General features: G+C 36.3%; 1 long non-coding RNA gene across 4 annotated transcripts; it reads left to right on the forward strand.

The window, feature by feature from the left end:
- The first annotated feature begins 13,768 nt into the window (after positions 1-13,768).
- Positions 13,769-45,404, forward strand: LOC141561711 (uncharacterized). 4 transcript variants are annotated; one of them, XR_012488133.1, is made up of 3 exons: positions 13,769-13,867; positions 42,588-42,675; positions 44,918-45,404. It is a non-coding gene; the product is annotated as an uncharacterized LOC141561711 (long non-coding RNA). The 4 variants fall into 4 exon arrangements; XR_012488131.1 differs by lacking the exon at positions 13,769-13,867 and adding an exon at positions 16,396-16,487; XR_012488132.1 differs by lacking the exon at positions 13,769-13,867 and adding an exon at positions 17,501-17,519.
- Positions 45,405-72,089: the final 26,685 nt, after the last annotated feature.

A 72,089-nucleotide genomic window follows, 5' to 3' on the forward strand; every position in this document is an offset into this window, starting at 1 on the left:
GATTTCTGGGAAGACAGAGTTCCAGCAGATCATGATATATAAGCCTTTTGTGGTGGTGGTGATTTAGCCTTTGTACATGAATATTCACTGGGGATGGTAGTTTATAGTTTTCTTTCTCTTTGTTTCTATCTTATTTAGGAATTAAGATCTACTTGTATCATAGCATGAATTTGGCAGTTTCCTGGCCATTGAAGAGCCTAAAAATGTCCCAGCCACATGGAGTTTGGATTTCTCAATCTTGGTACGTGTTTAAGACCTGGCAAGTTACCATTCTTTGATGACTCGTTAAACAGACATATTTCCAGATAGAGATAAGAAAGCTGTGTTCAGAGAAACTAAGTACCACTGTATCCTTGTTTCATATTCTTGCTGTGCTAGGGTAAAGTAAACCTCTTTTGTTAAATGTTCAATGATTTATGTGTGCCTTGTTTTATTCCAATATCGAGGCTGAACTAAGATGAAGCTAACAAAAGAGCTGCATCTCCAACAAAGGGATTAGTATCCTGAATCCCATGAATCCCAGAAGCAGTTGCCTAGTTAGTCATTCCATTAAACATAAATTACTATTAATAAAATATTCATTTTTTTCTTTTTCTTATGGGTTCTTAGTGATTATGATCTATTTTTTTTAAAAACAGAGATATGAGATATAAGATAGTTCCAACCCACCCTTTTGTGGAGGCAAGTGGTCTATAGGTGTTATACATTAAAATAAAAATTGACATTTTAAGTTTCAAATTCTCTTCCTACTGCTATTCCCTACTTATTAAGAAGGCAAGAAATAATATGCTCATTTACATATGAAATTATACAAAACATATTTTTGCATTAGCCATGTTGTAGAAAAAAATCAAGCAAAGTAAAGATAGAGGAAAAATATACTTTAATCTGTTCTCTGTATTGATCAGTTTACTATCTGGTAGTGGATAGCTTTTTTCAATATGAGTCCTTTGGAGTTATGGGGGATTATTGTATTGATCAGAGTTACCACATCCTTCATAGTTGATTATCTTCACAATATTGCTGTTGCATTGTACAGTGTTCTCCTGGTTCGGGTTATTTCACTTTACATCAAGTCATATGTGTTCTCAGGTTTTTCTGAAACCATCCCTTTCATTATTTCCTATAACACAATAACATTCCACTACATTTATAAACCATAACTTGTTCAGTCATTTCCTAATTCATGGGCATTCTCTTAGTTTCCAATTTTTTGTCAATGAGTGTTACATATTGCACCTTTTTGTATTTTTTTTTCAATGTATCAATAAGTTGTGCTGCTTTTTTTTCTCTTTAAAAATACTATTTGTTGTTATATTGAAATGTCTATGGGAGTAGAAGGGGGGAAATACAGGAGAGAATTGTGATGATATAAGAAAGAGATTTTAAAAAATGATCCAAATCACTAGCCAAAGAGGACCTGAGTTCCAATCTTATCACAGATACTTACTAGATGTGTGACTCTGGACAATTCACTTAGCTTGTCTGTCTCAGTTTCCTCATCTGTAAAATGAACTGAAGAAGGAAATGGCAAACTACTCCAGTATTTTTGCCAAGAAAGCTCCATAAATATTTGAACATGATTGAAAAATGGCAGAACATCAATGCTAATCTGTACATGAGAATTCCTATGGACTGCATATTGACAATTTTAAAAATGTAATATTTATTTTAATTTATTTTGTTATATATTTCTTAATTACATTTTAATCTGATACAGGATACGCTGGGGAGTGCTGTAAACCATGTGTCTGACACCTTTGAAACCAATTGGCCTGATCCCCAAAGCTGATGAAACAGAGCAGTGGGAATTAAGAGGATGCTTGATTCCAAGAAGTTCCAGCTGAGTCCCAAATCAAGCACTTGGCAGGTGATCTCTGCTCTTTGTTCAAGACCAGGATTAAAAGGCCATGGAACTTTTCCAAGTTAGAAGCTTGAGAGCAATTTTTTGTGGAAGCCAAACTTTGAAAGAAGGTCAAGTGTTTAAGATGCTCCCTGACTCAAGAGCATGGCCAAGGAGTACTGACCTTTGGCTCAGCTCGCTGCAATTTCTGCTTTGGAATGATTCAGTTCAATTGAACAGACATAATAGATGCCTGCCTGCTTTGGGAAGAACTCTAAGATAAATAAATGGGGCAAATGAACCCCTCTCTCCTCTCCTTATCAGCTTTGTTAGCTGATTCAATAAGATCAGGAGCCCCAGAGAAACAAATACACGTTATCTTGTTAATTTTCTATCTTCAGTGATTCTACAAAGTAGGATTGAGTCCAGGGAACTAAATAGTGCCTTCCCTAAGAACATTGTATACTTTGGAAAAGGGATTTGACATTTTAAACTTTTGACAACTTGGTAAAAATAGATGTGTTATATCTTCTACTTGTTTTAGCAGGTAGAATTTATCTTTAAAAATTAAAAAAAAAATTTTTTTACTACTGCTTATTTGTTGGCTTCCTAATTTTTAAAAATGTTTATTCAGTTTATTATTATTATTTTTGCTGAGGCAATTGGGTTAAGTGACTTGCCCAGGGTCACACAGCTAGAAGTGTTAAGTATATGAGACCGGGTTTGAACTCAAATCTTTTTGACTTCAAGACTGGTGCTCTATCCACTCTATCACCTAGCTGCCCCTGTTTATTCAGTTTTTTAATCTTTTCCTTTTCTGTTTTGTTAATATATATTTGTAGAGATATGATTTTTTTCCTATGAAGCTTTAGCTGCATCCCAGAAATTTTAGTATGTTTCTTCATCATTATAATTTTTTTAATAGCACTATTATTTACATAAAACAATTTGGCTCACTCATAATTGAGCATTTCCATTTTGTGACATCTCTCTAGTACAAGGGAATCCCTTTTAACCCTTTTAACCCTTGCTTTTTTCTTGCTGGGCTGAAGAATACTTCTCAGTATAGTAAGTACAACTATCAGAAGATTAGGTAATTTTTGGGGTATCCTTCTTAAGGTGGGATAGTCAGAGACCTGGGGGAAAATAAGCCTTTAATTAGTTAAAATGCTAAGAATAATATGTAAAACAATGGGAATCAGCTCATGGCAAAGCTTTATTGCAAGCAATGGAGAAGAGGGATAAGGGGAAAGAGAAAAAAGGGATCGAATATAAAATTCAAGTATACACAGGAACATACAATAGCTCACATAAGAATAGCAGTGCAGTAGAGAAGATTTTGGTCCATCAACAGAAAGGAGGTACTCCAAGTTGGTCTTCTGAGAAGGGTTTTTATACTTGATGTTGAGTGCCCTTCCCCAATTGGCTGTCTTGCATATGAAGTGTCAATGCAAAATATTATTTGGTGGTTTTATCAGGGAGATAAATTGGTAATAGATAAATTGTTATTTGGGCGTTTCAGCTGTTAACTTTTGAAAAATATTAATATCTATAAGCCTCCCCTTCAGGGGAGACCACAATGGCCTTAAGACCAATAGGCCCAATTTTGTGACAATTTCATTGTCTCCATTTAGATTTGTGATTTTTGTTAATGTGTCTTCAATACATTACTATTTTTAAAAATTGTGTTTTTGGGGCAGCTAGGTGGGGCAGTGGATAGAGTACCAGCCCTGAATTCAGGAGGACCAGAGTTCAAATCTGGTCTCAGACACTTAACACTTCCTAGCTGTGTGACTCTGGGCAAGTCACTTAACCCCAGCCTAAGGGGAAAAAAAATTGTGTTTTGTAAAGGATGTGTTTATTATCTCTGCCTTTTTTTTTCCCCCAATACCTGGGTGTCCTAATACATGGTTAGTTTTTGTGAAGAATCCTTGTGGTTCTTAGAGATACATATATTCTTTAGCTATCACATGTAGGAGGCCCCCGTAAATCTTCTAGCTTTAGATTCTCCAGTGATTTGTTTAATCCTATATTTTTCCTTTTGTTTATTTTTGTTAGATTTGTCCCAAACAGAGAAAGACATTGAAAGATGCTGACACTATTGTCTAACTCTTTATGTTTCCCATGTTCAGTTAAATTTTTCCTTTGTGAATTTAGATATTTAGGCATTTGGAACATTTGAGATTAATCTTGATATTGGCTTGTTATCCATCAACAAAATGTAATTTGTTTATCTTTTTTATGTTGTGAATTTTTGTTTCTGTTTTGTTTGGTAATATGGTTGAAATCCTTGCTTTTTTTTTTTTTTTGTATTCATATGAAGTGAATCATTTTTGTCCAGTCTCATTCTTATTGCTAACAGCAATAGTTCACATTGATCACTTTAAGGTTTACAGAGTTCTTTCACAAAATTTTCTCACAAGAGTTCTGTGAGGAATTTATAAAATATAGTTTATATAAAATCTGGGGAAATTCTGTCTTGTACTGGACATTATCTAGGATATCTATGAATTAAGGACTAAATTGTCAAAATTTGCTGTTCTCCGTACCTAATCAGGACTGCCAGTTACTTTAGTATTGGGATATTAAGAACAAAACAAACTTACAATGGTCTTAATTTGAGAAGAAAAATGAAAGAAAAGGAAATGGTATAGGTACCACTTTGCTCAGAGAAATGAGAAAGGTTTTTGTAGTTTTGGGTAGGAAAATGAGAAAGAGGGAAGTTAGTACTTAGGTCAGGTTAGCTGGCTAAAACACAGTTGGCTGGCTTGAGGGCCTTCTGAAAGGAAATAAGATGGGTCTCCAAGCTTTTCCATTAAAGATCCTACAAAGCCTTTAAGCACTATGAAGCAACTACTTTCATTTTATCAGCATTTATTAAGCTTCTATTACCTATTATAACACTACTGCACAAAGTAACTTATAACCCATGGGAATCTTTCATTTCATTTGTAGGGCAAGCATTATATCTTTTTTTTTTTTTTTTTTCAAATTGGGAAACAAAATAAATGTTATCATGTAAGTTATTATTGTTTTTTTTTTTTCATAAGTAGTCACTTTATCTTTCTGGATCTAAGGACTTTACCTTGATTTAGTTATAGTATTCCGTTTGTTTTTTTTTTTTTTTTCGTTAATCACTAAATACGTGTTTCAGGGGGAGATTTTTGTTTTAAATGAATTTGCTTTATCTTTATTATTATCACTAAGAAAAATGCCAACTTCTTTCTTTTTTTCTTTTTTTTCCTTCCCTCCCTCCCTCCCTTCTTTCCTTCCTTCCTTCCTTCCTTCCTTCCTTCCTTCCTTCCTTCCTTCCTTCCTTCCTTCCTTCCTTCCTTCCTTCCTTCCTTCCTTCCTTCCTTCCTTCCTTCTTTCCTTCCCTTCCTCTTTCCTTCCTTTCCTTCTGGAACCCTTTAAAGTTCTTTGTCATATTCCAAATGACTCATGATGGAAAATGCTTTCCACATTCCAGGGAAAGAATTGATGTAGTTTGACTGCAGAATGAAGCATACTATTTTCATTTAAAAAGCTTTTTAAATGTTTTTGGTTTTGTTTTTTCCCTTTTGATCTGTGCTCTTCTCTCATAATATGACTAATATGGAAATAGGTTTATATGACTGCATACATAAAACCTACATAGAATTGTTTACCATCTTAGGGAGGGGGAAGAAAAGGGAGGGAGAAAATTTGGAACTTTAAATGAATGTTAAAAAAATTGTCCTTCAGGGAAAGGTAATGCAGAATGTTGGAGGGGATGTGGGAAAACAGGGACACTGATACACTATTGGTGGAATTGTGATTACATCCAGCCATTCTGGAGAGCAATTTTGAACTATGCTCAAAAAGTTATCAAAATGTGCATACTCTTTAATCCAGCAGTGTTACTACTGGGCTTATATCCCAAAGAAATACTAAAGAAGGGAAAGGGACCTGTATGTGCCAAAATGTTTGTGTCAGCCCTCTTTGTGGTGGCTAGAAACTGGAAAATGAGTGGATGTCCATCAATTGGAGAATGGCTGAATAAATTGTGGTATATGAATATTATGGAATATTATTGTTCTGTAAGAAATGACCAGCAGGATGGTTTCAGAAAGGCCTGGAGAGACTTACATGAACTGATGCTGAGCGAAAGGAGCAGAACCAGGAGATCATTATATACTTCAACAACAATATTGTATGAGGATCAGTTATGATGGATGTGGCCCTCTCCAATGAGAAGAACCAAATCAGTTCCAATAGAGCAGTAATGAACTGAACCAGCTATACCCAGCGAAAGAACTCTGGGAGATGATTATGAACCACTACATAGAATTCCCAATCCCTCTAATTTTGTCCGCCTGCATTTCAGATTTCCTTCACAGGCTAATTGTACACTATTTCAAAGTCTGATTCTTTTTGTTCAGCAAAACAACTATTTGGACATGTATACATATATTGTCTTTAATTTATACTCTAACATATTTAACATGTATTGGTCGACCTGCCATTGGGGGGGGGAGGGGAAAAATTGGAACAAATGGTTTGGCAATTGTCAATGTTGTAAAATTACCCATGCAAATATCTGGTAAATAAAAACTAAAAAAAAATTGTCCTTATCTGTAATTGGAAAAAAATACTATAAAAATAAGAAAGAAAAAAACCTCAAGGTGCTTTGTCTTGAGAAAATCAGTGTGTTTTATAATAATATTGAAGTGGCTTTTGCTTTCTCTCACCCATGTCTTTATACCATTTTGAAAAAAGCTTTCCTTTTTTAATGTATTTTAAAAAATAAAGTTGATTATTAATAACAAGTTGGAAAACTATATCTCTTCATTCATATTTCTTGGTACAAGTGATCTTCTGTGAAGTGTACAATGTATTCCAAATACATGTGGGGCCACATATTAAGTCCTATACAATTCTCTCATACTTTATAATTTTGAATTAAACATTCAACAATTGTGTAAAAAAATAATCTTGTCATGATCTTGCTATCCTTAGATTTGAAAAGTACTAGATCATCCCTGGCATCAGTTTCCGTATCAGAGCATAAATGATGAAGCAAATTAACTATCTATTGCTTCATTTATTTGAAATGCACAGTGGAAAGATTTTGGTTTTTAAGGTCACTGATGGAAAAGTTCTTCAGTCTATGGGCAGTCTCCTTCACTGTATTACCTGCAGTAGAGCCATTGCAGATTGCTTTCCCATTTGAAACTGATTTGTGGAACATTGTTTTCATTTTAGTGATAGCTGATAGACTGTACTAATATTTCTCTAAATATAAACTTATCAATCTAGAACTGGAAGGAACTTTACAGATTATCCAATCCAATCTCCTTATTTCACAGCTAGAAAGAAAAGGAACCAAAAGTGATTAGGCTAGATCACATATACAAGTAGTATGTGACCAGATCTGGATCTGAACTCAGGGTTTGTGATTCAAAGTTCAGTGGTTTTTTTTGTTTGTTTGTTTGTTTTGTTTTTTTTACTTTATCATGCTTTCTGTAGTTAATATAGTTGTATAATCAGCCATTTTTTCCCCATCAGTAATAATACTTGTGAATCCCAATGATAAATATTGTGAATATATTTTTCGATTTGGACTCCACTTTGTGTTTGCCACTTATTTTTTGGTTTATACTATTTTTAGCTTTTCCAGTAGATTTTTCTATTCAAATAAGCCTCCATGCTATTCTTTTACTCAAATAAGGTATTTATCCTTTATGCAACTGGCCTTGGAGATTCGTCCTCAAAGCATACACAGCATGTTTTGCCTGTTGTCAGCCCATTCGAAGAGGATAGGGAGCTTGCTTCCAGAAGAGGTATGATTGGTGTGTAATGGGAGGACTCTGCATGTGTAATCTGCATCTGGTTCCAATCTACTTGTGGTTGTTTCTCATTCATTCTTGAAGAGGACCATGACATCAGGTTGATGATGCCATGACATGCCAGTGAATTAGATTTAAATGAGTCAGGGCTGTGCAAAGTCACCAGCCTCATTTTCTCCTTCAGAACCATCAGAGTCCAGTGGGCCCATTTAGTGGCAATTTATTAACTGTGAGGCAAAGAGACAGATTGCTGATTAATTGCTGAGACAGAATTGGGCACCAGCAAGAGTAAATCTCCATATCTTCTACTTTCCTGCCTGGCTGTGTTCTAGTGAAGAGACAAAAACTGCAGTGATCCTTTGTTAGAGGGAGAAACCTCAGATCTTTTATTATTTCCTTACTGAAACCTCAATCATGTGGCCTATGAGTACATGAATCTGCTGCCTCTTGTATTTATTCTACCTGGTTTTAGATGAAGGAGTATTGGTGAGGTTATAACCTTATAAGTCTAAAAAAGTCAGAATGGTGAGCTACCAGAGCTACCATGACACGGTGGCTATGTCAAATATTGTGACCTGCCATGAAGAAATAAATTATCAGCAGCTTGTTTGACCTAACCCAAATCAAAGGTAGCCATGAGGGAGCAAAAGTGATTATCTATTATCTATGCCATTTTCAGAAGTGATCTTGATGGGATATGCATTCAGGGAAGTTGTGGTGAGTTCCTTTCTTGGGAACTAAGATGGTATAAGACAGGGACTTTTAAACTTTTTCCATTTGCCTGAAAAATTTTTATGCGATCTGTGGTAAATCAAACATTTAATGATAATAAATCATAATTTCACAACTCCCACATTCAGTTATAAAATCCCATATGGGGTTGTTAACCATAGTATAAAAGCTAAGCTACAAGGCAAAGAGCAGGGGGGGGGCAATGTTTTGAAACTTCTGTTCTTATTACATTTTCATAGTAAATACCCCTTTGTAAGGGCCACTACATATTGTGGTGGATAGGGCCTAGAGCCAGGAAGACTTAGGTCCCTGAGCTCAAATCTGGGTTCCGATAAGGGTCTTGACTTATGTGACCCTGAGCACCCCAATCTTGGTCAAAGAGAGTTACCAGTTTCCATATCACTCTCTGATTGTGGGCAAGTCACTTAATCCTGTTTGCTTTAGTTTTCTCATTTGTAAAATGAACTGAAGAAGGAAATGGCAAACTACGCCAACATCTTTGCCAACAAAACCCCAAATTGGGTCATGAAGAGTCAGACATGCCTGAAAAGTGACTGAAAAATAGCAAAAGAGCTAATTGATATTATTTGACTAAATGCTACTGGGGCACTAATAGCTACTAATCACCATGAGGGATAGCTAAGTATTTTAGTGGATAGGAAGCTGGACTTGTAATCATAAAAATCTGAGTTCAAGAATATTTACTAACATTCTCAGATATTTACTCATTGTAGTAAGTCATTTTACCTCTTGCTTGCCTCAGTTTCCTCAATTGTAAAATGAAGATAATAGTAGCACCTACCTTGCAGAGTTGTTGTGAGGGTAAAAGGAGATAAAACTTGTAAAGTGCTTAACATATTGTCTAGCCTAGAGTTAACACATTTAATATTATTATCAATCCCCTGGTGATTAATTAACATTTGGAAGAATACTGGATTGGAAACTTGAGCTCCTCAGAGATAAACCTAAACCCTGAAAGGGAGATGTGTTATCTTGGGGTTCTGACTCAGAGTGAAAGCTGGCATGGAGATCCTTGAAACTTATAAAGGCTGCATTAGATATGAGAAAATACAATTAAATTTAATTGTTGCAAATTTCAAATAATTGTCTATTATTCATTCTCAAATTAATTTAATTTTTTAAAGTGAGGAATTTTTTGCTTATTTGTTTTTGGTTACCTACTTACCTTTGACTAAAGTTCTTTTCCAGGAACCTTTTTTATGTCTTGGGACTTGATGCAATCAACATAAAATTATCCACAAACAGTGGCATCTAAAGGACCTTACCCTCTATAGGAATCCTGCTTTGCTCTAGATTCTATGCTGGATGTCCTTCATCACAGTGATAAATACTTCTGTTGAGCATATTTTTCTCTCTGTGCCTCATCTCACTGAACAGAATTATTTCTGCTAATAGGTATTCTAAGGATTCTTGAATGATTTTGATTTATGGCAGAGAGTGTTCTTGTTTAAAAGAGTTTTTAAGGCAACATTCTTTCCATCAACCTGAATGCTTTTTCATTATTAACAAATAATAAACTCAATGGTATCTTATTTTATCTATGTTTTTCAATTAGTCATGAAATGATAAAGATGTAGTTGATGATTGAAATTTCTGAGAGACAGAGCTTCTAGGTAAATTAAAATCAATTTTATTGAGTATGGTCCACAAAGCAGTCAACAAAACAGGTTAGAAGTCCTTTTGGTTCTGTTGAACCTTTGATATTTATAGTCTTTTGAAAAAGAGGTAAACCTAAGGCTGGAGATCAACACTGACTGGTTAACAAGCAGTGAGAGAATGAACATTATAATGAGAAGTAAGATTATTCCAATAAAGGTATGCAAAAACGAGCACTGCAATCTTGGTCAAAGAGATTTATCAGTTTCCATATCACTCCCTGACAAAAGGGAGAATCCACATTTTCTCAGACTTGTCTGAGTAAACACAATGAGCAGGAATCCAACCATTTGTCTAAACTTAGAATTTCTTTACTGTCTTTGCCCAAGATTTCCCATACTGGTTGATTTCAGGGGAAGTAAAAAAGGGGAAACACCTTGGCCTTAATTCAATAATTAGCTTCTAATCTGTGAAAGAAATAATCATTTCTCTCATATGGTTTATTGCTAAATATCACTTATGAAAGACTTTTTGTTCCCATGAATACGCTCATTGAGAATGCCCTCAATTTTTGCATACATGACTCTCATAAATCAGTTTTCTCATGAGATTTGCACACCTTGAGCTGATTTTCAAGTAATACATAATAATAATAATAATAATAATAATAATAATAATACCACATCTTTAACCAGACCTCAGCCTCCCACAATACTTATTATCACTATTACTACATACTCTGTGGGCTTCCTGAACCAGATGCAAATAAGTGATTTGATAGCTTTCAGTGGCATTCCCATGGTGTACACTAATCCATTTAAGATAGCTTTTAACATAGTACAAATGGGAAAGGAGATATATCAATCAGTAGTTGGTGTTGTTGTTGTTGTTGTTTTTGTTTTTTTTTTTTTAATATGAATGAGATGTGAAAAATGCACGGTATCTTTCCCTCCATAAAGTAACTTAAAAATGGTCCCCTAATGTTCAAACAACTGTATTATCTCTAGCTTGAATTTATATATATATATATATATATATATATATATATATATATATATATATATATATATATATATATATCTATCTATCTATATATCTGCTGAGGCAATTGGGACTAAATGACTTGCCCAGGGTCACACAGCTAGGAAGTGTTAAGTGTCTGAGGTCAAATTTGAACTCAGGTCTTCCTGACTTCAGGGCTGGTGCTCCATCCATTACATCAATTAGCTGCCCCAAAATCCCATTTAAAAAAAATACAAATAATTGGGGTAGGGGGTAGATGGAGAAAAAGTAGGGACTCACCTGATCTCTCTTCCCCTTCAAACAACTTAACATCTTTTTTTTTTTTTTTTAATAGGTTGATAGAGTTTATTTTTTTATTTTATTTTATTTTTTTATTCATTTTTCCAAATTATCCCCTCCCTCCTCCACTCCCTCCCCCCCATGGCAGGTAATCCCATACATTTTACATGTGTTACAATATAACCTAGATACAATATATGTGTGTAAATGCCATTTTCTTGCTGCACATTAATTATTAGCTTCCGAAGGTATAAGTAACCTGGGTAGATAGACAGTAGTGCTAACAATTTACATTCACTTCCCAGTGTTCCTTCTCTGGGTGTAGTTATTTCTGTCCATCATTGATCAACTGGAAGTGAGTTGGATCTTCTTTATGTTGAAGATTTCCACTTCCATCAGAATACATCCTCATACAGTATCAAACAACTTAACATCTTAAAATGAATTGTGGAGGAGAGGAAATAAAAAGCAGAATGAAATGAATGAAATAGTTTTCCAGTCAATGACAATATAGAATATTGGCCTGAAAGGTCTGTCGTACAGAGGTGAACACTGAGCCAGTTCAATGCAGGTTACATACCTCAGCAAACTAGCCATAACACTTTGCACGTTGGGGAGGGGGAGGAGGGGAGAGGGCAGGAAAGAGCAGAGAGGTAGGGGAGGTGCGACTTTTTTGACATTTTTTACAACTGATCAGAAGGAGATTACAGGCTCACTTTGCTAGAACTGAATATAAGACTCTGTTGCATTGCCCATACTAAAATCCAGGTCATAGACCTGGCTTGCAGCCCCTGGGTGAGGAGGAGTATGAGCACACAAAAGCTTCAGGCTGCAGGGAGTAAGTCATAATTCCAGGTTAAAAAGAGAGCTTGTGGTAGCTTACAGACTAGAATATAAGCCAGAAGAGTAGTAGACACATCTCTTTTTAGATCATACTACCTTGAAAAACTGAAAAATTAAAAGACCCCCAGAACTAGCTCTGAAAATAGCTGCCCCCCAAAAAACTAAAACCTGAAACAGTTCTCTCTTCACTCCAGGAGCAGGGATCAATTTTAACATAAAGTTAAAGTCAAGAAATAGGCAGGAAAAATGAACAAACAAGCAACAAAAGAACTTGATTATAGAAAATTTCTATGGTGATAGAGATTAAAATATAAAACTCAGAAGAAGACAACAAAGTCCAAACTGCTCCATCCAAAGCCTGAAAGAAAAATGTAAATTGGTCTCAGGTCCAAAAAAGAATTGCTGGAAGAGCTTTAAAAAGATTTAAAACATCAGAGAAGAGAGCTAAAGGCAAAATTGATAAAAGAAAAGTGATTGATAGGAGAAAATCATGAGTCAACAACTTGGTAAAGGCGACACAAAAATATTGAAGAAAATAAAATACAAATAACAACTCCCTTAATGTATGCTTCAAAAGTCCAAATATAACATATTTCTAAAGCTATTTACTGTGTCCCTAGATTCAGACTAAGAATAAGAAATCACAAAATGTCACAAAATGTCTCTCGGTATAGAATCAAGTTTAATTTCCTCTATTTTTCCCCCTCAAAATTGTCTTCATTCCTCTTTGTCATATGGGACATAGCTATAGATTTCTTGAACTGATATTTATGGGCTCCATTAATATATTTTGAGCCCCACAGTGTTCTTTGGTCAAATTAGTTTGGTCAAATTGTTAAAATTTGCCTCTTTTGTCAGCCAGGGAAGCTGGAACAAAAAATATAATTGTAGACATTTGCATCATATATTATGTCTGATGGCATAATATATAGAATCTTGTCCTTGGAGTCAGAGAACACTTAGATTTAAATCCCACCCCAGTCTCTTATTAGTTGTGTGATCCTAGGCAAACATATTCTATGAACATTCATTTTTTCATCTATAAATCAAGAAAAACTATTACCTATAATTTTTTGTGAAGATCAAATATGAGAATATAAGTATTTTGCAAACTTTAAAGTGTCACAACCATGTTGATCTATTATTTTCCTCACAAAACCACAAATAGAAGTTAACAAAAGTTCTTTATACATGAATAAATTAATACTTAGAAGGATTAAATGACACACTCATAGTAACGGGATTCATTAGAGCCAGCACTTGAATCCAGGTCTCTTTACTATAAATACAAGATATGTTTCACTATATCAGTGTTCTCTAATGTGGAAACCATAGTCTTTGGTGAAGTTATAGCCTTAACCGAGTCTATAATTTATCTTAAAAGAATGTGTAAAAATCTATTTTAAGATGTCATATTTCTCATCTGGGATATTGCAATAGCTTCCAAATTTTTCCATTTGCCTTAAGTCTCTCCCTTCTCTAATTCATTTTCCACAGAGCTGATCAACTGATTTTCTTCCATTTCAGGTTTTACCATGTTTCTCTCTGGCTCAATAACTTCAGTGACTCCTATTGACATGTCATCTTTTGTTTCATTCTTTTAAAATTTCTTTTTCTTCAAGGTGAAACAATAGCTGACATTAAAAGAATGTCTCTCCGCACCAAAGCCTAGAGAGTCTTCTTCTGGAAAGGTTTTGATGATGTTTAATGAAAGTGCTTGTAGGTAATACTTAAGAAATTTTGCATGTGGTTCTGATTGGCTACAATTGGCTGTATTTTCTGGGTTTCTCCATTATATTCTACTAACTTCTACAGTATTCTAACACTTCAGTTCTGGAAATTATATCTTATTAATACTCTCTGTCCCTGGAGCTTCTCTCTCCCTTTGAATGGAGGGTAGCGATTAGAGAGCTATTCCCAGGATCTCCATTTAAGGAAGGTTGGTCAGCTAGACCAACCATTTTTAATTTCCACCCAGATGCATTCCTCTGGACTTCTCCTTTATCCTCTACCTCCCCTAGGCAGGGGCAGATTCTAGAACTTTAGGGACAAATGTGGCCTGCCTGGTTATATGACAATGATCTGGAGAATGCTCCTAGAAACTCATCCCCTCAGGGGCAAAGTTGAGGACATGAAACTACAGAGAAAGCTGTTGTTGAAGGGAGTTGCTGGGAAAGAATATTCCTGCTTTCATGAAAGTGGAAACCAGCCCAAACTAGCTTTTTTTCCCAGCCAAATACTTTCTGCTCCCAATTACTGTTAGACATTTATGTAATTCATAAATATGTCAGTATATACATCTCGAGGACATGTATATAAAATGAAAAACCATTACCTCACTTGAATGGGAGTGAATGTTACCTGTACAAAATTTTTAGTTGTTGTTGAGAAGGATGAATAATCATAAAAGTTTGGAGACCACTGCATTGTAATCCTTTCCTAAAGGGTTAACGCACTTTAACTTAGGTGTTAGGTAGTCTAGATTCTTTTATTTGGCTCCCTTTTCTCTCTATTTGGCTGAAAAATTAAATTCCTCAAGTTAATGTATTTTTTACCTCTTCAGAGAAGCAAAGAGAGAAAAGAAAAAAAAGCAATAAAAATTAATAATTCCTCTTCTCTGCCTTCTTTTTCTTCTTAATTTCCCAAAGGGAAAAGTATGCCAACATCTAAAATTTAAGGCATGGGTAGAAAGAGCCTTAAATGTGGAGTCAAAAGACTTGTGTTTGAATTCTATTTTTTTTTTACCTACAATCTGTATGACTGGATAATTCATCTCCCTTCTCTGGGATTCAACTTCTTAATCTGGAAATTAAAGTAGTGGGAATCCTATGATTTAGTGACTTTTTGCTCCAAATTGCTTTCTGCTGTGGCTGTACCAATTTACAAACCACACCAATAATCTGTTAGTGAGCCCATTTTTCAACTCCTCCAGCAATTGCATTGACTGATTAAAAAAAAAAAAAAAAAAAAAAAAAAAAAATATATATATATATTGTATCTGCCTGCTGGGTGTTCATTGATTCTGCCCATGTTTAAATTCATTCACTCAACAGATATTTATTGAACTACTAATATCTATAAGGTATCATGTTAAGCACCTAGATGAAAAAAAAATGTCCAAACCATGCCTTCAAAGAGCTTACTTTTCATATTAATTTGAGAGACAGAATAAATATGAAAAGTTTAATAATATCTGGAAAAAAGAGGAAAAATGAGTTGTGATAATATAAGACCATGGGACGTTACCATCACATGTGTAGAGGTCCGTAGCATGCCCAGATTATCTGACATGGTGTCTCTCTCCCCGTGAAGGATGCTCAGGAGCTGTTTCCAGGAGAATTGAGGCCATGTGAAAGGGCAGTGCCTTGGAGATGTTGAATATACCTGCATGGGCAGATCTTCTGTATCTGATTCTGGAAGGTTATCCACATGATGAATGGAAGGCTCCCTGCCTAGCTTTGAGGACTTTAAAAGGGAGCAGTTGACTTTATATATTTACCTCCCGTTGCTGTTTGTGTTTGGGGGAACCAGGTAGTCTTTCACTCAGGGCTTCTGGTGAGACTGTTTTAAGAAAAAAGGCTTTGGGGCTTTCTTCCCCCTGGGAGGTCACTGTGGCCCCTCAGAAGTTGAGAGCAGTTGGCTTGTTTGCTTGTCCCTTTCTATTTTATTTACTGAGAATGTTGTTTTCAGTCTGGGTAGGGAGCATGAGTCAGAGTAAGCTAGGAGTTGGAATCCTGGTTAGGTATTTCACACAGCCCAATGTCAAATCCCCAAAATTAAGGAGAGATCTTTGTTGTTTGGTTGTTTGACCCCATTTAGGGTTTTCTTGGCAAAGATACTAGAGTGGTTTTCCATTTCCATCTCCAGTTCATTTTACAGATGAGGAAACTGAGTCAAACAAGGTTAGAGGTGTTGCCCAGGGTCCCACAGCTAAGAATTATCTATGGCTGGATTTGAATTCAGGAAGATGAATCTCTCTGACTCCAGGCCCTGTGCTCTCCATTGTGCTATCTGCCTGCCTCAGAAAAGGGAAGGGATGTATCACAAACTTTTCAGTCTCTCCTGGAAGCTTGAGGAGCCTGGTCCTGAGAGAGTGGGGCCAGAATGTCCATGTTGCACATGCATGACTACTTGTCAAATGAATAACACAGACAAGATGGGTGGAGTTTCTATCAGTGATTAGGAAAGAAAAGGAAGGTTTTTCTAGTCAGTAATATGTGATTGTTACACTTGATTTCATAATGAGAGATGGTTTGTTCAAGATCTAATGTCGGTGGTGTAGTTAAGAAATGCAATTTGGTGTGAGAGCTGAACCAATGTGTAGACTGCCTGGGCTGTCTCAGGTAAGACTGCCTGGGCTGCCTCAGGTAAGACTGCCTGGGCTGTCTCAGGTAAGACTGCCTGGGCTGTCTCAGGTAAGACTGCCTGGGCTGCCTCAGGTAAGACTGCCTGGGCTGTCTCAGGTAAGACTGCCTGGGCTCTCTCAGGTAAGACTGCCTGGGCTGCCTCAGGTAAGACTGCCTGGGCTGTCTCAGGTAAGACTGCCTGGGCTGCCTCAGGTAAGACTGCCTGGGCTCTCTCAGGTAAGACTGCCTGGGCTGCCTCAGGTAAGACTGCCTGGGCTGCCTCAGGTAAGACTGCCTGGGCTGCCTCAGGTAAGACTGCCTGGGCTGCCTCAGGTAAGACTGCCTGGGCTCTCTCAGGTAAGACTGCCTGGGCTGCCTCAGGTAAGACTGCCTGGGCTGCCTCAGGTAAGACTGCCTGGGCTCTCTCAGGTAAGACTGCCTGGGCTGCCTCAGGTAAGACTGCCTGGGCTGCCTCAGGTAAGACTGCCTGGGCTGTCTCAGGTAAGACTGCCTGGGCTCTCTCAGGTAAGACTGCCTGGGCTGCCTCAGGTAAGACTGCCTGGGCTCTCTCAGGTAAGACTGCCTGGGCTGCCTCAGGTAAGACTGCCTGGGCTGCCTCAGGTAAGACTGCCTGGGCTGCCTCAGGTAAGACTGCCTGGGCTCTCTCAGGTAAGACTGCCTGGGCTGCCTCAGGTAAGACTGCCTGGGCTCTCTCAGGTAAGACTGCCTGGGCTGCCTCAGGTAAGACTGCCTGGGCTCTCTCAGGTAAGACTGCCTGGGCTGCCTCAGGTAAGACTGCCTGGGCTGCCTCAGGTAAGACTGCCTGGGCTGCCTCAGGTAAGACTGCCTGGGCTGCCTCAGGTAAGACTGCCTGGGCTCTCTCAGGTAAGACTGCCTGGGCTGCCTCAGGTAAGACTGCCTGGGCTGCCTCAGGTAAGACTGCCTGGGCTCTCTCAGGTAAGACTGCCTGGGCTGCCTCAGGTAAGACTGCCTGGGCTGCCTCAGGTAAGACTGCCTGGGCTGTCTCAGGTAAGACTGCCTGGGCTCTCTCAGGTAAGACTGCCTGGGCTGCCTCAGGTAAGACTGCCTGGGCTCTCTCAGGTAAGACTGCCTGGGCTGCCTCAGGTAAGACTGCCTGGGCTGCCTCAGGTAAGACTGCCTGGGCTGCCTCAGGTAAGACTGCCTGGGCTCTCTCAGGTAAGACTGCCTGGGCTGCCTCAGGTAAGACTGCCTGGGCTCTCTCAGGTAAGACTGCCTGGGCTGCCTCAGGTAAGACTGCCTGGGCTCTCTCAGGTAAGACTGCCTGGGCTGCCTCAGGTAAGACTGCCTGGGCTGCCTCAGGTAAGACTGCCTGGGCTGCCTCAGGTAAGACTGCCTGGGCTGCCTCAGGTAAGACTGCCTGGGCTCTCTCAGGTAAGACTGCCTGGGCTGCCTCAGGTAAGACTGCCTGGGCTGCCTCAGGTAAGACTGCCTGGGCTGCTTCAGGTAAGACTGCCTGGGCTGCCTCAGGTAAGACTGCCTGGGCTGCCTCAGGTAAGACTGCCTGGGCTCTCTCAGGTAAGACTGCCTGGGCTCTCTCAGGTAAGACTGCCTGGGCTCTCTCAGGTAAGAAAGCATTTCAGTCCATCTTGAGTGGCTGGCTTGTTTCTCTGGATTGTGTATTTCTTGGGTGCCAGGAGAAAGGTCTCTACCTGGTCAGGCATGGCTAGTCCCAGCCCAGGATTTTGAGCTGGAAAATTCTATACCATTGTTCCTCATCAAAAGCACACTTTGTTTAAGTGTCCCTTCCAAACGGTGTACTTTAGAAACATGAATGAAAGTGTTGCCAGATTTTTGCTGAAGAAATAAGGAGTGGAATGAATTTAGGCCCAGTACCAAGGGCACTTTACAGGTAAATTATCTCTGAAAACTGGAAATTCATTGTTTGTGGACTCCCACTTGTAGGCTAGCCTTTAAAAGAGGCCTTTAGTTATTAATTCAATTTAAAACACATTAACATCTCCATCTCAGGGTATAAGGACAGCAGGAAGGAAACTGAAATACTGTTAGGAGCAGCCCCATCCCCCGCAGAGGTTCCGTTTCCCCAAGGAGGCTTTTTCAGAGGTGGAACTTGCTGGTTTCCCTTGGGTCCTTGTTGGAAGAGGGGACGCAGGCAACTCAGAGACAAGGAGCTTCCTGCTGAAGCGACCTGCCTGATTTTACCATTGGCATCTTCCCAACCATTGAGCCCTCAGCCTGTTTGTCAGTTAGACCCAGCTGAATCTGTAAACCTCAGGGGAAAGCCTGAGAACATTTAATTAAACAAATACTTGTTCCGCAAAGGACAATGACATATTCTTTGTGTGGCCAACTGCAGAGAAGCAGATGTCATCACTTAAGAAATAATTAACAAACAAAGGTATTGTGAAAGTCGAGACATTGAAGAAAGCACAAAAGAAAATCCCACAAAAGGAATATTTTTGGGCTTCCCAGTGAGGCAGTCCCTTAACAATACCCCCGGTGATTTCTGTCTGCTAATTTAAGCCTTGGGATGGAGTCATAATTAGACCATAGCTTGTTGGGAGGTGGAAAGGATGTTTCTGAAAAAGTCCCTTTAAAAAACAACAACAAACCTCTACCTCTGTATTCTATTTATACTTCTCAAAGCATTTTCATAACCACTATTTCATGAGGTCTCTGCAATAATTCTGCAAGGTAACAGGGGCTTATTATCCCCATTTGACAAATGAAGCAATTAAGGCATAGAAAAATCAGTGATTTAATGCAAAGTCAACACAAAAAGTAATAGAACCAGAACATATGTTCCGGTCTGCTGATTCCACTCTAGGGCCCTGATCTTCCTAGTGGACTTCACTGCCTTTTCCCACAAGCTGAATTATTTCTGTAGTTCAAATTTTCCTGCTGGATAAGGTATCAAATAACTAAGAATGAAGGTGGAGACACTATCATTGCAGGGGAAGTGATTCAGGGCAAGCCTTTTGCCCTGGTCACCTTCAAACCCCAATTCCCAGGATTCTTCTGAGGAGGAAGCTGACGTTAATTACTCAGGGCTGGGCAGAATCCCCTTATTACTTAACTCAAAGTAGAATTTCAAAGATCAGGAGATAAATTCCACAAGTGTTTTGTTAAATACCTGACATGTGCAAGTTATTTGGTATGTAGAGAAGGGAGGGTATGTGCAGGTCTATAAACAATTTTAAAGGACAATACTTTTCCCTTAAGGGATTACAATGTATGACCCTGCTCTCTGGATCAACTTTTCTGAACTATTGAGGAAAAGTCCTCACGAAGCACTAGATTCACATTGATGAATATCCCGGCCTTCCTAGTATCTGAGGTTGGATAATGTCAGAGGAAATTTTCCACATTCAAGAATGAGGAAATTCAGAATGGAAGCTTCTGTTTCCTCATTGTTTTAGGAACCTTTATTTCATTCTGTATCAAACCAGCCATGTGTAATTCTGGTTAGGAACATGGCCCTAGAGGAAACAAAACTGCTATTGATTGACCTCATTCCTATTTTCATTCTCTCTCTCCCCCAAGGTGGGTATGGGGAGGGAATTGAAGGGAACTGAGTAGTTAGGTATCTAGATTGTATTCTAGATATGTATGTTTAGATTGTATTCTCTGATTTCAAAAACAAAACAAAGCAAAATCCCCTGGAATTGTATAAAAAGCTTAGGATCTGTTTTCAGAGTATTCAGGTAGATTCAGCTGATTAGAAATCATATCTGTTTATATATCAAATCATATCTGTTTCAGCCCCTTCTAAATTCATTCAACCAGTATTTATCAGGTAGCTTCTATGTACGGGGCACTGTACTGGAGCCTGAAGATAGAAATACCAGTAAGAAATAGTCCATTCCATCTATATACAAGTAACTATATTAAAAAAAAAAGTTGATGCTAAATTCAGGAAATAGAAAGAAAATTCTATAAAACTTCATAGGAGGAATAGGGAAGGTTGGGAAGAATATGGAAAGCTAAATGAAGAAAATGAAATCTAAGTTAGGTTTTGAAGGAGAGGTAGAATTTCAACAGATGGAACTGGGAATAAGAGAAGAGGCAATCCAGGTGTGGGTGATGAATTGCAAATGGTGAGGCTAGTGGTCAAGAATTGGGGTGGGCAATTCCTTCTGGTCAGCACAGGTCCAATGTGAAAAAATTTGCAAACCCAAAATTTGTTTGTGGAAAAAGAGATTTATTGATGGCACTGAGAAGCCAGCTTTGCTAGGAACACAGACTTCTTAGTGGGCAAGGTCCTGTCAGGGAAATAACAAGGGTTAACACTGAGAAGAGAATATCTTCACAGTGGGCAAGAGTCCTGGCAGAACAGCTTCCATTCAAAATTGACTGAGATTCCTTCAATGGTGTCAATGCCTCCAGGCCTAGATTTCCAGTTGAAATTATCTTGGAGTTTCGAGCCACTCAGGCCGAGATCTCCTACTGAATAAAATCACTTAGGTGAGAGTTGAAGACTTTTCCCAGAGTCTGGGAACTCCCTGAAGGGGATCCTGGCCATCCCCAAAAGATCGCAGTTTCAATGGAGAGTGATTTGACCAAGATCTCCAACTGAATGAAGCCACTTAACTTGTCTGGGAACATACGCTTTCCCAGGGGAGAACCTGAGACCTGAATCTCCCTTCTTTTACAGATTAAAGGGGACACAGTTTCTGGGTTCACCTCCATCATAGGGAATAGCATAAAGGAAAGAAAGAACTGGAGGTTAAAAAAAAAGCCCCAAACAGCTGATTTCTTTTAGACAGTGGTAAAAAGTATAGCTTGACTGAACCATACAGTACATGATGGAGAATAAATTGAGATGAGGTTGGAAAGGCTGATTGGACCCAGATTGGAGGACATAAATAGTCCCAGGTGATGACACCATAGGGGCCTCATAGTATTTTACATACATATATATGTCCAAGTATTTTATATATTGGACAATTAAATGGCAGAATGGATATAATGTCAGACCTTGAGTCAGAAAGACTTATTTTCCTGAGTTCCCAATCTGGCATCAGACATTTCCTATTGGACTAACCCTTGGCAAGTCACTTAATTCTGTTAGCCTCAGTTTCCTTATCTGTAAAATGAGTCAGAGATGGAAAGATAAAGTATTCCAGTACTTTTACCATGAAAATCCCAAATGAGGTCACAAAAAGTCAGGCAAAACTGAAAAATGACTAAACAATGAAATTTTACATATCACAGCATTATGATTGAAGAAGAGATAGATAACGGATTGAGAGCTCACCTCCTAAAGAAGAAGACTTGGGTTCAGTTCATATTTCTGCTCGTGTGATTCTGGGCAGGTCATTTATCAGCTACATGCATCCAAGATCTTCTCAGCGAGCATGGTTATGACTTGCTAGCAGGTAGTAGTAGACTCTGTACAAATGGAAGATGTCCAGGCTGAACTCTACAACTTCTGTGTTACCTATTATCCTTATGTGTTGTTATTTACTCATTTCAGTCATATCCAATTTTTCATGACCCCCTTTGGGATTTTCTTGGCAAAAATACTAGAGTGGTTTGTCATTTCTTCCTCCAACTCATTTTATAGATGGGGAAACTGAGGCAAGCAGGGTTAAGTGACTTGCCTAGCATCACTCAGCCAGTAAGTGTGAATGAGACCAGATTTGCACTCAGGAAGGTGAGTCTTCCTGACTCCAGGCACTGTAATTTCCTTTATATACAATGTGGCAGAATAACCCTACCTGAAAGATGACAAAACTGAGACAAAGAAGGATAAGATAAAAATTTAGATTGCTTCTACTATGTGACAGACACTCTGCTAAATACCAAGAAATAGATGCTAGTATTAGTTCAAGAAACTGAGATAAACAGAAATTTCATGACATCTCCGGAATCACACACCTAGGATGTATCTGAAGTTGGATTTGAACTCAGAGCTTCCTAATTCCAAGCCCAATATTCTATCCACTGTACTACTTACCTGCTTCAGAAAGATACAGTGCCTTGCTAATGTGAAGAAGCTGGGATTAAAATCTGGGTGTTCATACTTTCATAAATTTAGAACTGGAAGGAGTTTAACTCAATCCCTTATTTTAGAGATGAGGAAATTAAATCCAAAAGAGTTTAAGTGAGTTGTCCAAGTTACACACACACACACACACACACACACACACACACACACACACACACAGGCAGTATTCCAAATCCTTGATGTTCTTGCTGTCATATCTTTTGGAGGAAATATAGAATTTCTTTCTGTCCTCAAGGCATTCACATCTAACAGGGAAGCTAAGACAAATACACATAAGACAATTAGAGAGTAATTAATTGCTAGCTTATTTTTTAAGAAAATAAAAAATTAAAAGTTATACTTTAAAAATAGTTAATTGACTCCATCTTCCTCTTGCTAACCCATCCCACATTTGTTGACTAGAGTCAATGAATTCTCTGTTCCCAGGAATTATTTGCATTCTTTCCATCCAACCTTTTTCTCTTTTCAAAACGCTAATAAAAATAATATCCTCACACCAAATTTTACTAGAATCAATCATTTGCCATTGTTATTTATTATTATTCATCCATTCTTGAAAAAAAACTAATGGAATCAGGAGGGAAATGTCTTGACTTACAAGTGAATTGGACTTAAGTGAGACAGAACTGTACAAAGTTATCAGGCCCATTCTCTTCAGATTCAATGGAATTCAGTGGCAATATACTGTATATGGCCCAGGATTCACTGGAGATCTCGGCCTTTTTAAGTTAAGGTCTTTCCCAGAACTCTGTCTGCAAGCCACACTTATTTGATATTTAAAGGCATCAGATGCTTGAAAGAGAGAGAGATTGACCATAATTCACCCCTAATAATCTTTAATTCTACATATATGAGAAGAATGAGAATCAGTGAGTAAAAACCCATGAGGTAATGGAATGCCATAGATACATGGCAGATATCAACTGAGCTTCTAAGAAGTCAGAAATGTAATGAAGTTAGAAAGATAGCATCTGAAAGTCAACACAGATTAGTTGTAAATCCACCTTTGTAAAGTTGGCTTCCCTAGAAAGATGAATTTCCTCTGGGTAGTGGAGCTCGAATGACTTCTGTGTGTCTCAAAATGACTGGTGGGTGAACAAACACATAAAAAAGTCAGTTCATTCAATTGTTGGCACCCCAATGTTTTGCTGGTTGCTGGATCCCAAAAATCTATTATAGCTAAAGGGATTTTTATTGTTGTTGTTGTTTATTTATTTATTTTTAAAATCCCCTCCCCCTCAGTACATGAAGTAAGAGGAACCTAAAATTTGGCAGATTGAATGAATTGGCTATAACATTACAGACTTATACCATTACTTTGGACTAACTCTTTATAAAGTTGTGAATTTGGCAGAGTACGTCTTTCCTGATCTCTTTTCTGCATCCTTTTTTTTTTAATTTCTAAAAACATTTGTACATTTATCACGATGCGCAAGAAAAATCACAGAAAAAAAGAGAAAAAAATGAGAGGAGGAAAAAAAAAAGCAAGCCAGCAACTACAACAACAACAAAAAAAAGGTGAAAATACTATGTTGTGCTCCACATTCAGTTCCCATAGTCCTCTCTCTGGATGAATATGGCTCTTTCCATTACAAGTTTATAGGAATTGGCCTGAATCACCTCACTGTTGAAAAGAGCCAAGTCATCACAGTTGATCATCACACAATCTTTTTGTTGCTATATACAATGTTCTTTTGGTTCTACTCATTTCTCTTAGTTTCAGTTCATGTAAGTCCCTCTAGGCCTTTCTGAAATAATTTTGCTGATAATTTCTTTTCTTTTCTTTTTTTTTTTCAAGCTTTTTATTTTCAAAACATATACACCTTTAAACTCTGGGCTGTAATAATTGTTCACTTTTATTTGTCTCCTTTTGAGGCACACAATGACACCTCCATGCTACGTGTTGGGGGACAACCCTTGTTGCACATGGCAGAGAAAAAAAATCTCCACCAATGAGAATCTCACATCAATGGACTTCGGTGTTTTGATTATATTCATGTTATACTTTATAATTTATGAAATATTGTATACCCATATATGGTGATCCTCTTGCTTGTTATCACAGTAAGGACAGACCTGTAGGCTCACAGAAGGGGTCCATAAGGGTCCTATGCTCTTTTTGGAGATAAGATAGCATGGGAAGTACATCCAAACCTAAAATAAGGATGTTGGGTGGGGTACCAAAAAGGCAGGCTGACCAACTGTGCAAGTTCAAGAGAAGATCCAAGATTCAGTGTAGGAAAAACTCAGGAAAATAAGGATTTGGCTGGAGTGGAGACAAGAACCACAGCAGAGAAGACCTCCTATTGGTTGTTTAGTGAAACTTTGTGGGCAGAATCCATCACCTTTGATCATATTCCATGGGCCCCTGCTTCTGCTGGGTCATCATCTTGGATGCTGGCTTAATGACAAACTTTACACAGTGCTTTAAAGTTTACAAAACACTTTCCTTGCCAGAGCCCAGGGATGTAGGTAATAAAAATATTTTCCTCGTTTTACAAAGGATGCCAAGGCTGAGAGATCAAGCAACTCACTTAATTTAAATTGCTTAACATCTGATGAGTGAGGGGGGCAGGATTTCAATCTAGTTCTTCTACCTCTAAGACCAGGGTTCTCCCTCTTCATGAACAGAAGGTGACTTTAGGGAGGTTATTCAATGTTTCTCCTTAAAACTGGGAGAGAAGAATAGATGGCCCCCTAAACACTTTTATAACTTTAAACTTATGATCTTAAGGTTGTGGTAATGAATCTCTAATGTTAGAGAATCAGCCACCTGGAAAGTAGGGGTTTTATTTTTTTTGTAGTGGAGGAGTTGAGGTAGGGATGGCATTTCCAACATTCTTTAAATCAAAGTTAATAAAAAGCTATTTACTCTGGTCATGCATAGATATGATAATAATAAAATTGAAAAATGACTTTATTATTTGTTTCTAAGCCTTTGTTCCTAAATCCTTGCAACTCTTAAACCTGTGTGGGTGTCATAATATTCCTTGCTGTTACAAATATAATTTGGAGAAGGTCAGAAAGAACAGTTTACTAAATTGTTTTATGGTCAAGCCCCCACTTCTTATCTTTATTTTTTATTTATTTTTGAGGAGCATTTAATATATACTTATTGATTGATTAAAAAGCCCAATACACAATGACATATTGAATATATCAGCTATTTACTAGATTTAGGGAATACAAAGAAGTGAGACATAGTCTCTGACTACAACTTAAAAATCCATTGTTTATAAGATATTATGGAGGCTTAGTTTTTTAAACATATGTATTAAAGACAAGTCAAGATAATCAGATCATTTTTAGAAAGAAAAGAAATCATCATCCCTGATTATTAGGAAGTCTTTCTATCTTCTCTAGTCATCCTCTCCAATATTGATGCTAACAAATACAATTATAAGGTTTTCTTCTCATGAGAATCAGAAATTATGAAATCCTGGGATGCTGAAGAACCTTACATAAACTCTGAATAGAAGAATACAAAAGGAAATATAATGGAAAATTCATACAGAATTCATTGTAAGATGTAAATTTCTTTTTTTTAAAAAAGATTTTAATAGCTTTTTCTTTTTTCTTTTTTTTAAGTTTATTTTTAATACACGTTGTTTTATGAATTATGTTGGGAGAGAAAAATCAGAGCAAAAGGGAAAAACCATGGGAAAGATAAAAAAAAAAAAAAAAAAAACAGGGAAAAAAAGTGATCATAGCATGTGTTGATTTACATTCAGTCTCCTTAGATCTTTTTCTGGATGCAGAAGGCATTTCTGTCCAAAGTCTATTGGGATTGCTTTGGATCACTGAACCCCTGAGTAGAACCAAGCCTTTCATAGTTAATCATAAGATGTAAATTTCTTAAGACAACTGTCTTAGATTAAATTTTAACTTTTTTCTCCTAGTACTTAGTACCATACTTGCCACATATTAGGCCCTTAATAAATGCCAACTCAAAATGAAATCCCTTTAGTATGACTAGCAGTGAAATATCTGGAGAGCTCAGATTCAGCATTCACTAAAGCTGGAACAGATTAGCCAAAATACAGTTTTAATTAAGGTGTATGGAGGTGGACTGTTGGAGTAAGATTTGAATTCTGCCTTAGGCACTTACTAGAAGAGTCAGGATTCTCTCTCAAGCCTCATTTTGTTATTGTTGTTCAATCCATTCAGTCAAAACTCTCGAGACCCCCTATTTAGGGTTTTCTTGGCTAAGATGCTGGAGTGCTTAGTCATTTCTTTTTTCAGCTTATTTTTCAAATGAGGAAATTGAGGCAAACAGGATTAAGGGAATTGCCCAGGGTCTCACAGCTAGCAAGAATTTTGGGCCAGATTTGAGCACAAGAAAATAAGTCTTCTTGACTTTCCTGCATTCTATCTACTGCATTATCTGCTGCCTCTCAGCCTATTTCCTTACATATAAAATGAGGATAAAAACAATAATCTATTTCACAAAATTGTTGCAAGAATCAGATGAAATAAAATAGTTGAAATGCTGTGTAAACCTTAAAATACTACATAAACACTAAATGTTATTATTAGATTAGCAGAATCTAATAATAGAAAGGAGTAACGTGATCCACATTTGATGGAATTGTAATCATTCTGGAATAGAGGAATGACATTTATTGTTAAAAGCATTTTATTTTATATTGATTTTTTAAAAAATCCTTAAATTGAATTCTGTAATGATTTGTATTCAAAGGCTGCTCAACTTAGGACATTGTCTAATTTATCAGAATCTTCTGTTTCTGGCTTCTTAAGAGAGAGGTTCAAGTTCAGTAGGTATCTGTCTTTACCTTTTTTCCTTCCTGACCCTTCCCAGTTACCACCCATTCCTTCCATGTCCCTCACTCATCTTACTAGCCCCTTGCAAAGTGGCAGTTACAGAATGACAGAGATAAATGGGATCCTAGAAAGCTGGTCAAACTTCCCATTTAAAAGATGAAGATACTGAGGCTGAGAAAGAGGAAGTGACTTTCTCATGCTGTGTAACTGCTTTTTTTTTTTTTTTTTAGCAGGAGGATTGAGACTAGAACTGGCTTTTTCCACTATTTCTTAGCAAAGCTGACAAAATAATTCAAGGTGAAGTTTTGGCAGCTGATAATAGTTTAGTGAATTAGCTCTTAGGGAGGCATTTTGCATTTTAATGGAGGGCAATACAGTACTCTCAGGGGAATAAATTTCAAATGTCAGATTTCATTGGGGATGTTTGTTCTATTTTAAATATTAGTAATAATACAAGTGACATTTATTGTAAATGCTAAGGTTGCAAAAGACTTTATGCCATTTCACTTGAGTCTCTTAATTTTTCGAATAAGTATGTCTGGTGCTGTTATTCCTGTTTTGCAGACGAATAGATCATAGAAGGAAAAAACAGGAACTAACATCCATTTGGAAGAGGTGAGAAAGGGTATGAATTGGGCTGGATAGATAATAAGGCTAACAAATAGTCTAGTGACCTAGAATGGGGTAGAATGAAAGTGGTGAAATAGGGAGAAAGTTGAAAGTGAGTCTAAAAAGTTTATATAAGTTAATAGTAATATAATTAAATTAATGATATTGATAATAGTTGACATGTTGTAATATGGAGAAACTGAGCAAGATAGAGATTAGAGAACAATTTAATAATTTATTTCAAAGGGAGGGATTTACCGGGACCAAATGGATCCATGGTTTGGTCCCAGGGCTGAATGAGACTATCCTCTCCAAGAATCCAGCCCTGAATGTTGGATATAAGATTCTTTTATAAGGTAACAAGAACGATGACATAATGGGGGAGGTACCTGGATGGGGATGACCTAAGGGGGGGAAGGTACTGGAGAGGCTCCAGATATTCTAAGGATGTCTAAAATGGATAAAGACCTTTATCCCATCAAACATTAGGAGGGAATGATTATATATATATATGTATATAAAAGACCTTTATCCTAACATTAAGAGGGAATGGTTATAACCTGAGGCAGAGCAACTGAAAAGGACAACTAGGGAAACTGGGTCAGGACATTAAAAGAGAACTGTGGCACAACAATGTATAAAACATTTTTATGCATATCATCTATAATAGAATGAAATGAATTGTGAAAGCTGTCTCACAAATGGAGACAGTGTTCTAAAAATTGAGTGAAGTTCAGCTGTGCTCCAGGCCAGGTTTCTTTCTCCAGAGATCGTGTGTTTACAAGGAGTGGGATTATACAGTCTTCTCTTTGTGAGACTAAATTGGGGCCACCTTGGCATTGAAACTCTCATATAAGGTAATTTAGTAATCCTAAAGATGTGTTTGGATTGAAAGTTTTTCCTCATTTAAGACTCAGAATGTGAGGTCATTTGTCCTGACTAATCAGGCAAAGATCCAGCCTATAGAGAGTGTTAGCCCAGGCCCCTGTTGTCTGTTAACTGGACCTCTCCTCTCCTTGTCTGACTGCTTGTTGGGAGGGAGATGATCTTTCTCAAGAGATGGTAATAAAATTCCTTTCTGTTTTTACCTTGAGAAATCTCTTTGATTTCATTTGAGCTGGTGATCTTGTCCCACACATTATCAATATTAATTTAATTATTAATATATATCATATATTATTATACAAATTACACATATTATCTTCAGAACAATCTCCTCATATAGGAAATATAATATAAATATATTCAAGATGGAATCTCTCTTGAGTGTGTTGTGGGGCCCACAGAGAGACATGAATACATATCTCTCAACATTTCCTTCTCTACCCTTTTCCAAGATAGACTTTAATTACTTCCTGGAGGAAAGAAGGAAGTTGAGGTCACAAGCCAACCACTCTGTTCTTTTTAGAGAAAGGGAGTGCCAGGCTAGAATTATATCTATCTGCTCTTTTAAATACTATTAATCTAGGCATGACTCCCCATCAAATACCATTTTCACAATGAACATACCTACAAATCACAAAGAAATTAGAGAAAGTATACATAAAAGAATATATTTCAGACAATACAGATTAAAAAACTCTCCGATTACTGTTTTTATTTGTTAATTTTTTTGTAATACTAGATTTTTCTTTTCAAAATATATGCAAAGATAGTTTTCAACATTCACCTTTTTAAAACCTTGTGTTCCACATTTTTCTCTCTCTTCCTACCTTTTTCTTCCCCTAGACAGCAAATAATCCAATATAGGTTAAACATGTACAATTCTTCTAAATATATTTCCATATTTGTTATGCTACATAAGAAAAATCAGATCAAAAGGAAAAAAAAATGAGGAAGAAAAAAAATCAAGCAAGCAAACAACAACAAAACAGTGACAATGCTATTTTATGATCTACACTTAGTCCCCACAATCCTCCTTCTGGATGCAGATGGCTCTCTCCATCACAAGACCATTGGAACACCTGAATCACCCCACTGTGAAAAGAGTCACTTCCATCAGAACTGATCATTGTTGCTGTGTATAATGATTTCCTGGTCCTCCTCATTTCACTCAGCATCAGTTCATGTAAGTCTTGCCAGGCCTCTCTGAAATCATCTTGCTGGTCATTTCTTACAGAACAATAATCCATAACATTCATATATTGCAATTTATCCAGCCATTCCCTGATGGGCATCCACTCAGTTTCCAGTTTCTTGCCATTACAAAGAGGGCTGCCACAAACATTTTTGCACATGTGGGTCTCTTTCCCTTTTTAATAATCTTTGGGATACACACCCAGTAGAGAGCTCTCCCATTCGAAGTGAGATAGCTTACTTAGCTTAACCAAGAGAAAGAGTCTCACCCAAGAGGGCGGAAAAAAACCCTGGAATCTCTAATGTAACAAGCTAGTAATGGGGACATGATTAAGTTCTACCCATTGACTTCTTTCTAGAATTTTTCTCCCTTCTTGACTCTGGAGAGATGCTGATACTCCCCATCTTCTTTCTCAAAGCTATAAGTCAGAAGAAATGATGGGATTATAGAGACTGGATCTTTTTTTTGCTCTCTCTCTCCCTCTGGATACTTCTGTCTCACCCTTCACGAAGCTTCAGTGAATTGATCTCTCCCACTGAGAAGTCTCTCACCACTGGGCTTCATGAAGGCTTAGGTTACACATGTGAAATTATGTCTTCTTTATAGCTGAGAGAGAGAAGCAGTATGTATAGTGGAACAAGATCTGGAGTCAGAAGCACTTGAGTTCAAGCCTTGCCTCTGACATATCCAAGCTACAGGTCTCTGCACAAGTCATTTAATCTTTCAATGCTCAACTCAACTCTCTAAGAGTATATATTGTAGAGAAGGTGTGGACTTGCATTGGTATAAAAATTTTATTCACCCCAAAACTCTTTGTTCTAATCAGCCAGGCAATCAATTAGCATTTACTGAGTATCTACTATGTTCTGGGTCCTGTGCTAAGCACAAGGGGATACAAAGAAAAACAAAAGATGGTTCTTGCCCTCAAGGAGCTCCTATTGGAGAATTCAACCAATAAACAAATATGGACAAACAAGTAACATACAGGATAAATAGGAAATAATTTGTAGAGGGAAGGCACTAGAACTGAAAACTTGAAAAAGACTTTCTATAGATAGTAGATTTTAATTGATATTTAAAGGAAGAAGCCAAGGAGTCTAAGAGGTAGATATGAGGAAGGAGAGAATTCAGGCATGGGGAGGCAGTCAGAGAGCATGTGTAGAGCAGAAAGATGTAGTGTCTTGTTCATGGAATGACACTGAGCCCATTGTCACTGGACCAAAGAATATATGGGATGAAGGTATGTAACAAGGCTGGAAAAATGAGGAAGATAATGATTATGAAGGTCTTTGAACACCAAATGGAGGATTTTCTATTTGATTCTGGAGATGATGGAGAGCCACTGGAGTTGCTTGCATTGGAAGTCGGAAAAAGGGGACATAATTGGACTTGTCCTTTAGAAAACTGACTTTGTTAGCTGAGTGGAGAATGAATAAGTATGGGGGAAAAGACTTTAGGTGGTAAAATTTACCAATCAAATCACAAGACTAGTCCTATACTTTAAAAATGAGGAAACTAAGGCTTGAAATAATCACATAGATAGCTGATGGCAGAATATCAATCCAGATCTCTTCCCTATTAGTTTAAATCCTTTTTTAAACCTTTTTTTATTTAGAATTTTTTTCCCACAGTATATATGCATGAGTAATTTAAAAAAAAATAATATTATCCCTTGTATTCATTTTTCCAAATTATCCCTCCCCTCCCTCCACTCCCTCCCCCCGATGACAGGCAATCCCATACATTTTACATGTGTTAGTTTAAATCCTTTTTAATTACACCATGTTGCCTCTCAAGTTTTGGAGCTATGGGAGCAGGCAGAAAACTACCAAGATTCATTGGAATTTAGTCTTCACTTCAGCTCTTTAGAAAATGAAAACTTTTCCCTAACCTCAGTCCCTGCAGCTAAGTGATACAGAGGATAGTTTTGGAAATCAGGAATACCTAAATTTAAATCTGGCTTCAGATACATAATAGCTGTGAAATCCTGGGCAAGACACTTAACCTTGTTTACCTCAGTTTCCTCATATTTAAAATGAACTGAAAAAGTTAATGGCAAAGCACTCCAATATCTTTGCTAAATACGGGATCATCAAGAGTTGGATGTAACTGAAATGACTAAAGAAATCTCTTTATGACTTGTCTATATCTGAACTGGCTTTCAGATGAGACTTAATAAAGAAAGAAACCTTAAGGTCCCCCTCCCTGAATCCTCTGAATTCTCCCAGAAAGAGGGAAAACTAAAGGAGGAGGGGGAGCAGAGGAAACAGTGTACAGCATCCAGATGTAGCATTCAGGACTGTTTCTTTCCAACTTGATTAAGCAGAAGGGAAAAGGGTAAGTAATGCACCAAGACATGATATGCACTCAATTGCTTCTACTTCTCCTTTCCAGCTGGCATCCGCCCCATGTCGACACTGCCTAGATTACTCTGCCCTAGTTTCACCCACTTACTTAACAAACCTTTCCATTGACTCTGACTAAATTTTTCTGAAATATCAGAAATTTCCCCCTCCATTTTTCCTGCCTCATTTCTGATGACATTACAGTGTGTATCAAAGGGCTGACTTCAGTTCCTTACTTCATTGGTTTTTATCCAGATTGGCCAACTGAGTAGGATTTTTAGAAAGGTACTTGGCAGTGACCCTTTACTTGTCAAGTACAATTTTCTAATTTTGACTGCTTTAGCCCTCAGCTGCTGTCTAAATTGCTTTTGCTATAGCAATTTAAGAAAAAGACATATCTATTGGAAGTTCTTTCCTCTATATACAGACAAATGCAAACTTTCAGAGCAGAACCAGAACATTGTGAACAGTAACAACAATGTTGTAATATGATCAACTGTGAAAAACTTAACTACTCTGATCAATACAATGAACTAAGACAATTTCAAAAGATTTATAATGGAAAATGTGTCCATTTGTAGAAAAAGAACTATGGAGTCTGAAAACAAAAACAAAGAATGCTATTTTCACTTTTTTTTTCTCATTGTTTTCCTCTATTGTTCTGTTTGTTCTTTCAGAACATGATTAATATGGAAATATGTTTGACATGATTGCACCTGTGTAACCTATATTAGATTGCTTGCTCTCTTGGGGAGGAGAGAGAGTAGAAAAGGAGGGGATTTGGAACCCGAAACCCTATTAGAAATGAATGCTGAAAACTATCTTAACATGTAATGGGGGGAGGGGGGATAAATGCTATTTACAAAACAAACAAACAAACAAAAAAAACAAGTACAAATTTCAGAGTGTTCCAAAGACAACTAGAACATCTAAGGTTTCTTTCAGCTTTTAATTAAAAAAATCCTGTACTGTCAGAGATACAGCTAGTTAAGGATCAAGTTTCAAATGGATTTTGCTTGGGGGTGGAGTAGGGAAAAGATTGTGTTGGGTAGTTGTGATTATAGAATCTAAATCTGATAATGAATCAGAAATCTGGTCTCATTCTAAATCTGAATTCTTTGAATGTTGATTTATTTTTATCCTATACTAGGCAACTTGTTAAGGGAAAGACCAGAGGTTTAGGATCTGCAGCCCTAGGTCCTAGCTAGTTTTCTAGCTGATTGATGAGTGGCTTTGGACAAGTTCTAAGTCCTTCCATCTTCCACCTTTCTATGTCTCAGTTTCTTCATTTTTCCAACATAAATAAACCTTCCTGCCTCATAGAGCCATGGTAAGGATAAAATGAAATAATTTTTAGTACTAAACTTAAAAAAAATTGTAAGAAGTGATAATGATATTCTGAAAATAATGTCTTGAACCAGACTTTATTTTGCCTGGTTGCAGGATTATCTTTTTAATGGGAACAAAAATGGTTCTTTTCTTGTTCACTTTCTGGTTTTCTGTTTATCTCTTCTTAGACTTTGTCACTGTTTTTTCTTTATTCTGCTGACAGCTAAGTGTGGGCAACTTCCACGGCTCTGTTTTTGTCTCAGTTTTCTTCTCTAATTTTTTTTTTCTTTTTGTAATATTATTCATTTCTATGGCTTCAAGGTGACCCACAAATCCATACCTTTATATCTACTGTCCCATTTATGCTTTAGTACAATATCTCCAAGTACACATTAGATATCTTCACATGGATCTTCACTGGCACCTCAAAACTCAGTCTGTGTAAAACCAAATTCATCTTCCCCCCAAATCCTGTTCCTCCTCTTGACTTCCTTGTTTCTATTGGTGGCAGCACTGTCCTTTCAATCACCCAGGCTTGAAATTGCCAAGTCATTTTTTGCTTTTTTTTTCATTTTCTATATATAATTACTTGACAAGTCATGTCCAGTTTCCCTCAGCAATATCTTTGACATCTCTTCCTTCCTTCCTATTTCTACTGCTACCACCCTAAAGTTAGACCCTCATTACTGTTGTAATAAATTCCTAACTTGCCTATCTTCCTCTATTTTTTTTTCTTCTCTAATATATAGTGATTTTCCAATACATTATATGATTCTCTCCTCCCTCTTGCTCAAAGGCTGTGTCAATAACTCCCCAATTGTTTTTTTTAATTTGATTTAATTTTCATTTATTTAAGCATTCTTATCTTTTAAAATTTTAAATTTCAAATTCTCTCCCTCCCACTTCATCCCGCTATACTCAAGGAGAAGGTAAGCAATATAGTATCTATTATACATGTGAAAGTAAGCACAACATTTCCATTGTAACAATTTAAAAAAAAAGGAAATTTAAAAATTATACTTTAATTTGTACTCAAAGGCCCTCAGTTCTCTATATGAATGAGGATAGTATTTTTTCAAAATGATTCAGTTCAAGTCTTTCACAATTGATCATCATTACAACATTGCTGTTACTGTGCACAATGATCTGCCAGTTATTTTCACTTCATTGTATATCAGTTCATATAGATCTTGCCATTCTTTTTCTGAAACCACTTCTCTTGTCATTTCTCATAGCATAGTAATAACTTCATCACAATCATTTGGCACAATGTGTTTAGTCATTTCCTAATTGATGAGCATCCTTTTAATGTCTAATACTTTGCTATCACAAAAAAGCTTCTATAAATATTTTTGTACAAATAGGTCCCTTTCACCCCCTTTTATCTCTTTGGACACAGAATGACTAATGGTATTGCAAGGAAGTGCTGTGCTACCCACAACGTCTTTTGCCCTGTTAAGCATTATTTATAGTGAGAACAAGCTAGAAACAGCTTTTGTGTTCACCCATTGAGGTATGTCTGAATAAACTATTAACAAAATATTAATGCAACAGAATAACATTGTATCATGAATTTACAAATATAAAGAATACAATCATTTGGCACAACCTGTTAAGTCATTCCCTAATTGATGAGCATTCTTTCAATGTCTAATACTTTGCTATCATAAAAAGGAAAACTGCAAGATGTTAGAGTGAAGTATAATCAGAATAAAAAACCTACCAAGGTCCTTCAGTATTTCAATAGATTTCATCTGTAAAACTTTTTCTTTTACTGGTACAATATCCAAATCTTCTTATCTTCTGTGATTTTGTCCATGTCCTCTTACAAATTTCTCATAGGATGCTACTATACTGGAAAAACTTTTCTCTGTGATTCTTGCCACTGCATATTAGATGGCACAACAATCGAATTGTCCTGTTATCCCTTAATCTTACTACAGGACCCATCTACCTCTTTTTCCGATATTTCTATATTTCTTTAATAATTTTTGTGGTTCTTCTTATTGGTAATATATCAAGAGAGATAGATATAGTATTATACAAAGTAAGGAGCACTGGACTGGCAGTCATATTTTGATCTCTAACTATGCTATTTATTGTCTGTGACCCTTAAGCATGTTCTTTAACTTTTCTGGGTCACTTTCTCCTCTTCATAATTGAGGAATTGGATTAGATGACCTTTAAAGTTTTTTCTAAATCTGTGGTCTAATCCATCCATGTCTCCATTGTCTTTGGGTGAACTATAATTCTGATTCCCCAAAGATGTGATATTCCATGATCCCCACATAATGTGTAAAAGTTATAGTTTTTTAAAGAAGAAATTTAGGATCACTAAAATGACTATTTTAAAAAATAAATAGGAATAACAAAAATATAAAATGTTGATTTTATCTCAAACATTCAAGTTCCTCATTCTACTCACTTCCTTTGAGTACACCTCCACTCCACCTCAGTCATACCCAAAAAGGATCACTTTCTTGATTTTGCTGTTACCTGCAGATATACTCCCTCTGTGTTCAAGAGTTCCCAAATCCCCTTATCTAACCACGATTTATTGGCTTTCCATTTCTTTCTCTGCTTTCTTTTACTAAGCTCTGCTTTTCAATCACTCTATGATATCTGATTCTTCAATTCCTCAGTTCTCTCCCAGGTCATCTCTCCTGCACTGGACACTCTCTTCTCTTTCCCTTATTGATGAACCAATTTAATTCTTTAGTATTTCCTCACTTGAATCCCTAGTACCCTTCTCATTTTGTCCATTGCTTCCTGTCTGCCTTAGATCACTCCCACCATTTCCTTCCTTTGAGTCTATAAAAGTGTTGCTAAATGAAGGTAGGGGGAAAAAATCACACAATCACTCTGACTGAGCCTGCTATAGATGTATGCTGCACAGCTCCCACTGAGTCTCATATCACTCTTACACTTTTTGTTCCTCTCATCCTTTATGTCTACTTCACATAAAAGGTGGTCTTACTTCTTAACAAAGCTTTATTTTTCTACTTATTCAAGCAAACAAATTCCATCCCATCTCATGCAACAGATCACCCTTTCTGTCATTTCCACTCTATCAGGCTCTCTTTTTCTACTTCCCAACTGCAAACAGAGATGCCTATTTGCTCCCACACCTTTGGAAAAAACCCTCACTTGATCATTTTTTTTCTCCTGCTCACTATTGTTCTATATCTCTTTTTCTCTTTGTTGATAAACTCCCTGAAAAGAATATCTATAATTGTTGTATCCACTTCCTTTCCTTTTCCTCTCTTTTAATTCTCTGCAGTCTGGCTTCTTATTGAATCATTCAAACAAAACTGCCATCTTCAAAGTTGTTAATGATCTTTTAAATTGCCCAAACGAATGACTTTATCTCAATCCTCATCTTACTTGATCTCTCTGTAGTCTTTGACACTGTCAATCACCCTTTTCCTCTTGATATTCTCTTCTCCTTTCCATCTAATCATTCCTTTTTTACTCTCTTTTGTTGGCTATTCTCCTAGATCATGCTCCAATGTATTTGATTATTATTTTTATGCTGATTATTCTCAAATCTATTTATCATCCATCCCCAATGTCTCTCCTGACCTCTAGTCATATTATTGAACATATTAAATTGGATATCAGTAGATATTTTAAACTTAACATGTCAAAAAACTGAACACATTGTCTTTTCCCCAAAACTTTCCCTTCTTCCTAATTTTCCTATTACTTTTGAGGGTACCACCATTCTTCCAGTAACCTCCACTTCATAACCAAGATGTCATCTTCAACTCTTCACTCTCTTTCAGTCCCCATGTCCAATCTGCTACCAATGCCTGTGAATTTTACCTTTGTAACAGCTTTTTATATACTTCTGTATATTCCCTTTTCTCTTTCTTGACACTGCCACCACTTTAATATATTCTTTTATCATCTCCTAAATGGACAATCACAATAGCTTTCTGATTGGCCTCTTTTCCCCCAGTTTCTCTCCACTTAAATGAAGATTCCATTCAGTGCTCAAAGTGATTTTCATAAAGTGTAGATAGTTATGATTCTCTTTCATCTCTGGGATCAAATATAAAATATTCCCTTTGGAATCCAAGCTCTTCATTATTTTTTTATTTACTTGTTAGTTTTTTTTTTTTATTAAAGGTTTTTATTTTCAGAACACATGCATAGATGATTTTCAACACCCATTCCTGTAAAACCTCGTGTTTTGATTTTTTTTCTTTCCCTTCCCTTTACCTCCTTCCCTACATGGCAAGTAATTCTATATATGTTAAACTTGTGCAATTCTTCTATGCATATTTCCACAATTATCATGCTGAATAAGAAAAATCAAATCAAAAAGAAAAAAATGAGAGAAAACAAAATGCAAGCAAACAGCAATTTTAAAAGTGAAAATACTTATGTTGTGATCCACACTCAGTCCCTACAGTCCTCTCTCTGGGTGCAGTGGATCTCTTCATTAAAGACCTTAGGAATTAACTTGCATTACCTCATTGTTGAAAAGAGCCATGACAGTCCGAATTTATCATTGTATAATCTTGCTGTTGCTGTATTCAATGATCTCTTGGTTCTGCTTATTTCACTTAGCATCAGTTCATGTATGTCTCTATGAAATCATCTTGTTGATCATTTCTTAGAGAACAATAATATTCCATAACATTCATATACCATAATTAATTCAGCCATTCTCCAGCTGATGGGCATCCCACTCAGTTTCCAGTTCCTTGCCACTACAAAAAGGGCTGACACAATGATTTCCGTGCACATAGATCCTTTTCCATTTTTATGATCTCTTTGGGATAAAGACTCAGTAGAGACACTGCTGGATCAAAGGGTATGCACAGTTTGATAACTTTTTGGGCATAGTTCCAAATTGCTCTCCAAAATGGTTGGATCAGTTCACAACTCCACCAACAATGCATCAATGTCCCAGTTTTCTCACAACCCCTCCCAACATTTGTCATTATCTTTTCCTGTCATCTTGGTCAATGTGAGAGGTGTGTAGTGGTACCTCAGAGTTGTCTTAATTTGCATTTCTCTGATCAATAATGATTTAGAGCATTTTTTTCATGACTACAAATGGTTTTAATTTCTTCATCTGAAAATTATTTGTTCATATCCTTTGACCATTTATTAATTGGAGAATGGAATTCAATCCCTTCATAACTTGCCTCCCTTCACCTTTCCAAGTCTTCTTAAAACTGATACCTCTCCCTTAGTCTATGTTCCAATGACCTCCAATTACACTGACCTCTTTGCTGTTCCTCCCATAAGTCACTCCACCTCCTTATTTCATTTTCACTGACTGTCCCCCAAGCCTGAAATGTTGTCTTTTTAAAAAAAATCTCTTCCTTCTGGTTTCTCTGCTTTTCTTCATTAGTTAAAATCTCTAGGAAGCCTTTCCTGATCCCCTTTAATTCTCATGCCTTCTTCCTGTTGCTTATGTCCTATTTATATTCTGTATAATTTGATTGTATGTAATTGCATATTTCCTTCCCAAGTAGACTGAGTGCTTTAAGAACTGGGACTATCTTACAGCTTTCTTTAAATCCCTAGTGCTTCACACATTTGACAAACTGCTTGACAGACTGTCTTTGTATCTATCTATCCATCTCTTTGTCTGGCTCTCTATCTCTCTGCCTCTGTCACTCTCTGTCTCTCCATCTCTACTCCTTCCCCTCCCTCTGCTCTCTCTCTGGTTCTCCATTCAATTATGTATGATTTCCTTTAAGAAACAGCAAATACAGTTTGGAATTTGTGTTTTTATGTATGATTTTATTTCTTATTTATTTTAGTTGGTATTTTTAAGTTCAAGATATCTTTGTCTCTGTCTCTCTATAATATGTGTATGTATATATATATATATATATATATATATATATATATATATATATATATATATATATATATATATATATATATATATATATATATATATATATGATTTTAAAAGAGGAACAGAGATTTTGCTGCTCTCCTGAACATCACGTGTCAATGAACTAAAGAAATCCCTGCCAGATGAGCAGATGACACATGTGGGAAGGGAGGAAGGGATGAGGAAATGGGAGCAAGATGGATGAAGACATGGAAAAGAGGTCATGCAACTATTTATATTGGAAAAAAGAAATTCACCCACTCTCATCTCTCAGCCCTGAAATGGGAACTAGGACAGAATAGCTTACATTTTACATAAAAGAAGAAACTGGTGGCTGAGTTTATATTTAACTGCTGAGAACAATTATGGTTGTCTTACAGATAAGCTTTGGGCACTAGGTATATTTCCCAGTGAGGACAATTAAGTACGTAAGTGATTAAAGAACTTCATCTTCCTGAGTTCAAATCTGGCATCAGATAATTATTAGTTGGGCAAGTTGCCTCAATTTCCTCATCTGTAAATGTGCTACAAAAACAAATCAGAAGCCACTCTAGTATCTTTGCCAAGACAATTCCAAATGAGGTCATGAAAATTTGGAAACAACTGAACAACAACAATAAAATGTTACCTGGGTAACTTTCTGTGAAACTAGAATAAATAATGAATTATTCACCCCATTTTCACTATTCAATTTCTGAAGATTAAGTACTTGATCCAGAGTCAGAAAATCATCCAGGGTCTTGGAGTGCTTGTCTGGTTAAAATTGCCTGTGATATTGGTACTTTCTTTTGTAGGTGATTACAGAAATCATTGAGAAAGGTTTAGAAGGAATCCAGCCATGTTGTCACTAAGTTTCCATAGCCTTAGCTATGGAAATAGGTTCATAGTTTTCTTCTGTCTGTTTCATGCCATGTTTATCAAAAGCAATTTCAGGAAAATCCTTTAGCATCATTGTACAGTCAGAAAATTGATCTTCTTACCTCTCCCTTTTAAATGTATTTTTCTTCATTTTGACTATCCCTTTTCCTCAAGGCATTCTAGGACCCTAGTCTTTCTCTAGAAATGAGGAGGGAAATTTAGTCAGGAAGTTCATTTTCACTGATCAAGTCCCAGTTTGAGTTAATGTCCATGAAATGACCAAGAGCTAGAAAACAAGTGAGACAAAAGATAGGCCTAGTTTACCAGCACAAAAATGTCAGTCTGGGAGAGAACAGAAAACAATTGCTATTTACATTAATTTTAAGCCATCAAAACCTAAAGTAGAAACAGAAATAAAAATAGATGTCCAGGATGAAGAAGATGTCTGGCCCAATGCAGATGCTTAATTAAGTCTTGATCGGTGGGTTATCTGCAGCTGATAAGATAGTAGAAAACATCTTGGGTATGTTACAACCCTGTTGGTCCTGAATTTCCTACATGGTCTCTGAGGTCCTTTTGATTCTAGATCCATGATTCTATGTAAACTAAGTGGTGGTATAGTGTGATAGAGTTCCAGGTCATGAGTCAGGAAGACTCATCCTCCTGAGTTCAAATCTGCCCTTAGATACTTTCTAGATAAGTGACTCTGGGCAAGTCACTTAAGCCTTTTTGCCTCAATTTCCTCATCTATAAAACAAGAAGGAAATAAATATCACTCTAGCAACTTTGCCAAGAAAATCCCAAATGGAATCTCAAAAAGTCAGACATGACTGAAATGACTAAATATATAGGATATAGGAATGGATATAAGTTCATGAGGTGGGGGGTGTTGATGAGTGCTTTGTGTTCTACCAGCCTCATTCTTCTCTTCAGCCATGCTCTGGGACCCATGGTAAAGAAAGTCCAGTTAGATTCTCCATCTGAATGGCACATTTCTGAACTCTCTTTCATTTCTACATGGGAATATTATTCTGAACTTTATGCCTCTTTAATGCAGCCTAATACAATATTAGCTTTTTTGGCTCTCACAGCACACTGTTGGGTTTTACAAAACAAAGAATTATAATGATCATAATAAAAACCATAGTTTTTTGTCTGTACATGTATATTGGTTTAACCATTATTTACTTTGTTGCTTCCACAAGCATTCAAGGAACTTAGAGTCTGTTTGGGTAGATAGGTCTAACATATGGAACAATTAGGTAACAATATAAGACAATAGAAGCAATGATGAGATTATGTGGTACCAACTGTAAGTTCTATTGTTTTAAAAAAAGGCCTTTTAATTTAAACAGATGCAATTAATTGTGAGAGTATTGAAGGCTTGCTTTTCAAGATAACTGAAAAAGAAGATTTCAAATGATTAGGGAGAAAATAATGGATCAACATGAATGGTGCTTGAAAGGACTGTTCAGTTCAAAGGCTATATAGAAAATCTTTTTTTTTTTTAATTAAAGCTTTTTATTTCAAAACATATTCATGGATAATTTTTCAACATTGACTCTCACAAAACCTTGTGTTCCAAATTTTCCCCTCCTTCTCTCCATCCCCTCACCTAGATGGCAAGTAATCCAATATATGTTATACATGTTAAAATATATATTAAATCCAATATATGTAAATATATTTATACTATTATCTTGCTGCACAAGAAAAAAATAAAAAATGAGAAAGAAAACAAAATGCAAGTGAACAACAACAAAAAGAGTGAAAATGCAATGTTGTGATCCACACTCATTTTCCATAGTCCTCTTCCTGGGTATAGATGGCTCTCTTCATCACAAGATCATTGGAACTGGCCTGAATCATCTCATTGTTGGAAAGAGTCACTTCCCTCAGAATTGATTGTCATAAGCTACTCAGCCATTCTCCAACTGATGGACATCCATTCAGTTTCCAATTTCTTGGCACTACAAAAAGGGCTGCCCTATATAGAAAGTCTTAGCAGTGCTGAGGATACTTTTTTTTTTTTTCCTCCTGGACTCAGACAACTTGTTGGTCCCTGATTATAACTAAATCCTTCAATGAATAGGAACTTCAATTGATAGATTCATGTTACATGATTTTGTTTGTTTCTGGCTCTTGCTCTTTAACCTCCCCCTTCCTCTCAAAAAACAACTGCCTTTCCCTTCTCTCTCCAGCTTAATCTTATCTGTATTTCTAGATCTGACTGACCTTTCACCAGAAAGTCCATCTTCTCCAAGAAGATTTTCCTTACAAGGCTGTCTTGAGTCCAACATACAGAGGAGCAGGTCAGTGACACATGTAGAAATCATCAGCAAAAGATGACAGAAAAAGGTAATAATAAATGTTGGAGGGGACATGGGAAAATTGTTGGTGGAGTTGTGAAATTATCCAGCCATTCTGGAGAGCAATTTGGAACTATACTCAAAGAGTTATCAAACTGTGCATACCCTTTGTCCCAGCAGTTTTACTACTGGGCTTAAATCCCGATGAAATCTTAAAGGAGGGAAAGGGACCTGCATGTGTAGGAATGTTTGTGGCAGCCCTCTTTGTAGTGACAAGAAACTGGAAACTGAGTGAATTCCCATCAATTGGGGAATGGCGAAATAAATTATGGCATATGAATGTGATGGGATATTATTGTTCTATAAGAAACTATGAGCAAAATGATTTCAGAGAGACTTACATAAACTGATGTGAAGTGAAGTGAGTAGAGCCACAAGAGAATGTATACAACAAGATTATGTGAAGATCAGCTGTGATAGATTTGGCTCTTTTCAACAATGAGGTAATTCAAGACAGTGATGGAAAGTGGCATCCACATTCTGAGAGAGAACTCTGGAGACTGAATGTAGATCAAAATATAATATATTTTTTTAATTTTTTGTTGTTATTGTTGTTTGTTTGCTTGCTTTTTCTTTCTGGGTATTTCCCCCCCTTTTGATCTGATTTTTCTTATGCAGCATGATGAATATGGAAATATATTTAGAATAATGGCACATGTTTAACCTATATTGGATTGCTTGCTGTTTGGGGGAGAGAGAAGAGCTTCTAAACATTTTCCACTTAAGACCTTTTTTTGACTGAGAAATTTTTACATGACCCTTGCTACATAGATATAGAAAGTATGTATTCAAATCAAATGTTTACTGATAATTAATCATAATTTCATATTATGTTATATTAATCATAATTTCATATTCAGTTATGTGACCCCATGGGGGTCACAAATCACAGCTTAAGAAGCCTTGGACTATATGACAATCCAATGAAAACACATAGAAATTGTTATCATTTCTTAATTTTCAAAGGGGACCAATGGCAACATGATTTTGGGGTAGAATAATGGATGAATGGTAATGTTTTGACTGATACCCGAATAGGATTTAATTGTGGAAGAATGCAGAAAGTTATCAGCTTCACTCTTCCTGAATCATCAAAGTGCAGAGTCAAGACAAAAGTCAAGATGACTAGTAATGGCCTGGAAGACACTGACCTTGCCATCTTGTGTGTCTGACTATGCTCTAAATACTCAATGTCAGCTTCATTACTGTGAGAACAAATAGTTTTCATCCACCCATTCCATTGGAGGAAATCTTTACATTCTTGAGCTAAATGTCCCCCTAAACTGCTAATGGTTTTGAAGCCATTGGATTAGCTTCTGCCTGATTCAATTGGCTTAGTAAGACAGTTTTACCTGAGCGTGGCTGGTGTGCATGCTACAACTTTTTGGAGCCACAGGTGAGAGATGAGTGACAGGTAGATACTAAATGTGGATGAGAATCATAAGAAAGATTTGGCAAGTCCTTACACTGGAGGTGCTAGTTTTCCCTGAACATCCCATAGTAATTATGTTCTCTGGGACAGCTAGGTGGTGCAGTGGATGGAGTGCTGGGCCTGGAGTCAGGAAGACTCATATTCCTGAGTTCAAATCTGGCTTTGAACATTTAACTCTTCCGTTTTCTCATCTGTAAAATGAACTGGAGAAAAAAATGGCAAACCATCCCAGTATTTAAAAAAAAAATCCTAAATAAGATCATGAAGAGTCAGACACAACTCAAACAACTAAAAGACAATTATGTTTAAGAAGGCAAAATTTATATATATCTCCATTATTAAGAAAATAGCAGAAATGGGATGAGGCAATCCCTACTATTCAAGAGAGGGGAATTAGGAACTAAGCAACTAAAAGGCCAACAAAGTATTAAAATCAAACTGGTTTGTACAAGTGAGAAAATTAATTATAGAAGTCAAGATTCAGGTCAGGATCAGGAGGCAAAATGTAAAGAGCATTGGAAGAGTTGACTATTTGACTCAAATCATCTCCTATATTTTTAGTTTTTGATAAAGGCCACTTGTGTTCCTTGTGCTTACTTTGTAATGATAAGCCTTTGGAATTCTGGGATAGAGCTACTATATTCCATTTTGTCTCAATCACACTGAATCATGGGCTCTGACTTGCAGTGTTATATTCCTCTGATGATCCAGTTCCTAGCTTTCTGCTTAATGTTTACTCTTTCTTTTCCTTAGCACAGGTGACCAAATCTGATACTGAGATGGATATTTCCAGCACTGATGGTTACTTCATGAGCTACAGTAATTAAGAGGTCTAGGTGACAGATGGCTGCAGATATTCACTGAGAGTGTACTATAAATCTTTGTGGAGAGGATCACTGCCATCAGGAGGATGATACCAAGGTATGCCCTTGGCATTCTAGAAGAGATGGAGCTTCCAATCCCAAACTTTGAAACTTCCAGGACTCAAGATTCCATTCCTTGTATTTAAAAGAGAAGAATGATAAGGACACCTCATTTCTTAGAAGGGGGAAGAATCCTTGAAGCCTTTCCCTCTAATAGAATGTTTATGCGTGCTTTCCTCATGATTCTTCAGGAAGTAATTTCTTAGCATCCTCCATGTGGAGACTTCATTTTAGCAAGCTGCATGTACACCAGACCTCTGTATAGACATGTAAGCAATTCTTTTGTGTAGAGGAAATAAATAACTGTCTTAAACTTCCATCTACTTTGTATATTAAGTTCTTTTTCAGAAGGAAGTCTGGTAACTCCTTTCAGGAGGCTCTAGGTATGAAACATAACTAAGCTTTAAATGATTTTCCCTTAGTTCCAGAGGATTGGGACACATTGGAAATAAGTGATAAGTGAAATACTTCTTCAAAATTACCAAAGCCAGGATTAAAAAACCAATTGTCAATTCCAATCAGGCATAGTTTAATAAGTATCTATCATGTGCTAGACACTGCATTCTTTCCACTACATCATACTCCCATTATAATCTCTGTCTGTCACTAATTTACTTGTAGTATGATCTATAACCTCTCTATACTGAAGATGCCTTTCCTATAAAGAGAGATTAAAACTCCATTCAGTCACCAAAGTGATTTTCGTAAAGTGAGGGTCTAACCATGTCATACAGGGTAACTAAGTGATACAGTGTATACAATCAGGGCCAGGAGTCAGGAAGACTCACCTTGAAGATACCAGCTGTGTGACCCTGGGTAAGTCACGTAAGCTTCTTTGTCTCAGTTCCTTCATCTGTAAAACGAGCTGAAAAAAGATATGACAAACCACTCCTGCATCTTAACTAAGTGGGGTCATGAGGAATCAGACATGACTGAAATTACTGAACAGCTACTGACCATCACTCCTTTCACAATAAACTCTAGTGACTCCCAGTTTCCTCCAGTTTCAAATATGTATGATCAGTTTGGCATTCAAAATCCTTCCTAGCCCAGCCTCCTCCTCGTACCTTAATATCTTATTTGTACTTTTTATTCCAATGACATTGGCCTCCTAATTGTTCCATGAACAAGCTCTCAGCTCTGGGCATTCTCTTTAGCTCTTCCCCGTGCCTGGAATGTTCTCCCTTTCCCACTATGACTGCTGACTCTGGCTTTCTTTAAGCCCCAACTAAAGTCTCATCTTTTACAGGAATCCTTTTTCAACCCTTCAGTTCTAATAATTTCCCTCAGTTGATTATTTCCTATTTAACTTGTATGTGTATGTCTATATGTATGTGTATTTATCTATAGGTATGTATTTTATTTGCATGCTATCTCCCCCAGTAGATTGTAAGCTCCTCTGGGAAATGACTATTTCGCCTTTTTTTTTGGTATCTTCAGCATTTAACAGAGTGCTTAACACATAGTAAACATTTTTTCCTTCTTAAAAAAAATTAATTTTATTTATTCCCCTGGTTTTTTTCCCCAGTTACATTAAAAAAATTTTTTTTTTACATTTGTTTTAAGATTTTTGAGTTCTAAGTTTTCTCCCTTATCCCTATCCACAATTAAGAAACCACGTGTGAATTTAAGGTATTTTTTTTCAGTGTTAAAAGTCTAACTTAATTAGACTAAGTTCCTGAAAATAGGGACTTTATTGAAATTTTTCTCTCTTTGTGTTCTCCATCCCTTATCATATTTAAAGATCTTACAATTTTCTGTATTTTGGAAATCAAATAAATGACTATAGTGTGCTAATCATATTGTTTAACACTGGGGTTTATGTGAGCATTGTTTTTTTTTTTGTTTGTTTGTTTTGTTTTGTTTTGTTTTGTTTTTCTTCCCAGATTATTTTTACCTTCCAAATACAATCCTTCCTTTGCAGCAGCAACAACAACAACAACAACAACAACAACAACAACAACAACAACAACAACAAAAACGAAAAAACACTGGGGTTTATTCTCAAAAGATGCTGCCAATAGAATGTAATTATATTCTGTTTTGAGCAGCTAAATGGCACAGTGGATAGAGTGCCAGACTTGGGGTCAGGAAGGCTCATCTCCTGGAGTTTAAATCAGGCCTTAGACACCTCCTAGGTATGTGATTCTGTGCAAATCATCCAGTTTGCTATAAAATACAGTGGAAAAGAAAATGACAAATTATTCCAGTAACTTTGCCAAGAAAACCCTAAATTGGATCACAAAGAGTTGGATATAACTGAACAACAAAAATACTATGTTACAAAAACTATTATACAATTTCAATTTATTAGAGACTTTTACAGAGTTATTATAATTCTCAGAAAGTCTTCTGAGTATGTGCTTTTACAGGGAAATATCCTAAAACCAATATTCTTTAATGTATCCTTTGAATTATAATACCAGATATAATAATATAAGCTTATTATAAAAGTCCTTGCCATGCTTACTGTTTAAACTATGACTGTTATATGCTCAATATGTTTGCTAGTGATCATGAATGTTAATAAATGTTTATTGATTGATCACTTTGTAAATATCATCATCACCATCTTCTTCACAAGATTGTTGCAATGCAAGATTATAAAGTATTATAAAAATGTGACCTATTATTAACATCATTACTATGTCTGATTATGTCCCAGCCATAGTTGGTAACATCCTTGGTGATATTTCTGAATTAAAGTACATTGAATATATGACTAAATTCTCCGTGGTTATTCTTTCTAAATCCTCAAGGACAAATGTGGACAAATAGTCATGGAGCTGGTAACATTAAAAGGTCCCCCCTCAAACCCATGCTCCTTGGGATGCTGGAAAGGGGAAAGCTAAACCAGGAAGGTTTAAAACTATGGGTTTTGTTTGTTTGTTTTTAATAAAGGGATTTCATTCAGGTGGTTGGATTGCTGAGGAAAAAAAATCAGATGTGAAGCAATTGGTGGTCTTTATCACCTTTTGCCTCACTTCAGCTGGATGTCACAGACACCAGTTTCTAAGCATGTTATTTCTTTTTATATATTTTTTAATTAAAGCTTTTTATTTTCAAAACATAGGCATGGATAATTTTTCAGCATTAACCTTTGCAAACCTTGTGTTCCCTCCCCCTCCCTCTCCCTTAGACGGCAAGTAATCCAATATATGTTAAACATGGTAAAATATATAAGCATATTCTTTCAATCTGCTAAAAGTTTGAATCTGACTCTTGATGTAATCTTCTTTCTCATAAAGACCTGTGACTGTGATGGAAGAAGGGGGGCAGGGATCATTCTGGGAGCCATACAGTAAAGATGACCTTTCTTAGCACAGGATTGATATCCCAACTCCCATCCCATGGTTAGCTGTTGCTCTCTAAGGATATAATCATGAACCATTAATGTTTCCTAACTATACTTCCAAGGGCAAAATTACTATGAAGTTGGGTCATTAAATCTACCTCAGCAGACCATGAGCCTAATGTAGCCTGGTATTACAAAAGAATTCAGAAAAGGAACATGTTGGAGAGGTAATGTCACAGGAAGAGGGGCTGTTTGATGATCAAAAATAACCACAGAGGGATCAGCCAGGAAGAGCCTGAGAAATCATGAAAAGGGAGATAAGAGGAGCCAAGAAACTATGGATTATTAGACAGAATGAAGATAGAAGTATGGGAAGTAGCAGGGAGGAAAATAAAAAGTTTGTGTAGGTTAATTAATGCAGTCAAAACTACTTTAAGATTATCGCTTTAGGTTTGGAAAGGATTTTAAAGATAATCTCTTCTAATTCCTTTGTTTTCAGAGTAACAAAGCTGACAGAGAGGGAAATACCTAATGCTTAGATTAATAAATACTTGTCTTCTCCTTCCTCTCAAAGTCACACAGACAAATAAGTACAGCCAATATTTTGACCTAGGTTCCATGAATTCAAATCCAGCTGACTTTATTTTGTAACACATAATCTTAGAAGTTTGACTCGCATGTTCGCTTTCCTAAACTGTGTTATCAACAACTTTGAGAAAAATTCCATTTATACTTTTGTCTAAATAATTGATAAAAATAATAAACAATATAAAGTCAATGTGAAATGGTATTGTTTTGTTGTTCTTTATTTTTGAGCACCACTACCATCACCAATAACAACTGCAATAATAGTTCACATTTATATAGTACCTACTATGTGCCAATCAGTGTAATAAATGTTTTCAAATGTTACCTTATTTGATCCTCATAAGAACTCTGGGAGATAGGTATTATTATCATCCCTATTTTACAGTTGAGGAAATTGAGGCAAAAATAGACTAAATGATTTGCACCAGATCACATAGGTAAATAAGTATCTGAGGTCAGTTTAAATTGAGATCTTTTTGACTTCAGTCCCAGTACTTTATCCATTATGCCCCCTAGCTGCCTTAAGTGTGACACAGAAACAGAGAGATCATTTAAAAAAAAATTTTTTTTTGGAGAAGAAGAAAATAATTAACATATTATAATTGATCAGTTGAAACTGAAACTGAGAATGGAAAGCACACAAACAAATTTACTTTCTTTTGAAAAAAATAGTCCCCAAATTAACTGCTGAGATCATAGTGTGTCAAAGGGAATGTAGACTGACATTCATTTTCTAGGAAAGAGTCTAATACCCAAGGGATATTTCTTTGCCACTTTTATGTATTTCCTCATCACTTTTCAAACTAGCTATTTTAATTTGAACTTTGTGTGGAAAGTTTGATGCCCAGAGACTCTGACGTATCATAAGGCAAAATACAGCATTCTTTTCTCCTTTGAGGAGATTGCTCTGTGATTACTTTATCCTGCTGCCCATACAGCAAAGCAAGAACTTTGTCCCTTCTCAAACTTCAGGGAACACCAAGTAGAACTTTGCTCTAAATGAAGAGTTTTATTTATTTTTTTAAAATTTAAAACCATCCAAAGGTATAGTCTTCAATTAGGACAAATATTTCTAGTTCCTAGATCATTGCTCTAGAAGCATTTCTGATAGAAATGGAAAGAAAATTGGCCTATTCTTACTAGTAGGTATACTACTCAAGAGTCTATTAATCACTCAAGAAACAAAGAATCATTTATTAAATTCCACACAAGTGCCAAGTACTACCTCCAAAGACAGCCCATTTCACTTTTTAGATTGATGCAATTGGTATGAAAATTTTCCTGATATTTAGTACATACCCTTTTGCAACTTGCCCCTCTTGCTCCTAGTTCTAATCTCTGGGGCCAACCAAAATAAATATAAAAGCCCCTTTGCACATGACAGTCTTTCAAGTACCTGAATAAAATGATCATGGTTTCCTCTAAATCTTTTCATCTCTGGCTTCTCCTAGATCCTTCCACCTCTCCCCTTACCTCATGGATTTGAGACTCTTCATCATTCTGGTTGCTCCTTTGTGAACACTCTCTGGTTTATCAACGTTATTCCTAAAATGGGTTTCCCAGAAGTAAACACCATACTCAGGATGGTTTGAGCAAAACAGAGTAGGGAGAGAATTACCTTCTCATTTCAAGAAGCTAGTTTTCTTTTAATCTAGCTCAAGATTTGATTATTTTATTTGACTTTCACATTATAGTATTAACTCATATTGGGCTGATAATCCATTAAAATCCCCAGATCTTTTAAAACTGCTTTCTAAATCTCCCCTCATCTTGAGATGGGCATTAGCTCAGTCTTACAGTCCTATTCCTGTGGAGATTTGGAGTAACTCTGCCTTATTGTATTTAATCAGAAAATCAAGTTATGTCAAACCCCCAAGGTTAAATTTCCCTTATAAATCTGTCCATAACCCATCCCCTCTTTGCTGAATCCTTTTTGAGTCACTCCACTATCTGCCTCCTGGTGTTTTTCATCTTACCTCTTCCCCTGGTAGTGTCTTTCCCCTTGTTATGGCCAACTAACTCTTTTAGGGTACTAAACTCCTCTATAGATTTAGTCTCCTAGTTAAAGGCATACTTCCACCTCATGGTATATTCTCTGTCTCCTGGCTAATTGTGAGCTCCACCAGGGAACTTGTCTTTTCCATAAAGTCAAAACTTTTTTTCTTGTTAACTACATGATCTCCCAAAGCTATTTCATATTTATCACTCTTGGTGCCTATCTTACCTCTTTCTTTTGTCCATAACCTATTCTCATAAATAAGAGTACCTTTTGTCAGCTATTGGATGTTACTGAACCCCATCACTTGTACTTGGGAAATCAAATTTATATATATGTATATATATATATGTATTTTTTTTTTTTTTGCCTTTTTTGAAATTGAATTTTTGAACTCAAGTATAAGATTTTATTTTTGACCATATTGAATTTCTTCTTATTTGATGTGTCCTGTCCTTTTTGGGTTCTGACTATTGTCTGATTTTAGTAATTGTTGTCAGCTTTAGGCTATCAAGTGAGATAATATTTGTAAAAAATCACTTAGTACAATGCCTCACACATAGTAGCTTAGGTGTTCTATAAATCTTATTCTCTGTTTCCCCCAAGCCTTGTCATTATTTATCTGCAAATGTGACAAGGAGGCCTTTTTTTTTTTTTTTTTTTAATTTTAGCCTTTTTACATTTGTCCAGGCAAAACAGGCATCTTGGGTCATTGGAAGGATTGTTGAATTCTGGAATGAAATGACTTTGGTTCAAATCTCAGTTCTTTCATTTACTACCTATGTGACTTGGGCAAGTAACATAATTTTTTTGAGACTCAGTTTCCTCATTTATAGGAAAAAATGAGGTTGCATTTGGTGACTTCTTCCTCCAAATATATGTAGGACACTATCTCAAAGACAGCCCCTGGGACTGGGTCAATGAAGAGAAAGAACCTAGAACTAGAGTTTGGGCAGCTATGGATACTGAAGGGCTCTAGACTCTTTCATTATCAGTCTCTGCTCCACCCTACCTGTCCAGGGAGGTAAATGTGGTAAAGTAGGATGGTGAGTCAAAAGACCTCAATTCTAGACTAGGCAGCCTGAAGCTCTTAAAACACATATACCTGAGGCTCTTTTAGCTAAAATAAACAAATGAGTCAGTACCTGTCTATGGCCTCATACCACTGGCATGAAAAACTCCTTACAATAATTAGTTAGCCCTCAAGGCAAGCAAACTCAGATCTTGAGCTCCCCAGAATTTCCTACCCCATGTATTTATTTCTTAAAGCACTGAATTCTCACTAGGATACTCTACTTTGAATTTTGTCTTCCTAGTGGCTGCTCCAGCTTCACAAACCACCCTCTCTCCATATTTCTTCCTTTCTGCCCCCTCATTCCAGGATTTGGCCATGCTTCTTCCTGACTTCCTGTAGTATCTTTCTCATATTTCCTCCCTATCTGGTCAGATTTCTCTGTCTTTTTAGGTAATAGTTGCCTACTCTGATAACCTTGATATGCTTGGATATAGAGTGCTAATGGGAGAAGGCACAGAATCTTAACCTTTTGAAGCTTCTCAGAATAATGTTTTTAGTTTGTAAAATAAAATACAAAGGATTTTAAAAATGTGATAAAACTAATATCTATGAGGCTATTCCATGCCTCTTTTCTCTGTCCCAAAATATGGGGGCCACTCACCTTCCCTTCTCTGGTTTTCCCCACTTGCATTAAAAAGGTGGTCGGGTGGTGAAGGGTCAGGAAGATTCATCCTGAAATCAAATGTGTTTCATTTCATTCCAAAATTGAACCTCAATTAACAGGTTGCCTTTGCCAATATAAGGAAACAAATTATATTAAGATTATTATTTATTTTTAATTAATTAATATTTAATAAAATTAAAATATTTAGAAAAATTTCAAGGGTCTCAGATTAAGAACGACTGTTCTTAGAATTACACTAGAATCTCTTTCGGTTTTTGAACCACATTACAACAAAATCCTTCTGGTATCAATAATTGTTTATCTTCCTATTGTAATACTATAACAATTATTAATATGTATATAGGATTTTAAGGTTTTCAGGGCTTTTAAAATATATTGCTCATTTGATAATTGCAACAATGCTAGGAACTAGGTGCCATTATTATGCCCATTTTTCATAAGAGAACACAGAGGCTAAATGAGATTATGTGATTTGCCTAGAGTCAAACAGCTAATAAGTATCTGAGGCAGCATTCAAACTCAGATCTTCACTTGAAGTCCAGTGCTTTATCCACGAGAAAAAGCTATGTAAGTTAAATACTTTCATATTATAAGGATTCATGACTTGATTGATGCAAGACATAATCCTTTCATAGACAGTCTTTATGAGCCTTTGTGACTGGAAATCAGACAATGGACACAATCTCAATTCAGGGGACCTCCTACAAAATACATATGAGTCATTTTGTCCCCAACCAGGTAAATCTTGGGAACTTTATATCTGACTGATTTTGCTTTCCCTTAAAGGATCCTTAGTTTTTCCATAAACAATCATATTAACAAAGTCTTTAAAACAGAACAGGATTTGGTTAACACAGATTTGAACACTTAGTTAGCAAAGTAATTTGTACTCCTTCTGATGGGCCTCTTTGCTCTTCCCAAAGACTCAAGACTGTCTCAGATATTGATGGTTCTTTTCTTTTCTTTTCTTTCTTTCTTTTTTTTTTTTTGGTTTAGTGACTTTCCCAGGGTCACATAGCTGGTAAGTGTTGTGTCTGAGGCCACATTTGAACTCAGATCTTCCTGATGGCAAGTGCTCTATCCCCTGCACTATCTAGCTGCCCTGATAGATATTTTATTAAGTGATATCCCAGTAATGTGGAAAATTGAAGGCCTCCTTTATCCCCCATTTGGCATCTTCATCTTTTGTGATTTGGCAAAGGAAGCAGAAATGTGTATGTATTCAAAGAACTTTAGTATCTCTGCAAAATTCCATTGGTCTAGAACTCCTGTCATTTCTTCCCCTTTTTTCCCTTCCCTTCTCTTTCTATCCACTTACCTGAATGTATGTCTTTTACAATTCTATTACATTTATTTTTCAAAGTACATGCAAAGATAGTTTTAAACATTCAACCTTGTGTTCAAATTTTTTCTTCCTCCTTCCCCACCTCTCCCTTTCCCTAGATAGCAAATAATTAATTCAATATAAATTAAACATGTGCAATTCTTCTAAACATATTTCTATATTTATCATGCTGTACAAGAAAAATCAGGGAAAAAAATGAGAAAGAGGAAAAAAAAACAAGTAAGCAAACAATGTTATGATCCACACATTAAGTCCCCATCCACATCCACATTCAATTCCTATAGTCGTCTCTCCAAATGCAGATGGTTCTCTCTATAATAAGTCTGTTGGAATTGTCCTGAATCATCTTATTGTTGAAAAGAGCCAAGTCTATCATAGCTGATTCTTGTTGCCATGTATTATGTTCTCCTGGTTCTGCTCACTTCACTTAATATCAGTTGATGTCAGTCTCTCCAGGTCTTTCTGAAATCATCCTGCTGATCATTTCTTAAAGAACAATAATATTCTATAACATCCATATACCATAATTTATTCAGTTATTTCCCAAATGAATGGGCATTCACTCAGTTTCTAGTTTCAAATAGCACTTTCTGCAGGATTTTTTTCTTGATTACTGTTCTATTCCTTTCCTTTTAATTATTTCTTATTTATTTATCTGTATACATGCTGAATTCCTTCAGTAAAATCAATAAAAAAGCACGTACTCTGTAAATTTCCTCAAGAACAATTATTTCACTTTTGTTTTTGTATTCCTAGCACTTGTACAGTGTTTTGTACATAATAGGTACACAATTGATGTGTGTCTAATTGAATTGAATCTGACTGCTATTTGCCTTGTTATATTAGCTAGACTAGACCTCTGATGACTATACACATTTGACAAGAGGCAAGAGACAGTGGATAAAAGGCTGGGGACTGGAGTCAGGAAGACTCATCTTCCCGAATGACTTCAGATAACTTCCTAGTTGTGTGATTCTGCACAAGTCACTTGACCCTGTTTGCCTCAATTGCCTCATCTATAAAAATGAATGGAGAAGGAAATGATAAAGCAGTCCAATATTTTGCCTAAAAAAAAATCCCAAATGGGGTCACAAAGAGTTGGATATGACTGAAAATCACTGAATAACAATATACTAAAAACCTTTCCAGTTTGTCAGAATCTCTAGCACTGAGAACCCTGGGTTACCTCCATGGAAGAGACAATTAATTAAAATTTACAGTATACAAATCAGTGCATAATCTCAATTTCCTTAGCTAAAAGTATTTTCTATCTTTTCAACTTTTCTTACACCTTTGCCTCTGTTGGAGACTTGGCTTTAATGCTTTTAGTGTAATTCAATGTTGGAGCAACATGAGGTACTTCTAAATCACTAAATAGTTTTAAAAAAAAAAGGAGCTTTACTTTGCTCTAACACAGCAATGAAGTGCAACAAAGATATAGTGGCCCTTAGCTTCTCTGGAAGAGACCCCTTCATTTCCATATGGAAAATCATTGGAGCAGGATATGGTGAAGGACATTATAACTCATTTGGTCTTCAAAAATCCACCAAATTTGAACAGCCCATTTTTCCCTTTTGCACATGAAATTGCAAATCGATTATATACAGTTTCTTTAAAATATATAATAAGGTTATCATGTAAATTTCTTTATTTTTCTTTTTTTCTTCCTTCCTTTGACGCAGCCCCTCCCTATCTAGAATTACCTTTAGACACTTATTAGACATTATTCCTATTATTCTTCTATTTATTAATTCTTTCTCTGGATGCAGATAGTGTTATTCTTCACATATCCTTTATAGTAAATTGAGGTATTTATAATACTCAAAATGATTTATTCACTCAAAAATATCATTGGATGAGCAGGAAGTGGTATAGGGAAGTTGGGCCTATCAGATCCTGGGGATAACTTTATCTCCTTTAAAGAAAAGCATCCTCATTTTGTGGGTGGGAGGAAAAAAACCTGCTTCAGAGAAATGTTGGTCCTGTCAGAGCTCCTATAACTTGTTACCTTGCACTATAGTTATTGTGTAAATGTTGTATATACCATTCTCTTCTCCGTAAAATTTAAACACTACGAGGAGAAGGACTGTCATTTTTTATCTTTGTATACTTTGGATAGTAAGCATTTAACAAAATGTTTTTTGAAATGGATTGGAAGTTAATGCATTTTTTTTTCTGCCATCAATTAACAATATCTATACTTGCAGCCAAGTGTGTGCTAGAACCAGCTTGAACTGACTTGCTACTGCCCATTGTTAAATTTTCATTGATAGCACTTACACTGGAAATTGGCAAAGGCTACAGTTTAGAGTTTGGTTTATTATTTTTTGTTTGTCTAGACTTTAAAAAGCGATGGGGAAAATAATAATGCACATTAAGCTTAACCATGTATGTGCATTTTTTTAAAGGGAGTATATCTATATATACTTCTACATTTCATTGAATCCATGATTTCCTCAATATGAGTAGTTCATGGTACAGATTGAAGCCTCTTCTTCTTAACCTCTGAATATTGCCCATGTTCTCCCAAAATTGGTATACCTATAATTCTAATCTACTAGCTATACATGGCTCCATATATATATTCAGATAGACATACACACACATATATAGTGGCTCATCAAAAAGTTATATTTCAAGAATATTACCCCCTTCCCCAAAATGACTCTAACCTTCTACTGTTTGTTAGATCTCATAATAAATAAATAATCATTAAATTTTCTAATGCCAATGGTCTCTGGATCTATGATTCTACTTAATGATCTTTAAACAAACTCTTAAGTTCACATAGGGAGGAAGGTATGTAATGACATCCTGCCTGAAGTATTCTTCATTGTGATTCATCTTCCAGTGTGGTTGTTTTGTTACTTCAGATCTGAGTATTTGAGTTTTCTTACTGAGGGGCCAAAGAAAATAAAACTAAGCTTGGATATTTCCCGGATAGTTCTACTCTGAGAGTTAATTACCAACCCTAGGGGAAAGGAGGGATGATGACACAGTCAAAACAAACGCAAGCAGACATATTCTCTTCATCATCCTAATGATACCTTCTATTTATAGGAAGTTATTCTTTCCAGGTTTTTAGAAAATTGTCCAGAAAGTTGGTCACTCATCTTCCCAGGATCCCTGTATTATTATCCCCATTGTGTAGACAGGACAATTGAGTCAGAAAAAAGGTAGGAGATTAATCTCAGCTATAGTTATTAAGTTCCAGCATGCCCAGACAAGAATTTTGGAAGGAAGATGAATTCCCAGTCAACCAATAAACATTTATTATGTACAACACTGTGCCAGTTGCTATAGGGAATAAGAGAGAACACATAGTACAGGGAGCAATTAGAAACCAATGGAAGACACTGTATAATCAAGTGTTGGGTTAGTGTTATGTATAGTAAGCTCTGTAGGCGTCGTGTTCAAAGAAAGGAGATATGTGGGTCAGAGCACTCAGAAAAGTCTTCATGGAAACATAAAAACAACTCAACATAAAGAAAATTTCCTAACAGCGTTTCCCAATGAAAAGATGCATTTACTTGGTGGGTAGTAAGTTTTCTGTGACAAAAGGTCCTCAAAGTAAGGCTGGATGACTTTTTGTTGAAGATGCTGTAGATAGGTTTCACTTGTTGGATAGATGTTGAACTAGATGACTGATGACTTTCTTTCCAGTGATGCAGTTTGATGATTATATGAAATGAGACCTAAACTTTAAGAAAAATTTAAATAAAAAACTTAAAACTAACAAGCAATTAATTTCTCTTTTTTCTTCTAATCTTATCCCTCTCCACACTGAAAAAAAGAAAAAAAAATCTTTCAATCAAAAGAAATTTCACATTGCAGTGTCCAAAAATGCATATTTCATCCTTAATCTTGTGTACATTTCCTTTTCATCAAGAAGTACAAACCATGCTTTATCTTTGGTCTTCTGGAATCGTGGCTTCTCATTGCATTGGTTAAAATTCTCAGTCTTTTAAAGTTAGCTTTCTTTAATTGTTCTCCTGTGATTTTGCTCAATTCATGCTACATTAGACCATACAAGTCTTTTGAGTTTTCTCTCTAGTATTTCTTCTCTCTCTTTCATCATTCCTTGTAATGTTCTGTTTCTCTAAATTATAATCATTCTCTGGGAGAAGATCCCTTGGGGGGCTTCTGGAGGCAGCCTTAGTTTCAGTACAGTTCAATAATCCCAAAATGAAGTCCAGATACTATATTGTGTCCTTCAAAACCCTGAATCTTTTCCTGGGGCCTGGTTAGCTTTAATAGAGTCCTGTCTCTCTTCTTGACTCCAGAGAGCTCTTGTCCAAATGTCTTCAAATCCAAAGGTTAGTCCTTCAGCCTCCAGCGTCTCATACTCCCCAATGTCTCCAGCCAGCACCACAGTGGAATCTCCAATTATTCTTGACTCTGAATCTCCTAGAGTGTGGGAATCAGACTCTACCTCTGAGAGTGGGCTTGTGAGTACTCCCTGGGCTTGTGGGAGTTCCTTAAAAGTATACTCTCTTAAGGATGTGAATCTCATGGAATTCTAGTATATACATTACTGAACTAGAGAATTGTTAAGTATCATGCTAAATTAGATAATTATATCCATTCCAGTGACTTAGCAGCTTGTAAGAATCTTAACAATTCCTCATGGTTCAATAATAATCTTTTCCATCCTCCAATATATGGACATCCTTTAACATCAAGTTCTTAACTACAACAAAAAGAGCTACTATAAATATATTTTTAAATATATAGTTCCTTTTTCTCTTTCTTTGACTTGGAAGGATATTGTTGAATAAAATAGTGTGTACAATTTAGAAACTTTTGGGGTATAGTTCCAAATTTTTATCTCTTTTTTTAAAATAAAATTTTTCAATGAACAAAAAATTATTTTCTTTTCCTCTGAACACCTTCCAATTGGGAAGAAAAGATAACAACAAAACTCTTGTAACAATTAAACATAATCAAGCAAAAAACAAATCCCTACATTGGTCATATCCAAAAAGCAGATCTCTATCTATTATTTCTCTGTCGGGAGGTATGTACCTTGCTTTATCATTGGTCCTCCAGACATGGTTGATTACTAATCTACTGATTAGAATTCTTAAATCTTTCAAAGTTGTTTACCTTTACAGTGTTTTTGTTATTGTATAAATATTACCTTCTTCTATTCACTTCATTTTGTGTCAGTCCTTATAAATCTTCCCTGGTGTCATTCAAGTTTCACTGAAATTAAACTCTGCATAATTATTTATGAGACAATATGCATATAGGTATTACAATGGATAGAGCACTGAACTAGTAGTCATTGGATCTGGTCAGGAAGGCTTGAGTTCAAATCTTTTCTCAGTTTCATACCAGCTGTGTATCCCTGGGAAAGTTTTGACTTAATTTACACCTGCCTCAGTTTCCTCCTCTGTAAAATAGGGATTATAATAGAATTTAGCTCCTAGGTTTGTTTTGAGAATTAGAGGAGATAATATTTATATAATAAATTATAAACCATAAAGTGTTATATAAATGCTAACTATTAATAATAATTTTATAATATTTCATTGCATCAATATACCATAATTTCTTCAGTTATTTTCCAGTTGATGGGTATCCTTTTAGTTTGATAATAGTTTTTGAAAAGCTGCTATAAGTATTTTTGTATATTTGGGTCCTTTTCCTTTTTCTTTTCCTTTGATCTCCTTAGGAGTATAGATTTAGTAATGATATAGCTGATCCATGATTTTGGGATCATAGTTTTAAACTACTTTCCAGAATAACTGGACCAATTCCCAACTCTACCACCAGCATCAAAGTGGCTCTTTTCCTGTACCCCCTTGAACATTTATCATTTTCTTTTCATTTCTTTTTTCTTTTGGTCAGTTTTATCAATCTGATGGGTATTAGGTAGAATCTCAGAGCTGCTTTAATTTTCATTTATCTACTTATTAGTGATTTGGAACATTTTTTTATATAGTTGTAGAAAACATGTATTTTCTTTCTTTGAAAACTATCTGTTCATATCTATTGACTATGTGTTGGAGAACGGCTCTTGTTCTTAAAATTTTTAATAAATTAATTCTATATCTTGAAAATGAGATCTTTATCAGAGAAATCATCTGGAAAGGATTTTCCCTATTTATTTCTCTTCCAATTTTAGTTGTATTTGTTTCATTTGTGTACAATCTTATAAATTTTATCTTGTAAAAATTGTCCATTTTTTTCTTCTGAAGTCTTCTCTATCTCTAATTTATTGAACTATTTTTATAAAGACTTACATTGGCACTTATATTATTTTCTTTTCTTGGGGACTTTATAGGTCCCATCTAGAAATACTTTTCATAAAACCATGCTTCTTTGACCTCCTCATGACTCCAAGCATTTTATGAGCCATTGACCCAGAATTAGCATCACAGACCCTCAGAGGTGGAAGAGATCCCAGAGGCTAGTGTGGGGACTTTGGGGAAGATTGGGCCTGTGACCTGTCTAAACAATCTGTCCTATTTTAGAGGTCATTATCTAGACTGATTGATTGTTAAGAGTTTTGTGCCTGGAAAGACATATAGAAGAATGGCATAGTACAGTGGAAAGAACAACGAATCTATAGTATGAAGACCCAAGTCTTAATTTTGACTATGTTCTTATTAATCATTATGACCTTTGACAAATCACTTCATTTCTCTAAGTTTTATTTTCTTTATCCATAAAATGAAGGAATTAGATTGATTGACTTTTGAAGACCTTTCCAATTATAAGACTATTATCCTAGATTTGAGCATTATTATGTGGCAGAAATCACATTTCCATTTTCCTACATATTACTTCTCTTATAAATGGCTTGTGAGGATTTTGAGAATTGTGAATATTTGGCAGAAATTTATTCCATAGCTGAGAAAATAAATTTTATGACCAGAGTTAGAATCATATCCAATGCAATAAGCTTTCTTCTAAAAACAAAAAACAAAAAATCCCAACTAAACTATCTTTCTATTTTTCTCTTTTTCTTTAAAATTTTTTTATTTCCCCCAGTTAAATGTAAAACTATATATTTTTTGGCTATACATATACATTCCTTTTTTTTTCTTTTTAAAAAAAATATTTCCTTATGAATCATGTTGAGAGAAAGAAATCAAAACAAAAGGGAAATGCCATGAAAGAAAAAAAAAAAACAGAAGAAAAAGAAAAAAAGTGAACATAACAAGTGTTATCTTTCTATCTAACTCTATCTTTCTACCTCTAGCTATCTTCCTTTCTATCTCTATTTTTCTTCCTTCCTTCCTTCCTTCCTTCCTTCCTTCCTTCCTTCCTTCCTTCCTTCCTTCCTTCCTTCCTTCCTTCCTTCCTTCCTTCCTTCCTTCCTTCCTGTCAGTCTTTTTTTGTTTTCACACCACAGTAATTTTCAGAAAGTTATCCCTTCCACTGGATTGTTTCCATTTTAACAAAGCAGAATAGTTAAAATTAGAAATGACCATTTAAAACAACTACCTCATTTAAAGTAAATGATTCCTTAACAAGGTGAGAATGTGTCAATCAATCTCATGTTGCCACAAAATGTGTTCAGATATAAGAATCATGCCCTAAGGGTTGTCTATAAAATATCAAGTCAGTTGGGGCCTAAGAGATTGGAGTGGGCACAAGGCAGGGGAGAATTTTAGCAAAATCTTTGAAAATGAAGCACTTTGGGGGTGAGGAAAGAATTTTGGGAGCTTTGAAGGGCATGGAGGATTTTGGACTTCCCATCTTTCCATTGGTGTCCTAATTGCATTGAATTCTGGGAAGCAGCAGTTTATGAAAAAATCTATGTCATGAGCCAAGAAAAGGCTAGATGTGAATAAGGAATGTAGATTTTCAGGTCTTTAAGAACTTAGCAAAGAAGCTAAATTATGTCTAAGGGGAATTTCTTGACCATACATCAAAGAGGGGGAAAGAGTTGCCAGAAAGCAGAATTTATGTATTATACCTTCCACATATGCTTTCTAAGCTTGAACTCATGTTCCCCAGAACTCTGTTTGTACTGATGGGAGAATGTATTACAGACTTTAATGGGATATTTGATTTTTCATTTTATATCCCTTAGTATATATCCCTTTCTAAAAGCTAATTGAATCTGGTTAACTAATAATAAAGTTATTATCATGACACAAAGTATACCAATGAGGGCTTGTGAGCTGTGTATCATTAGACAAGAACAATGATGATAAAACTCCTCAAACATCTAACACCTCAGAACAATCCTAGAACCCTGAAAAAGAATTGTAGTTAGCCTTGCTGTGTCAATCCATGACTCCTCCGTGTAAGTAAGTGTAAGTGTAAGTTGGAATGAGGACTTCCACAGTTTATAAAGATCACATATGCACATGGACATAAACACAATTTTATATGGGAACATCTATAGATGCATTTGAACATGTATGCATGCACCAAATATCCATCCACATAGACACATGCTATTAGCATACAGAAAAACATTTTACTAAGAATTGACTGAAGCTGATTTTGTTTCTATGGGCTTTGTCACTCTCAGCCATTGATTATTTTGTAAATCTCCCACCTGCAGCTTGGCCATTCCTCCTCCTAGGGATCTCAATTTGCTATATGGCACCCAAGCAGCAGCTCACTTGACCTGATTAAAGACTTTTGTTTTGTTGTACTGGCTATTTTCTCTTGAATTTAGGTTGACAATACTTTCTTTACATGTATACACACATAGAGATACACAGATATCCACCTACCCACCTACACACATATCTCCCCCTCCCTGCCCCCATCCTGTGTAAGAACAGATGCTTATGGTAGCCAGGGTGAGTTAGGAGTCAAGGATGGAATCAGGGATGGGTTGGGCAAATATTACTTCCCTAATTTTTCATCCTACTGCTCCATACTACCTTCTCTATATTCCTCTACTTCCTATGCATGTCTCCAAGACTGAAACTTCAACAGCCAATCCTCTATTACATGTGTTTTTATTTCATTTTCCCAAATAGCTTGTGAGCTTTTTGAAGTGTGATAGAACCCTGTCTTATGCTTCTTATTTTGCTATCTCAAAAAAACATTACCATTCACTGGGTCATCCATTTCCCCCTTTACCTTTAGATAATATGGACTCTGTCCCTGTCATATTTGCTGGGATAATCCTCAGTCAGCTCAGTTGTTTTTATCAATGGTAGTATGACACAGCTATTTCTGGGGGGAGGAAAAGAGAAAGGGTACAAGATGAAAACCTGTTTAGTGAGGAAGTTGCAGGAATGAGATATTAGCTTTATGTACCCCTGGCTTTTAAAGCTATTTTCTGGGATTTTTAAAAAATTGCATATAATAAGTTAGAAATGATCTTAAAGGCCATGTTGTGAAACTACTTCATTTTTCAGTAAAGAAATTAAGATCCAGAGAGGTCAAGTGATTTGCCCAAATTAACCCAGATAGTCACCAACAAAACCTAAATTTAAAACCAGGTCTTCTCACTCTAACTACTATTTTCTTTCTTCTATAACCTAGTAAAGTTAGCATGTTTTAGGGATAGCTTTGGGATTTGGCTTTGGGAAAAATTTAACTCTCAAGGGTCACATTTCTTCTTTGATACTTGCTTGTGGCATTTAGTAGCAGAGTATTCCTTAGAAAGTCCCTTAATCCCTCTAAGTCTTGGACTTATATTCGTCATAAATAGGTTGCCCTCTCTTGGTGACTCTGTCGTTATGGTTTAGTGATGCATTTGAACAAAATCAGACATATTAATATGGTCTCACTTAAAATCTCTCACTTCTTTACCAAGGGAAAGGAGGTATACATCATTTATTTAGAAATGCTTTCTTTTTAAAATACTAATACTAAATTCAGAATCTAACAAGTAAATAAAATTAGTATGTTCATATAGAAAAGTGAGATTGAGTAAATAAATCAAGTTATCCTATCCCACTTTGAATGATAAAATGCTTTGCTACTTTAAGGAGGTAAAAACATATCTTACTCATTTTAGGTCAAGTGGTAAATATCTTCAGATAAAGTAAGGTTGAAAGATCTGAAAATAGCTCTTTCTAATAGCAGAGGAAACTTAGTCATGTCCTATGGAGAGGAGAGTACCTCAGCTTTAGCCTGGGTTTTTTCCTTCTCCCTTCTATGGCTGAAGAGGATCTTGCATGTTACAAAGAGTTTGGAGGATTTTGAATTCCCCATCTTTCCATTGGTGTCCTGGAATACTCCCCACAAACTATAATAGCCGATGACATTGCTTGTGTTGGGATCACAGGACATATTCAATGTAGATTCCCATTTCCCCAAAAACCCAGCAAGGAAAATATACATCTCTAAGGGAAACTTCATGTATATACCCTACAAAGAAGAGAAAAGGATTTCCAGCAACAAGGAAGAGTCAGTTACCTCTTAGCCATTTTGTTTGAGCCTGGACTAAGTATACACATATTCGAGACTTTTGGAAGGAAGTTTCATACCAGTTCTATGATCTTAGCAAATACCTCTTTTTAAAAACTTGTTAAATCTGGCTGATAAGTTTGATTCTCAGTGAATAATTTTGGCAGTAGGTCCCAATGGTAGATCATGAGCTTTAATAGTAAAAAACATATTCCTTCACTTTCCATTCCCTTTCTCTACTCCCCATCTCCATCCTAGTCTTAAGGGGGAAATAGTTGATAGTTTGGGAACCCAATTCATCAAGACTATGAGAAGTTGGGATAAGCACCTTAGTGCATTTGCTACACATATTCACAGAGAAACAGAAAGAGATTACATTTGAAACTGCAAGTTCCTATTAGGTTAAGCTTGCAACATGTAACTTTCAAAACTGTCCTACTTGTCTGTGATGCTTTCTATCCTTAAGGGCCGCTTTCTGACACATTTAATTCTATAAAGTGAATTTACATTGGGAAGTAGGAATGCTGAGCCTGGCTTAGCAACATTATCATCTGTAACAATGGCCATCCTTTTCCTAATGACAGAAATGAAACAATGGAAAAAAGCTAGAATGTAACCAATTGATTTTATTGTCTTATTAAATAACTTCTAGTAATCTTTTGAGATCGACTAAGTGTGTACTTTTTCCTTTCCCTTCTGAGCTGTTCCTCTCTCTGTTCTGGGTGTAACACCTGTGTTTCTGCCTTTCTAGGTTTAGAGTCGCCTTATTTAACAATACAGGGAGATTTTGTACTAATTAGACTCCAGGTCTAATTATAGAGCATATGCAAATGTGCTGATGTGCCACAGGCATGATTTGGAAATATAAAAGTAAGAAGGTTGAGATCCTACTATTGGGGGCAATCTTGATATTGACTAATAGCATCACTAACCATTTAAGGGATTATAGAGATAAAGCTCTTATTTTATAGATGAGCAAATTAAGATAGAATGTTAGTCCTACTGCACTTTGCCCTGGCCACACAATTCAGGAAGGGCATTAATTTTTTTAAATAGTATTTTTCCAATTATATATAAAGACAATTTTTAAACATTAATTTTAAAAATAAAATTTTGAGTTCCAGATTTTCTCCCTCTTTCTCTTCTCTCACCTCTTTCTAAGATGATAAGCAAATTAATAGTTATATATGTACAAATATATAAAACATATTTCCATGCTATTCATGCTGTAAAAGAAGAAAAAAAAACAAAGATTAAAAAAGTCAGAAAAAGTAAAGTAAAAATAGTATACTTGATCCTGCATTCAGCCTCCATCAGTTCTTTCTTTGAATATATGGATAGTGTTTTCCATCATGAGTCTTTTGGAATTGTCTTGGATTATTTTATTGCTGAGAGGAGCTAATTCAATCACAGTTGTTTATTGAACAATGTTGCTTTTACCATGTATAATGATCTCCTGGTTTAGCTTACTTTACTTTGCATCAATTTATGTAAGCCTTTCTATGTTTTTTTCATAGGTATCTTGCTCATCATTTTCTAAATTAAAGCTTTTTTCTTTTCAAAATATATGCATGGATAATTTTCAGCATTCACCCTTACAAAACCTTGTGTACCAGATTTTTTCCCTCCTTTTTCCCTACCTTCCCCCTTAGATGGCAAGTAATCCAATATATGTTAACCATATACAATTCTTCTATACATATTTCCACAAATATCATGCTGCACAAGAAAAATCATATCAAAAAAGAAAAATGAGAAAGAAAATGAAATACAAGCAGGCAACAACAAAAAGAGTGAGAATGCTATGTTGTGATCCACACTCAGTTCCCACTGCTCTCTCTCTCTCTCTGTATAGATGGCTCTCTTTATCACAAGACCATTGGGACCGGAGTGAATCATCTCATTGTTGAGAAGAGCCACATTCATCAGAATTGATCATGGTATAGTATTGTTGTTGAAGTGCATAATGATCTCCTGGTTCTGTTCATTTCACTCAGCATCAGTTCATGTAAGTCTCTCCAGGTCTCTTTGAAATCATCCTGCTGATCATTTCTTATAGAACAATAATATTCCATAACATTCATATACCATAACCTATTCAACCATTCTCCAACACATGGGTATCCATTCAGTTTCCAGTTTCATTCCACTACAAAAAGGGCTGCCACAAACATTTTTTGCTTATCATTTCTTATAGCACAATAGTATTTCATCACAACTATATGACACAATTTGTTCAGCCATTCTCAATTGATGGGCATCTCCTCAATTCCAAATTCTTTGCCACCACAAAAAGAGATTCTAGAAATATTGTTGTATAACTAGGTCTTTTTCCTTCCCTTTTTTTTTCCTCTTTGAAATATAGACCCAGAAGTGGGATTTGCTCTTTGGATAATTTGCTCTCTAGAATGGTTGGATTAGTTCACAACTCCATCAATATACACTAGTATCTCAATTTCAGGAAAGTATCTACAGGAGGATAGCCAGAATGGGGAAGAGCCTTTAAGTTTGGGCCATATAGTAACAACCTACATTTGTACAATTTTTTAATGTTTATATAAGGTATGTGTATTGTCTGCGTAGATTATGTGTGTATCCTTAAGGGTCTTTTAAAATATAGTATGCAGGGAAGCACGAAGAGATATTATCCATAGCTCTGGAGTCCCCTCCAAGCACACTTCTCCATGGGAGCAGGAGAGTGGGCCATCAGGCTAGTTCCTCTACTAATTTCAGAGAAAAGGTTAGAATTATATTATCTTCCTCATAAGTATTGTTAGTCTATGACAGGGGTCAGCAAAATATGGTCCATGGGTCAAATCTGGATTTTCCATTTTAAAATAAAGTTTTAATATGTTTAAAATAATAAAATAATAAAAATAATCTTTAGCTTACTGGCTAAACAAAAACAGGCAGCGGGAAGAATTTGGCTCTTAGACTATAGTGAGTTGACCTCCCCACTGGAAGAAATAATTTTGATCAAGCCACTCTCCTGGCAGCTATCCCTTAACAAGGAAGCAAGTGCCCAAGATAAATATGTGCAAGTTTGACTTCCTTTTTCAAACAAATTCCAGTTATACAAATACCAGCACACATAGTGAATAGCAAATAAACTCATTTATCTGAGCTAATAGCAAGCAAAAAAAAAATCAGAGAAGTTATGCAAATTAGAATATATCAGACAGTATAGAGTGAATGAATTCCTCCACTGGAATGAGATGAGAGACAGACAGACAGACAGAGACAGAGAGACAGAGAGAAACAGAGAGAGACAAAGACAGAGACAGAGAGAAACAGAGACAGAGACAGACACACACACAGAGACAGACAGAGAAAGAGAGAGTGTGTTTCAGACAGAGACAGAGATAGAAAGACACACACACACACACACACACACACAGACAGACAAAGAGAGAGAGTGTGTTTCAGACAGAGACAGACAGAGACAGAGACAGAAAGACACACACACACACACACACACACACACACACACACACACACACACACACACAGAGAGAAAGACACAGAGAGAGAGAAACAGAGCCAGAGAGAGTCAGAGCCAGAGACAAAGAGAGTCAGAGCCAGAGAGAGCCAGAGCCAGAGAGACAAAGAGACAGACAGACAGATATACACACACACACACACACACACACACACACACACACACACACACACAGATGATTCTTTATATGTTGGCTTCTTCATGGAGTCATTCTCTCCTTGTAGGGACATTTATTCCCCTCAAAAGAGAATATGGAAATGTTGTCCTGTCTCAAAGCCAGAGGATAGTTCTTTTCTCCTAAACTCTACTTAGCTCTGCCTTTCACATAGCTCAAGCATCAAGTAATATTTTCTCTACCAATGAGGAGAATTTTATTCTAATACCAGGATCAGGCATTTATAAGTAATTTTCTTTTACATTTTAAGCTAATTAGGTAAGCTAGGGTTAATGTTGGACACAATGAGATAACACATGTAAATTATGTGTTATCTCATTGTGTCCAACATTAACCCTAGCTCATTTGATAAAAATGAGAATATTGAGGCTGAGCGAAATTCAATGATTTGCCCACAGTCATTCATCTAATAATTGTCTGAAGTAGGACTTCAAAATAATTTCTTTCAGAGTTCTGAGTCCATCTGTCACTCCACTTCACCATCATCTTAGAATCCAATGAAGGAATGAGATATGTTTGACCTGGAAAAGACTTCAGGTGAGATGGACAGTGAGGAGGGAGATGTTAATTGTCTTCAGATATTTGAAGAGACCTTATATAGAAAAAAAATTTATACTTGTTCTGCTTCACTTCAAATTACAGAAGTAGTAGAGAGTAGCACAATGGGAAGTAGTAGAGAGACAATTTGAGTTAAATACAAAGTCCAGTGGCAGGATGAAAATCAAGATGACTATTTATGGCCAAGATGCAGTGGGTAACCTTGGTATTTTTGATATCTGACCAAGGTCTAAAATGCTCCATCAATCCTACTTCAGCTGTCTTCCTGGCTACTGGAACAAATTGTTAACATCCTCCTATTCCAACAGGGAAGTCTTTACATACTTGGGGTAGAAATTCCCCCTAATTCATCCATAATGGAATAGGTTGCCTTCAGAAATAGTTGGTTACCCCTTACTTAAAGTCTATGAGCAAAGATTAATTTTCCCTCTTATCTTTCTTTTATCCATTTCACCTTTCCTCCATGAATTCAACATAATAAATTCATCCAAGAAGAAGTCTGAGGATGCAAAATATTTGCCACTGTTCCAATAATGAAGGAGGAACCCCAGACATTATTTAACTCTTATATAACTGCTAGTTTCACCACCTTGTAAATAAGGCCTCAGGGGTGGGGGTGAGGTGAAATGGTGGCGATGTGGGGAAATGACTTCCAGCAGGGGCTCAGGTAGCCCTAGATGGAACAATGTCCTCCAGTACCCTTATGTGGTTATTGCTCTGACCCCTAAGTTTCTTGTTACTGCTGTCGCTGTTTATACTAGTCACTCAAAGTTGTTCCAATGCTATTGATTGACTGACTGATTGAATCCTTACTGACTTCCCATCTCCACCCCCAACTCCCCACCTCACTTGAGACATTCCTTTTCTATATCTTTGTTGTTCCAAGATGATAACTAGATGATCAACTAGATTAAACAGATTAAAATTAGCTGCTTTGTAGCTGCTTGTAAAAGAGACCTTAGAAATTTGTCTACCTGCAGATGAGGATACTGAGGTCCAGAATGAAGTGAACTGATTTTACAAGGTTGCTGAACATGTTAGTGACACAGTGTCAAGGGAGAATTAGTTAAGAAGATTATGAAGATCCTTCACTTTATGCCACATAAGGATCCCAGGTAGAATAACCAGGGAAAGTTTAGGGGGGGATATAGGTTCCATAAGGATTTGAAGTGTTATCACATTGAATTGTTTTGCTTGGCTCCAGAAAGCAGAACCAGTTGCCAGAAGAAAAAGTTGGAAAGAGGAAAATTTAGACTTAATGTCAGGAAATAAATCTTAGGAATTTGAACTACACCTAAATGGGGGTAGGAATTGGGCTTCCTTAAAAGGTAGTCAATTATTTTTCACTAGATGCCTTCAAGCAAAGACAAAATGACTACTTTTGAGGTATGATATAGAAAAATTCTTGTTCAGATATAGGTTGTACTAATTGGCCTACAGAAGAGTGTGCTGAAACCAGAACTGATTTAAAATTTATGAACAAATTGTTCCTTGGAAATCAATAAACAATTCAGGACTTTATTGTTTTGCTCATTGTCTAAGCTTAAGTGAATGATGGAGAACTGATAAAAAATGCAGATGAAATTTATAAATGTTTGGGTGTTTACATTTTGTGTATTTTTTTTTTCTCTCCAGAAAGCTGGTTAAGTATTTACCAGTATTCCACTGCCATGATATACCTTCCAACTTCAGATCACAGAAGTATAGCAGATCCAAAAATCAACTTCAAATTTAATGTTCTTTTCATTATGAAACCTTTAAAGAGAGATAAAGTAGATCACTCCCAGGGATTTCTGTCATTTCTTTAGTAATGTTTATGAAGATTTTTTTGAACCAAAGTTCCTGTGTTTCTAACTTAGTTCTGATTAGAGTGAGAATTTAAAACAGAGCAAGAAGGAAATCATAGGTTATAGGCTTCTGCCTTATTAATAAATGAAAGAGATTGATTTTAACCTTTAATCATAGACTTTCTACACAACACAGAATACTATGGAAGTCTGCTTTGTATCCAGTCCAGACAGTCTCACTAGATTCATGTATTCCCAGAGTTCAAGTTGTCTATAGTGACCCATTTACCCAAAAGTTATTCAATATCTTTCCTCCCTAGCCTTAATGCAGGTACAGATTCAGCCTCAGAAGTCCTTTACTTGGTTCTCAGAGATAACACTAAGTCTTGAGACATATATCTTACATCCTAGTCCTTGATTTAATTTGGACCTTCCTTTAATAGTGATTCTGATAAATGTAGACTGTAGGTTTCTTTAGTTCTCAAAACCAAAACAGAATGGTTTAAAAGAATCTCTCTTTTTTTTTTTCTCCTTCCTTCCTTCCTTCCTTCCTTCCTTCCTTCCTTCCTTCCTTCCTTCCTTCCTTCCTTCCTTCCTTCCTTCCTTCCTTCCTTCCTTCCTTCCTTCCTTCCTTCCTTCCTTCCTTCCTTCCTTCCTTCCTTCCTTCCTTCCTTCCTTCCTTCCTTCCTTCTTCCCTCCCTCCCTCCCTCCCTCCCTTCTTTCTTTCCTTTCTTCATTCTCTCCCTCCCTTCCTCCTTTCCTCCTTTCCCTTCTTAATTCTCTTCTTCCCTCCTTCTGCTCCTCTCCCTTTTTCTCTCTCCTTCCTTTCTTTCCTTTCTCCCTCCCTCCCTGCTTCCTTCTTTACTTCCTCTCTAATTCTGTTTGATCATCAGATAAAAAGTACCTGGCTTTTTGTTTATTAGCTTCTTGCTACTTTTCATAAATGCCTCAGGAAACGAGACTGTTTCTCTCTTCTTTTCCCAAGGTTTAATGGTACTTGTTAGTTAGACAAGACTAGGAATTGCTAATTATTTTTTCAGTTTCCAGGTCCACGGCAGCCCTGCAAACAACAGCCTTGTAGGTGTGATCACTACAAGACCCGCAGTTCAGCATTGGAACTTCTATCTGACGGACAGCATTTTAGCAGAAACTAAAACTGGTTCTTAACTCGCTGGTATTCTTGCATCTTGCGTCACATCTGACCTGCTCTTCAGAGCCCTGAAACTAAGGATTTCTGTAGCCCTTTCAGAATTTCCTTGTGCCCTGACCACTCTTTTGAGACATGTAAAAACAGAACTACTTTAGATCTTTTCCTCCTACATTTGATCTAGTCACCCTTCTGACAATCAGTTCTTTTTCCCAGATGACCTGTCCACCCGCAGATCGTCTCTGACAGGGAAAAACCGTAGCAACATTTCCCTCTTGTGGCCAACACTAGGTAGCTCCTACATGAGTAGAAACTGCCGTGGTTGTAACATTTCTCAGTTACTTCCTGCTTATCATGACATGGTAAACCCCTGCGGGAACTCCCCTGGTACCGGCCAGTGTTCACTCTCTGCACTTCTGCTTGGAGTGTGAGGCAGAAACGGGAAGCTCTGGTTTTGGAAAGGACGCCTAATGCCCAATCACTCGCATCTGAGCCTTCAGTCCAGACCAGCCTGTTTTATGGTAGATCCCAGAAGCCTCTTGTTTTTAACTTAATAGTATTATATTTTCCCTCTAAT

This window comes from Sminthopsis crassicaudata, chromosome 3 (genome assembly GCF_048593235.1).
Source record: "Sminthopsis crassicaudata isolate SCR6 chromosome 3, ASM4859323v1, whole genome shotgun sequence".
NCBI lineage: Eukaryota > Metazoa > Chordata > Mammalia > Dasyuromorphia > Dasyuridae > Sminthopsis > Sminthopsis crassicaudata.